The sequence below is a fragment of the Spermophilus citellus genome, assembly GCF_964194105.1.
Source record: "Spermophilus citellus genome assembly, chromosome: 5".
In the NCBI taxonomy this organism is placed as follows: Eukaryota; Metazoa; Chordata; class Mammalia; order Rodentia; family Sciuridae; genus Spermophilus; species Spermophilus citellus.
In genome coordinates this window covers 123,952,641-124,024,729 of record NC_138186.1, presented here as the reverse complement: position 1 = coordinate 124,024,729, position 72,089 = coordinate 123,952,641, and the positions used below count along the sequence as shown (strand labels likewise).

At 34.9% G+C, this 72,089-nt stretch overlaps 2 long non-coding RNA genes and 1 pseudogene across 3 annotated transcripts in view; 1 reads left to right on the top strand and 2 right to left on the bottom strand.

Moving 5' to 3' along the window:
• LOC308649474 (thioredoxin-related transmembrane protein 4-like) overlaps window positions 1-2,473 on the bottom strand; it is a 14,727-nt pseudogene extending 12,254 nt beyond the window's left edge. Inside the window, exon 1 of the transcript in view lies at window positions 1,715-2,473. The product of the transcript in view is annotated as a thioredoxin-related transmembrane protein 4-like (transcript). The remainder of the gene's footprint in view (window positions 1-1,714) is intronic.
• Window positions 2,474-42,696: 40,223 nt separating this feature from the next.
• Window positions 42,697-66,704, top strand: LOC308650306. Its single transcript, XR_014022315.1, has 5 exons — window positions 42,697-43,028; window positions 44,086-44,165; window positions 46,322-46,434; window positions 49,028-49,095; window positions 65,147-66,704. It is a non-coding gene; the product is annotated as an uncharacterized lncRNA (long non-coding RNA).
• On the bottom strand, window positions 65,395-67,673 carry LOC308650307. The gene is made up of 2 exons (XR_014022316.1): window positions 65,796-67,673; window positions 65,395-65,713 (listed from the first exon to the last, which is right to left on the bottom strand). It is a non-coding gene; the product is annotated as an uncharacterized lncRNA (long non-coding RNA).
• Between the last annotated feature and the right edge of the window lie 4,416 nt (window positions 67,674-72,089).

The window sequence follows — 72,089 nt, the reverse complement described above, 5'->3', positions numbered from 1 at the left end:
GTACAGGATAGAAGACACAGAGACTAATCCACAAAATTACAACTACCTTATATTAGACAAAGGTGCTAAAAGCATGCAATGGAGAAAGGATAGCATCTTCAACAAATGGTGCTGGGAAAACTGGAAATCCATATGCAACAAAATGAAATTGAATCCCTATCTCTCACCATGCACAAAAATTAACTCAAAATGGATCAAGGATCTAGGAATTAAACCAGAGACTCTGCATCTAATAGAAGCAAAAGTAGGCCCTAATCTCCATCATGTGGGGTTAGGCCCCAATTTCCTTAATAAGACACCTATAGCACAAGAATAAAAACCAAGAATGACCAAATGGGATGCATTCAAACTAAAAAGTTTTTTCTAAGCAAGAGAAATAATATGTGAGGTGAATAGGGAGCCTACATTCTGGGAACAAATTTTTACCCCCCACACATCAGATAGAGCTCTAATCTCTAGGCTATACAAAGAACTCAAAAAGCAATACAAAAAACAAGCAAACAAATAACCCAATCAACAAATGGGCCAAGGACTTGAACAGACACTTCTCAGAAGTGGATATACAATCAATTAACAAATATATGAAAAAAAATGCTCATCATCTGAAGCAATCAGAGAAATGCAAATTAAAACTACTCTAAGATATCATCTCACTCCAGTAATAATGGCAGCCATGATGGATGTTGAGAGCCACAGCCAAAGGGGCCCCAGCAAACTTCCAGCTGCCAGCAAACTTCAGACTGTCAGCTGATGATTGGCTCACAGCGGCTCCAGCAACATCTAGCTGATTGGCTCCTCTGCGGTGATGTTCATTGGGCTGTTTCCCTGCCCTTCAGACTGCAAAGATGATGATTGGCTCACAGCGGCCCCAGCAACATCTAGCTGATTGGCTCCTCTGCGGTGATGTTCATTGGGCTGTTTCCCTGCCCTTTCAGACCACGGAGCTGCTCATTGGGGGACTTCTTTGGCTCCGCCCACACGACCCAGCCAATCGGCCTCAGGAGCAGGAGGATTGTGGGAGGTGGTGAGGCTTGTGTGGGTGAGAGGCTTGTGTGGGTGAGAGGCTTGTGTGGGGGTGAGAGGCATGTGGGAAGCCGGTGGTGGCAGTTGGGCTCTGAGGGTTTTTTCCTGAGGAGCTGTTTTGTTTGGCATTTGTAGTTCTAAAAATAAAGCTAGTTTCTTTTGACAAGTGGCTCCTGAATTGTGCCCAGCCAGACTGCGGCATTTCGCCTAGCCGTCTCCTTGCAAAATTCCTCATTGGCAACCTTCCATAACAGGTATTGTCCTCCATTTAGCACAGCTTTACAAATATTAGCCCAATCTGCTGGCGTCATGTTTAAGTTGGTAATGGATTCAACCAAGCTTACAGTGAAGGGTGCTTGAGGACCATAGGTTGTTACAGCCTCTTTTAGCTCCTTCACTGTTTTGAAATTTAAACCCTGGTAAATTCGCTGCCCTCCTACCTCAAATACAGGGCATACTTGAGATCCTGTCTCAGGATCCCAACTATCAACTGCAGGGGTTGGGAGCCTCCTAGCATATGGAGGTGGTGCTGTTGATTGGACACTTATGCCCTCTGGTGATAGAATGCTGTTAGTAGCAGTCTCCTGTAGAGGTGGTGCTGTTGGTTGGACACTTACGCTCTCTGATAGAAAGGTGTTATTAGCAGTCTCCTGTTGTAACTTTTCCCCTGATGGCTTTTTCTGCTCTAAACTTCCTTCCTCTGCATCCTGCAACTGTTAAGCCCTGTGGCTTCCTCAGACTTTTGATTCTGCTCAGAATGTTCAGATAAATTCCTTGGAAGTGGCACATAGAAACATTCTGATATTATCACCAAGATCAGACCCATAAGGAGGCCCAAAAGCAAAGTGGCAATGACAAAAAAGACATAAGAACACCAGGCAGGAATTCCAAGGGTCACTGTGAAATAGTTGTGAAGATGCCAAATCTTGCCAGAGATACTAAAAAGACCAGCCATTCCAGACATCGTTAGAGAAGCCGGAGATTTCCAGCCAGTCAGAGGTTCAATTGACTGCCATTTCTTCTCTAAGATGTAATTCTGTAGGTCTTCAAAGATTCCTGGACCATGGTAATGGCGGAATATTCCATCCTTTGCATGAAAAAATGCAGGAAGAGTGGTGACAAAGAAAAGGCCACTCAAACCTGGTTCTTGAATGACATCTACTTTCCCCACACTGATTTGAAGTGTTTCACCATTCTTTGCAAAAGTCTCCCATTCAGAATCAGTCTGCTGGCAGGATGGACACAATGGGGCATAAAATTTCAGCATCCACTCGCCTTCCATCACCAGTGTCCAGTTGGAAGCGGTCATGGGCTGGACTCGGCTTTGCTCCGCCGGCAACACGGCCTGCTCGGGGCCCTCGGTAGCCGCCAATGCCACAACTGAGGCAGCCAGGAGCGTCATCAGCAGTGGGCCGCAGTGCCCGCCTGCCATGTTGGGTGCGGAGCGACACTCCCCAGCAGGGAGTGTGGGCCAAGGAAACTACAGGGCCAAGGCCTGGTCGCCTGGCGGCTGTGAGCCAATCATCAGCTGGCAGTCTGAAGGGCATGGAAACAGCCCAATGAACATCACCGCAGAGGAGCCAATCAGCTAGATGTTGCTGGGGCCGCTGTGAACCAATCATCAGCTGGCAGTCTGAAGGGCATGGAAACAGCCCAGTGAACATCACCGCAGAGAAGCCAATCAGCTAGATGTTGCTGGGGCCACTATGAACCAATCATCAGCCAGCAGCTGGAAGTTTGCTGGCAGCTGGAAGTTTGCTGGGGCCCCTTTGGCTGTGGCTCTCAACATCTCCCCCTCTCTGTTTAAACAACAAGCATGTGGCTTAGGGACCGTGCCTGCCTTAGGTTGTCCAATACTACATATGGTCCTTACCCGTCTTCAGATGAGCTGATCTCAGGGCATCAGCCTCCTGTCGTAGGTTGGTACCATTGTAATTGGATCTTACCTGTCAGTGACTACCGGTCCAGTATACAGCCACACCTGTGGAGAGGTCTTTGTCATGACAAGCAGAAGGGAGGAAGATACACCAAGCCAATTGATGGCTCTTGTTGGAAAAATTGTACAACCGATGACATCATCAGTAAAAATACCCCAACACTACCACAAGTCGCTGCACCAACAGATAGTTCACAATGCATACAAGTGAGTTCACAATGCATACAAGTGACACATAGTTTAGGCAAGTTCTGCAAGCAGTTCAGTGATGGCTATTGCAGAAACTGTAGATTAGTTTTATTTTTGTCTTCACCGGCACTGGGATGAAGATAGGAATTCTGGCAATAATGGCTAAAGAAAAAATTATGTAACATTCCAGAAGGCACTAAAAGAAAACAATTTTCTTAACAATTTACATTGTCTTCACTGGCACTGGGATGAAGATAGGAATTCTGGCAATAATGGCTAAAGAAAAAGTTATGTAACATTCCAGAAGGTACTAAAAGAAAACAATTTTCTTAACAATTTACATTATCTTGAAGAGAATTATTAAATATAATGAAAAGGAAAGGTGAAAGTAAACAAACAGATCTGTTAACCTTCTTTTTTGCTTACATATTAAAACAATTCTTAATAGTTATTTACCCAATTTAAATTAAACCATTTAAATCACGTGAATAAAAAAAATATTTGGATCCATTTTTTCATGAGCGCTCATCATATATGATATATGGACATACGTACATTCAAACATATAACACAAAACACAAGTGGGCACACATAATATAATAGATACAACACATAACATAATAGTAAAGGCCTTATAACTTTTTACAGGTGAAACCTCCATTGCAATGTTTAAAAACTCTATAGTCAAAAAAAAAATAGAACTGATCAACAAAACTTAACCTAGGTCTGTATGAGCTCAAAAAACAAAATAGAACTTCATGATATGGGAAAGGGCAATAATAAAATAGATATTGAAAAAAGCATCCTGGTTCTGTCGCAGATGTAAGGATAGCCAAATTGGAGTTTTGGATATCAGCTGTTATGGATTTGAGCCAAATCATCTTCTTTTTGGTCTGTAGAAATCGCTTTAGTTAATCTCTCTTGAATCCAAATTGGCTGCTGTTCTTCCTGTGGAAACACACAAACAGACCCCCGACTCCAGAAAATCACTGGGTCAGGACCTTGGTTAATCTCTCTGGAATCCAAATCGGCTGCTGTTCTTCCTGTGGAAACACACGAACAGACCCCCGACTCCAGACAATTACTGGGTCAGGACCTTTCCATTGTCCTGTTAGAATATCTTTCCAAAGTACCTTGGGCTTATGTACATTTTTTGGACACATATGCCTTTCTGCAGCACTAAGTCCTGATGAATCCAAATTTAAAAAGTTTAGAGTAAAAAGGGTTATTTTAAGTTTATCTTTGGGGAATATATACCCCTTCCCAATTCCGTCTTTTTGCTTTAATAAGTACATTTTAATAGTTTGATGAGCTCTTTCAACTATGCCTTGTCCCTGTGGATTGTATGGGATTCCTGTTATATGAGTAATGCCAAATGATGAGCAAAATTGTTTAAAAGAGGTAGAAGTATAACCAGGGGCATTATCTGTTTTTAACTGTTTTGGAATGCCCACAGTGGCAAAATTTTGTAAGCAATGAGCTATAACATCTTTAGTTTTTTCTCCGGCATGAAGGGAGCCCATCAAAAATCCAGAAGAAGTATCAACTGTAACATGCAAATATTTTAATTTTCCAAATTCTGGCAAATGTGTGATGTCCATCTGCCAAATATGGTTAGGTATCAATCCTCTAGGATTGACTCCAAGATTAACTTGTGGTAAAAAGGTCACACAATTTTGACATTGTTTTATTATTTGTCTAGCTTGTTCCTTAGTTATTTTAAAATGCTTTTGTAAAGTATTAGCATTGACATGGAACCTTTTATGAAAATTTATAGCTTCTTCTAGTGTAGAGAAAATATGTATGTCATGTGTAGTTTTATCTGCTAAATCATTGCCCAAACTAAGGGCTCCAGGCAATCCTGTATGTGCCCTGATATGTCCTATAAAGAATGGATCTTTTCTGTCCCAGATTAAACTTTGTATAGTGGAAAACAAAGAGAAAACAGTAGAAGAAGGGGAAATCCTACCAGCATCTTCAAGGGGATACTATAGCATTAACTATATACTGACTATCAGAAAATAAATTAAATACAGAATCTTTAAACATCACAAAAGCTCGTAATACTGCGTTAAGCTCTACCTTTTGTGCTGATTGTTTGGGTACTAAAAATGTAAATGTTTGATCAGGTGTAACTATTGCTGCTGTACCATTATTTGACCCATCAGTGAATATATTTGGAGCATTCATGATAGGTGTTTTTCTTGTCATTTTTGGAAAAATTACAGGATGCAATGACCAAAAAGACAATAAAGGATTAGATGGTAAGTGGTTATCAAATGAAACATTAGATTTGCACATGATTATTGCCCAAGTATTTAACTCATTATCTAATTCATCAATTTGATCCATAGTATATGGAGTAATAATTTTATTGGGAGAAATTCCAAATACTCCCTTTGCTGTTTTTATTCCTTTGAGTATTAATTTTCCTACAGCCTCAGGATACCTAGTAAGAATAGTGTTAGGAGAATAAGATAAATGTATCCATAATAATGGACCTTCTTGCCAAAATACTCCTGTAGGAATATTTTTTGTTGGTAGTACAATAAATAATAAAGGCAAACTTATATCAATTCTATCCAAATGCATATTTTCCATATATGTTTCAATGATTTTTAATGCCTTTCTTGCTTCAGGCGTTAACATTCGGGGTGAATTTGGATCTGATGGACCTTTTAGGATATCAAATAAAGGTCCTAATTCTCCTGTTGGAATACCTAGATAAGGCCTTATCCAATTTATGTCTCCTAATAACTTTTGAAAGTCATTAAGTGATTTGAGTTGATCTACTCGTATTTGAATTTTTGGTGGACGGACCATGGTTGAGGATAATAGAACACCTAAATAATTAATTGGAAAATTTAACTGTACTTTATCTATTGCTATCTCTAGATTATAATTTTTTAATAAATTTGTAAGTGTGGCATAACATTCTAGCAATGTGTTTTTAGCTTTGTGTGCTAATAATACATCATCCATATAGTGAAATATTTGTAGTTCAGGATTTTGATTTCTAAGTGGCTGGATTACTTTGTTAACATAAATTTGACACATAGTTGGGCTGTTAGCCATCCCTTGAGGGAGTACTTTCCATTCATATCTCTGATCAGGACCTTCATGATTCAGTGCAGGGATAGTAAATGCAAAACGTGGACTATCCTCAGGATGAATTGGAATTGAAAAAAAAAAAACAATCTTTAATATCTATAACTAAAACATACCAAGCTTTTGGCAAAGCAGACAATTGAGGAATCCCTGATTGAGCAGGTCCCATAATGACCATTTCATTATTAATGGCTCTTAAATCTTGCAATAATTGCTAATAATAATTGCTTTTAGCCCCTTTATCAAATATAAGAAAGTTGTAATTTTGTGGATTGGTCTCTGTGTCCTCTATTCTGTACCATTGGTTCACCCGCCTGTTTTGGTACCAGTACCATGCTGTTTTGGTTACTCTTGCTCTGTAGTACAGTTTGAAATCTGGTATCGCTCTACCGCCAGATTCACACTTCCTGCTTAGAATTGCTTTTGCTAATATTTCTCAGACACCTGTAGTTTCTAAAACCACTAAGAGGATTTTTATTAAAATTAATTTTATTAATTTTTTAATTATATTATATAGTTAATATTAAATGATTTAATCTATATTAAATGTTATTTAAATTGACTTTGTTAAATTGTATTAATTTAAATGAAATTTAATGAACTTTTAAATATAAATCAATCTAAAATTTAATCAAAATTGATTTAAAAAATCAATTAAGAAAATAAATTTAAATCAAACAATAGTATTAATAAAATAAATTTAAACAATATTAATTAATAAAATAAATTTAAATTAGATCAATTTATATTAAATGATAATATAATTTATATTTTAAAATTTATTAAATTTTATTTGAATTAATTTTAATAAAAATATTCTGAATGGTTTTAGAAACTACAGGTGTTAGAGAAGTATGTGCTATGCAATCTGCTTTTTCTCTTCTCTGATTTCACCTACTTAAGCTAGAAACTTTTGATTATCTTTTACCTTAATTTACGAAAAGGTTGAAACTACTCCTTTTTTAAAGCCTTTCATCTTTCAAAAACTGATGTTAGCTTCTTTTTCTCCCCCAATTTTTTTGATCAAATGTTTTAAAAAATGTGTTGATAGGCATTATTGTAGAGCCCCCAAAGTATGTAGATAAACAGTCCAGATATTTAATGAAATATTCTTACTAAGTAACTTTTCCGTTGGCAATGGATCATGTGATTCCACTTTGGGGTTGACTCATAAAAATACTCTTACTTCTGGACATATTTAACATCTGGAAAACTGAATTAATGTGAGGTGACTTTTCTATAGAAATGGAAATAAGTAAAATGGATAGGGGTCATAGTATTTGGATTAAAAGTATCTTAGAATTTATCCACTAAGCTTCATGATAAGGCCCTCTGCACTGGAATTTTCTTTTAGTACTTGTACCAGGTTATTTGGGATAAACTAAATATTCTCAACATTTTGCAACATCATATTTGGTTTTCTTCTTCTCTAAATCTGAGATCTCCTTCAGGTGGTTTGGATTTTTCATCTTTCCTGTTATTTAAATGTATCATTTTTATCTTAATGCCATTAAATTTAACAATTATAATCATTTAAAAAAGAAGAGTTTGGAGCTAATGGTTCACTAATGCTGCTCTGTACAGTTGCTTACAAAAGTACATCCGAATTGAAGACTGGTGATGATTACCTGCTACATTGGAGCAAAATTTTATAAACAAAAAGTGCTACAGCAAACAAAACAAAATTTTTAAAAAGAGCTATAGCAAAAAAAAAAAAAAACCTAGTATCTATATACCCATATATATATCAGCTTTTTTTCTTTCTCTTTTTGTCTACAAATACAGAGTTCTTTTGCAAAAGGCCATGCTGTAAAACATCAAAAAGGGTTATGGCTTCTTTAAAGTGCTAAATATTTAGAAGATCCTGGAGTACAAGTCTGGCACTATTGTCCGGGGACACTGGCAGTGGTGTAAAGGTGGGCATGGAATCTGCGATGGGTTTAAAAAGAGGATGCCCAGGTCTACCAAGTCCAACTCCAGCTAGATTACTAAGAGGCACAGCTGTTGAACAAGGAACCAAGAATGGATTCCCGTTGGTGCTTCTGCCAGTTCTGAATTCAGCTGCACTGAATTCACTGGAGTGTTATGTTAATCTTCCTACAAATGTATGTGGAACTACTCTCTAGGGTATAGAAAGAACTCACAAATCTAAATATACTCACACACACACACACACACACACACACACACTAAATAAATAAATAAATAAATAAGTAAAATAACCCCTTCAAAAAATGGGCCATGGACCTGAACAGACACTTCTCCCAAGATGATATACAATTAATCAACAAATATATGCAAATATGCTCATCATCACTAGCACTTAGAAAAGTGAAATTCAAAACAACTCTAAGATTTCAAGTTCAGTCTTAAAGGCTGGAAATGAGCATGTTTCACTTTTCTTTCTCTTTCTACCACCAAATCCTCATAGAAATTAGAAAAGGACATTTGAAATGCTCAGTGATCAAAAATAAGAATCAGAATTCTCAAGGACTGAACACAAAAACAGATTATGAAAGAGTAGATCAATTGCAAAAAACAAAAGCAAATATAGGATGTGCAAGAAAAAATTCCCTTGAAGAAGTTTAGATGAAACAGGCTGCTTGATGCTTTCAGTATTATATACCAGGGATCAAAGAGCCCAGGACAACAATAAGATAGTTATCTGGGGTACCACACAGTGGGGTATGTAGAGCAAAAACATGGGAAACCCTGCAGAATAAAAGGCATAAACTGAACATCCCTCTCTCAGAACCCAAACAAGGAATCTCCAACAAGCAGGGAGGTATTGAGAAGAGCTGGATAATGCACTTAAGAAGCCTGACTGAGTAGCTATACCAAGAAGTTGTACCATGCACACAAAACTACATATCATGTTCAAACACACAGGCTACAGCCATCAAAATTTACCATGCCCTAGACCACAATGAAAACGCCAGCCCATTCCATTAAGGTGTTATCACACAGGCTGCAATTCCTTGTGCATCAAAAATTACAATAATTTTGACTTCTCAGACAAAATTCCATATATAATGAAATTAGGTCCATAGAAACAATGCCAAATAATTGTTAGATTAAAGCAAAAATCAAGATGGAATTAAATTAAAATACTATAATAGTCATATGGTGAGTATGGCAGAAGCAACAGGGATTTAGATATATGTATTTGAAAAGAGATTGAAATCAAATGGCATATGCTTTTAACGTAAAAACATAAGAAAATACCTGGATACTGGCATGCACCTGCAATCCGAACTGCTAGGAAGGCTGAGACAGGAGGATAGTAAGTTTGAGGCTAACCTCAGCAATTTCTGAGAATCTGTTTCAAAATATAAAATGAAAAGGACTATGGATGTAGCTCAGTTTAGGATTCAATCCCCAATACCACAAACAACAAGAAGAAAACATGGAATAGAGAATAGAAGAAATAAGTAAGAAAGAGTTAATATAAAGTTTAAACAACAAATGAAACCAAGGAAAAAAGCATCAGGGGCTAGTGAATTAAAACAAAACATGTACTTAAAAGGTTAATAAGATACTTTAGCAAGTATGATCAAAATAAAACGTTTCAAATAGTTGCCAGAAATGAAATGAGAATCATCAACCATGATGAGGAGTCGAAAGTTTCATAGGAAACTCAGCTTCAGAGCAATGCATTGCTTTATTAAATGTAGATTAACTGAGTTGTTAATTAAAAAAAAATCAGTTATGAATGAATGTATACTTTCCTGATGCCTACACTACTAGCTCGAAAAAGGGTTTAAAGTTAATAATAATTGAAATGTATCCCTCGGGGGAATTTTTAAAAGGAGAAAAAGTAATTCAGGTGTTCCTGGTACAGAAAGAAAGTGGCCAAGATAATTGTTTCCTCCTTAGGCATGTTAGTGAGCTCTCATGCTCTGTGCCATGGACAGAGAAGGCAGAGTCTGGCATTTCTGCTGAGGCAGAGGCAGGAGAAGCAGTAGTTATTCATGGGGGAAAAGGTACTCCATGCAGAAAAAACAAGTAACTTAATGTTATTTACTGGTATTTGTCACCATTGATACCTCTAAAACCCAGACGGTCATTTGGCCCTTTCTGTTCAGGCTTGAATTTCTAGATCTGCATGGATCTGACAGAAAGAAAGAAAGTAACTTCTAGTTGTTCTCTTTCCCAATAGGTGCCTAGAATGTAAAAATAATTCTAATGATAACTTACATAGCTTTTGAGACGATGTACACTTTTTAAAAGTATTAATGTTCCTTCACCAGGCTACACTTGCAGCTAATATTAATTCTCCCAAAAATATCATACAGCCTCCAAAACTATAAAAATAATCACAATTAAGAGTGAGGAAAGTGTAAAAGACATCAGCTTCAACAGACGCAGACTTTAATCCCAGTGGCTGAGGCAGAAGGATCACAGGTTCAAAGCCAGCCTCAGAAAAAGCAAGGTGCTAAGCAATAGTCTTAGTAGTCAATGTTTTCAAAGTAAAACCAATAGTGAGATCCTGTCTCTAAATAAAATACAAAACAGGGCTGGGGATGTGGCTCAGTGGTGGAGAGTTCCTGACTTCAATCCCTGGTACCCACCCACCCCCCCAAAAACAGACATCCACTCTCTTACCTGTTATGTAAATGCTTTACTGTACTAATGTAAATGTTATCTGTTGTTGTTTAAACAGTATAAATGACACATAAATTTTGGCTTCTATCTCAGAGCTGAGAGTGTTAATCTGTAATCCAAATAGAGAGGTGGACAAAAGAGAGCTGAGGGGCACTTGCAGTTTGTGGCCCAGGTGGCTCTACAGAAAGGTGAATTGGATCATGAGCTCTAACCTCATCAGTGGATTAACCCACTGATGGGTTCATAATTTGACAGGATTATTGGGATTTGGTAAAAACTGTAGGCAGTAGGGCGTGGTTGGAAGGTAGGTCATTGGAATTGATTCCCTAGAAGGGGACATCTCATTCCTCAGTTCTTCCTTTTCCTCACCATTTTTCTGATCTCCATGAGATGAGCAGCTCTGTTTTGAAGCCAGTCTCCCTGGCTTGTTGATGGCCATCTTCTCCTGGTGTCTTTAAATGGTCTTTCCCTTATACACATCTAGGTCCAAATTTCACCTTATAAGGATCCCAATCCTATCAAATTAGGACTCATCCTAATCACCACGTTTTATTTTAATCCTCTCTTTATAATGTTCTCTCCAAATACAGATACCTTATGAGGCACTGGGGATTAGAACTGCAACATATCTTCTATGACGTTTATAAAGTGACGGCCAAGGTAAGAAACGGAATTATGGCTAGCAAAGAGCTCCTATCCAGGGCCTCCAAAGCTGAATTGAAAGAAGAAAGTCAAATTCTGACAAATCTCATTAGTATCACATAATCAGTAGAGAGATAAGCAATCAGGAATACGTCATGATGAAATCCTGAAGAGTGTTATTAGTGACTGGGTTGTGTGCTCTCAGCAAATGCAGCAGAGTTGCCTGAGCTCACCATTTTAGAAGGTTTCAATCAAAATTGAGAAAATAATCCCAAACCAACTGCTATAGGACAAATGGTACAACTCCAACTTGACATAAGACAAAATTCTCAAGTCAGGAAATAAGGAACAGGCCCACACAACATAGGGTATATTCAAGTCTTAACAAGTTCATGACTTGTCTGGATTTTACCCACAAAGAGGCTCTGAAATGTAACTCGAAACACCATATCATGGCTCTAAAATTTATCTCAGAAGTAGAAAGATATCAGATATGGTAGTTAAAGGCAAATTACAACCACATATTCTCCAAATAAGATCCAGTGAGAGGTCTATTCAAAGCTGCTTCTATGAAGCATAAGCTAAATGAAGGAACTACATGCATACATTTGTAAACACACACACACACACACACACACACACACACACACACACTACATCAAAAAAAAGAAAAAAAAAACCCAGAGATCATGATATGTAAAAGCTAGATGAAGAATTTGTTTTAGGAAAAACAAATGATCAAACCTAGTGAAATATCATTCCCCAGAATTGTGCTACAAAATAATAAGGACATAAATTTAATAAGAGCTCAAAATTAAGACAAACAATCAAATTAAATTAAAAAAAGAAACTCCAGAGGCAGAGAAGCAGAGTCTAAATGCTACATTCAAACCAATAAATAAATTACAAAAATCAGGCCATAGATAAACAAGAAGGCATGAAATTATCAAGTGCATGTGAATAAAATGGATCGAGTATCCGATGATATAAGTACATCCATCATTGGGTATTTTGTCAGGAATGCAACTTAAATAAAATATACTTTCTTATAGCCTTTGAGATACCATATGGCATCAACATTCTACAAGGTAGAATTCCAATACAACCAGAAAATGTGCTTTGAAGGTATCAATTGAATGAATTGCATTTGTAAGTATTCATGTAATACAGCCAGTACCAGAAAAGTACTACCTTAGAATTTGATTCTTGTACCAAGTTATGGGTTTACAAACACATCAAACATGGGGGTTATAAACCAGCAATTTTAGAGCAGTCATCACACCAATCTTTTTTTCATAGTTTCTTTTGGCTTGAGCTAATTTGTGATGAGTCATGGAGTGAAAAACTTCTAACAATGAAAGCTTTAAGAACTCAAGAAGGGGGCTGAGGTTGTAGCTCATTGGTAGAGCAAACATGAGGCACTGGGTTTGATCCTCAGCACCATGGAAAAGTAAATAAATAAATAACATTATTGCGTCCATCTACAACTAAAAACTTATTTAGAAACTCAAAATTATTTATAAACTCAAGATGGGGGACTTTTTCAAGATAGTAGCATAGAGGGGGTTGCTTTCCTGGTTGCTTCTTGGTGTTAAACCAAGAAAGCAAATAGGCAGCTTCACAGGAAGGTAGATTAAAAAAAAAAGAGGGGGGACTTTACTGGGAATTAATACTGGACATTCAAAGCAAATGTGAACTCAGCAGTTTGTCTATAATAAAATAAGGGAGAAATTCCCAGTGACATCACCAGCAGCAGCACCAACCAAAGTGGTACCCCAGTGAGCAAAGTGGAAGGGTAGGGAATTAAAGGAATCCACATTTTGAGGAGCCTGAGGCATGCTTGGGTATGAAGCGATCAGAGATAAAAGACATTGTCTGACTAAACTGAAAGGCATGCTGCACATCCTTGTGTGGGAAAGAAGCCACATCTCTCCCAGATGGACATGGAGTACAGATGAAGGAAATATTTTGTATCTGCTTTACTGAGTCCAGCAGCTGTCAGAGCCAATTCCTGGAAAACTAGAGCTTAACTGAAAATGCAGTTCTAAGAAACCAATGCTGCACAGCATAGAGTGTGCCTAAGTGACCAGGAGAAAATCAAAGGTGAAGAGAAGTTTACACAGGGGAATGCAGGTCATGGAAACCCACCTGGCTCCCCTCTCCCCCTCAAGACTGGTGGCTTGCAGGACCAGCTGAAAGAGAAGCACCCAGCCACGAATTTGAAAGGTCAGGGACAGGAGTGATTTACCGAAGAGTGACCAGGAAACAAAGGGTCTGCAGGTGACAGAGTAAACTAAGGATTGGCTCTTCCACTGCATGAGTGGAACCCAGGAGAGATCCTGGGGTACAGTGTTCCAGCATGGACTGACAACTTCTTGGCCCTGCAGATATATAGATTTAAAATTTTCAGACCAATTGTCAATCAAGAAGAAACCAGAGCCTACCCAAGACTAAACCTCATCTCCAGTAGCTCTGCCTATGGGATTTTCTCTCACAGAATATTCCAATGACCCCATCCTGAGGGTAGAGCAGACATCACACTCCATCCCACCCCACCAATCACTGCTGAGAAAGGAAGATCAGAATCAACTCCAACAGAATCAGTTCTATAAATTTTCATCAATTTTTTTTCTATTTCTTTTCTTTTAATTTTATTTACTTTTTATTTTTTCTTTCTTTCTCTTTAATTGTGACCTGAACAGTTTATGGACATTCATACATATTCATGTTTGTTTCTTTTTTCTCATCTCTAGAATTTTTTGAAGGTAGTTATTTTTCATTGATCAATATTTTAAAGACTAGGATGTTTTATTAGTATATTGTGGTTTTGTTTTGTATTCTTTTATTTTTATTTTTAAAATTTTTATTTTATATATTTTGTTCTCACTTATCTGTTTCCCTTGATTCTATTTCTCTTTTTATCTGCTAACTGCCAATATTTATTGCTGTATCATTCACTCTCCCAATAATATTTTATTTTTATTTGTATCCCACCTATAATCAACACATCCTCAATCACTCCTAGTTTGCTCCCTGTTCACCACTCAAAATTGGAAACCCATTTGCAATATTACTGTTTTTACTGTGGATAATAATTGTAGATGTCATAGCAGGAACTATTTGGTTTAATGCCGTATATTGTTTACATTGGTTGTTGTTATTATTTGTCTCCCACTAAGCAGTTACATACTGCAATCCTTCAGGGACACTATAATCCCACAGGATAGAAACTCTGCTGCCTCAAAACCACACTGTTAGAGTGGACTTCAAACAAAAGTTAATAGGAGGGACAAAGAAGGTCACTTGAAACTGCTTAAGGGAAATATGCATCAACAAGACAAAACATTTGTAAATATTTATGCCCAAACAATGAAGCATCTATGTACATCAAACAAACTTCTCAATTTCAAGAATCAAATAGACCATACACAATAGTACTGGGTGACTTTAGCACATCTCTCCCAAACCCAGATAGATCCTCCAAACAAAAACTAAATAAAGAAACTATAGAACTAAAAAAATACAATTACTAATTTAAACTTAACAAACATTCATAGAATATTTCATTCATCAGTGACTAAATACACTTTCTTCTCAGTAGCACATGGATCCTTCTTTAAAATAGACCGCATCGTAGGCCAAAAAGCAACTCTTAGAAAATACAAAAAAAATAGAGATAATGCCTTGCATTCTGTCAGATTATGATGGAATAAAATTAGAAATCAATGAGAAAATAAAAAATGGAGAGTCTCACACACCCCTGCAGACTAAATAACATGCTATTAAATGACCAATGTTCATCTGAAGAAATGAGGGATGGAATTTAAAAAATGCTTAGAGGCAAATGAGAATAGTGACACACATATGAAATCTCTGGGACACTATGAAGGCAGTTCTAGAAGAAAGTTCATTACATTGAGTTCATTCATTAAAAGAATAGAAACTCAACAAATAAATAACCTAACATTACATCTCAAAGCCCTAGAAAAAGAAAAACAAATTAACACCAAAAGCAGTAGAATACAGGAAAACTTAAAATCACAGTTGAAATCAATAAAATTGAAAGAAGAAAATTTTAAAAATCAACAAAACAAAAAGTTGGTTCTTTGAAAAAATAAATAAAACCCTTAGACAACCTAACCAAGAGAAAGGGTAAAAGACCCAAATTCCATGATGAAAAAGCAAATATCACAATGGACACTACTGAAATACAGAGGATTATCAGAAACTATTTTGAAAACTTATAATCTAATAAAATAGAAAAATTTAAAGACAAAATTGAATCTGAAGGATATAGAAAATTTAATCAGATCAATATCAAGTAAAGAAATTGAAAATGCTCTCAAAAACCTACCAAGAAAGAAAAGCCTAGGATAAGATGAATTCTCTGAATCTGTAGAATTTTTTTCTTTTAAAGAAGAAGTAACATCAATCCTAAAATTATTCCATGAAGTAGAGAAGAAGGAAAGATTGCCAAACTCATTCTATGAACCCACTATCACCCTAACACCAAAACCAGACAAAGACACATCAAGGAAAGAAAACTTCAAACCAATATCCCTGATGAACATAGATGCCAAAATTCTTAATAAAATATGGGCAAATCACACACAAAAAATATTAAATAGATAGTGCACCATGATTAAGTGAGTTTCATTCTGGGGATGCAATTTTGTTATTCATATGGAAATCAATAAATGTAATTCACCATATCGAAGAATAACATGATTATCTCAATAGATGCAGAAAAAGAATTTGACAAAATTCAGGATTCATTCACGCTCAAAACACTAGAAAAACTAGGGATAGTAGGAACATACTTCACAAATGCTATGTAGATGGAAACCAAGGCCAATATCATTTTAAATGGAGAAAATTGAAAGCATTCCCCCCGACATGGAACCAGACATGGAAGCTCTCTTTTGTCGCTTCTATTCAAGAAAAGTGAAGCAGGAGGCATCACAACACCAGGCCTTAAAATGAACAAACAAACATACAACAACAACAAAAATTCTACATAGCATTGGTACAAAAACAAACATGGACACAATGGAACAGAATAGAAGAAACAGAGACAAACCCAAATAAGTAGAGTGCTCTTGTACTGGACAAAGGTGTCGTAAACATACATTGGAGGAAAAAATGACCTCTTTAATAAGTGATGCTAGGAAAACTGGAAATATGTATGTAGCAAAATGAAATCACCAACCCCCCCCCCTCATTCTGCACAAAACTCAACTCAATGTGGATCAAGGACCTAGGCATTAGACCAGAGATCCTGTGCCTACTAGATGTAGGCCAAATCTCCATCACATCAGCTTAGGAAACAAATTCCTCAACAAAACTCCCAAAACACAAGGAGTAAAATAAAGAATCAATAATTGGTATGGTATCAAACTAAATGACAGAAATACAATGAAAACTACATTGAGATTTCATTTCACTCCAGTCAGAATGGCAATTATCAAGTATACAAGTAATGATAAATGTTGGAAATAAGCATGTTGAGGAAAAGGTTCACCCATATATTGCCGATGGGTGTGCAACCAATCTGGAGAGCAATCTAGAGATTCTTCAGAAAACTTGGAGTGAAACCACCATTTGACCCAGTTTTCCCACTCTTTGGTTTATACACAAAGGACTTAAAATCAACATACTATAGGGCCATGGCCACATCAATGTTTATTGTGAATTGACCTACTATTAGCAGAGCTATCAACCAACCTGGCTGCCCTTCCACGGATGAATGGATACTGAAAATGTGGTGTATATGTACATAGGGAATATTACTCAGCCATAAAAAAGAATGGTTATGACTTTTGCTGGTAAAAGGATGGTTCTGGAAACTATCATGCTATAAATAATAATTATAAAGAGGAGACAGAGACAAGGTGCAGAGGCAGGGAAGGTAGCAGAGTGGCTCTTTGTCCAATAGGCCACATTTATTTATACCAATAGGTTACATTAGGTCATTAGTACCATAACTACATTATTGTTTAGAGTAGCAGTAAGGTTGCTTATACTGCAGTTACATTTCACAGTTACAATATTCAAGGTTAGGACTTTGTGCAGTTGTCAAGAAAGTCCATTGTCTGAAGTTACTGTTAGGCAGGCAGATCCAGGAGCACCAGGGCTTGATAAAACATTATAATTATCTATCAAACAAGTTTCCTTATTCCCAGAAGCTATGTGCCTACAACCAAGATCCAGGCTTGATGAGACTCTAGCACAGAGGCTTCTCAGGGCATTGCAGACGAGCTAGACATTGCACATATATTAGCTACATTATTGGATCCCAAGAGAGATTGCATGGCTTTCTAAGGGTGAGAAACAGGGTACCTATGATCCCCTGGGAGTTTGCTCACCAGGGAAACACTCCCCTGTACATTTCCACAATCAGAATCCTTTCATGTCCCCTTTCTTGTTTTTTAAGGCCTTTCAGATGAATAATAATTGTTTGTCTTTTTGTTAATGTCACCCTCAGCAAAAAAGTAGGGCAAACATTGGCAACAGCAAGCACAACATAATAATCCCAATATTAATAAACAAGTACCTATGAATAATTGTTTGACCCAAGTAAAGTTGGATAAACAAGAAATTAGCCAATCCAATAAATCTAAACCTCCATTGTCTTCTTGAACCTTTTAAATGATATCTTTAAGGTAGTCTAACTCCTTTGCGATAGAGTTACTATTATCACTTAAATTGAAGCAACACATATTATTAAGCTCCTGACATCCTTTATGATGTAATAGCAACAACTAATAAATTGTGGCCCGATTATCAAGAAGAGTTTGATGATGTTGTTTTTGTTTTACATTAAGCATATCAATTGTCATAGAGGTATGATTCATATGTTTTTACAATAGCACAGGACAGTTTCATAGTGATTTTGTAAGTCCCGACATTAATGTAGGGATATCCACTAAGGAAAATGTCAAAGCATTAAATTTTGTCTTAGAAGGTTTACTGAATCATCACAGTTTTGTTTTAAAAGGCAAGTTTTAAGAATACGATGTGCTCATTTAACCAAAACCTGTCCAGTAGGATTAGGAGAAATTTTATGAATTAAAATTATATTTTATTGATTACAAAATTGTGTGAAAGTGCAAGAAGTATATGTAGGGGCCTTATCCATTTTTAAATATATAAACTCGTCCATGGTGGCAAAGCAGAGTAATAAATAAAAAATGTAATCAGATATCTTTTTAGATCTTTGGGCACTAGCCCAAATGAATGCAGAATGAGTATCAATAAAAACATGAAGAAAGGATTAAGGATGAAAAGGAGGGAAATGGGTAATATCCATTTGTCAAAGTGCATTAGAATGTAGGCCTCGTGGATTTACAGATTTTCACATAGGGGCCCAAAAGTTGAGAACAGTTGTTGACTATAGCATGAACCTGTTGAGAAGAAATGGAAAACATTTTTATTAGTGATTGAGTATTTTGATGAAAAAAATCCAAGGGATTTTACAGTATCTGAAAATAAAGGACAAAGGGATTTCATAGCTTTATTCCTGCGAGTGTTACCTTCTCTCAAAGGTCCAGGAATTTTGGTGTGACTGTGTATAGGAGAGAGGAAGATAGAAGACATATGGTGCTGCAAAACAGTTTAAAGGGTTAAAAAAAAAGAGATAGTAAGTTGGAATCCAAACAAAGGCAAAACACAGCTATAAAAATAAGAGGAACAAGTTTAGTTATAAATTTAGAGTCTGGGCTGGGATTATAGCTCAGTGGCAGAGTGCTTGCCTAGCATGTGTGAGAACTAGGTTCAATCCTCAGCACCACATAAAAATAAACAAATAAAATACATTTAGAATCTGTAATAATGTTTAAAGTATTAGAAAATAGTCTTGGCGCTAAGATAATGGCAGCTAATGCTCTCACTGTGGAGAGATTTGAGGTAGGGTATAATAGTCCATTTATCATTAATAAGAACAGATATTACTCCTCTTTATTTAATTTTATCTGTATACACCTTTAATCCATTTATAAGAGGAATGGTAGAAATTAAGATGGCTATCGTTAAGAAACCTGATATAACAGAGAATTGTCCATCATGAGGCATGTGAAAATCAATTGGTGTTAAAATATCTGTTCATATAACTTGATAGTAGAGGAAATCTGTAAGTATAGAGATATGAAGTTTTTTCTTTTTTTAATATTTTAATATTTATTTTTTAGTTTTTGGCAGACACAACATCTTTGTTTGTATGTGGTGCTGAGGATCGAACCCAGGCCGCACGCATGCCAGGCCAGAGTGCTACCGCTTGAGCCACATCCCCAGCCTGAGATATGAAGTTTTTTCATAACTAAGGTGTAAAATATGAATGTCCAAGGCGGGTAAGGATAAAGTTTTGGTATGATTATCAGTAATTAATTGAGCATACATGTCAGTAAAAGGCAAAATATCATAGCCTGAAAAAATGAGGACAATGTAATTATTTTAATATATTTTTATTATAATTAGCAAATACTGTTGTGAAAGCATAAGGTGTTTTAACAATAACTTTCAATGACAATGGCACATTAGATATTGAAAGTTGATCCACCATTATTGTTGATAATCTTTATTAATTTTTTGTAAAGCCTATTTTAAAGAAGGAGTTAAATAAAGAAAGGAGTCAGTGTCCTTTTTTTAACAACTGGAAAAAATGAGAGATCAGTTTGGCATCAGCTGTAATTTTTAATTTATGTATTTAAGAAACTATACTTACGAAGGTTAATTTCTTTTATGTTAAATTTAATTTACTTACTTTAATTGTAACAAAAAACATAAGACAAACATGATTTATAGTATTAATCATCTTTGTTGAAGAAAAATTTTACATGTAATGAATATTATATAGATTTTTTAGAAATTAAGATGTCATTGTTTGGTCACCTAGAAAAACCCATAAGCCAGAACCTTAAAGACATCTATATTTTTATTTGATTACTTGATTTGAATTAAGTTATTTGGATCCATTTTTTTAATTTAAATTTTAATTGATGAACACTTATTTGTTTAAGTGTCAATTTAATATCAAGTACATAATATATAGATTTAAGACAGGCCTGTACAATTGGAAATGTCAGGTATAGAACTTAATAGCCATAATGGACCTTGAAATCAAAGGTTTTATATAGCCAGATATATGTCCTTGATGATTATCATATTCATCCCCAATATAACATGTTTCTATCTTTTTAGGATTTATTAAAAGGAATTTTGAATGTATATGAGAGTTAACTCCAGAGAAATTGGCCTTTGTTAAAACCTTTATAATTAGATAAAACAAGACCAATCAGAAAAATACATCAACTTATATAGAATATTTAAAAATTTACATCGCTGAAATACTTTTTATTAGGTCGAAATGTACTTTCGGCTCAGATAAGAGCCAGTTGAAAGCCTGTGATATTTTTAAGAAAAAACTTTTTTTTCAAAAAGAAGCTTATACTTTTAGAATGTTTCTACTTTTCTCTTTCTGTGTTATAACATTAGGGAGGAACTGGTTAAGAAAGCTGGCTGAAAACAGGTAAGATAGCTAGCCAAGCAGTTTGGGTTTAAAAGAGACACTTTTTTTCTTTTGTTTTAACTGGTTTTTCATAAGGTAAATCTTGTAGGTCCTGTAATTTACATTTTAAATATAAAGTTAGGAAAATTAGAGATCCAGCAGAAGTTTCAAGGGAAGTAAAAGTGTTGTAACCATTTTTTCTTTTCTTTTATAATTTTCTTAAATCTTGGTGTTGTAGTTTATCTACTTTGTGGAGAATTATTTTTTCTTTTTTTCTTTTTGTTTTAAATATTGTAAATCTTGTAACAGTTTCCACACATGGTTGGTTATAAGTAATGATTTGTTGTGGATTGGAAAGGATAGAGCATGGTAGCCACAGGGAGCTTTTGAATACTTGTTTATTTTATTTCCTTTGCCCCAGACCATGGTGGCCTCTTAAGGCCATGCATAAAGCCATACCATAAAAGTATTTATTACCATGACATTAGTATTTGTGTCTGATAACCCTTGACTGCTCACTTAAACAGAGTTAAGTTAGGTCTACTTATAGTAACTGATAAAAATGCTTCAATGACAGTAGAGTCAAACCTTGTATTTTTCCTTTCATTTAAACATTTTAACTCTTTGAATACATCAAAAGGGAACTGTTCATATTTATATTTAGGTTTATTAGCAGAATTTATCTCAGTAGGACAGACAGGTAAGTTATTAGGCTCCCCTTCCTCCACAGATTGTCCCAAACACTCAATTAACTGGGATCTAGCTGGGGGCAGCACAGTTCTATAGTAGACCACAGAGGCAATGGCAGTGAATTAATTAGAGGCTTCTTATGCATGGGAGGCTCCAGGACAGCTCTGGGCAGAGTTAGTTGTTGCCAGGGCTATGTCAATACTGAGGGAGGAGCAGTGGGGGATTTAAAGGTGCCACATAACCAGGCACAGAAGGAGGAGAGAAATAGAGGCAGGTTGGGAAATAGAGGTTTTATCAAGCACATCTAAAAAAAAAAAAAACTTTGAAGCATAGATATAGAAGTTTGTGGCTTCTCATGAAGTGTTTCACCTATTTTCTCCCAGTCCTTTAAATTTAGTTTCTCACTTTCTGGATAAAAAGACAACAAGAGCTTATGTCTGTCAGCAAGGCTGTAAGATCAGCATTATTTATGGTATGTCCAGCCTTGCAAATAAGAGAGAAAGCTCGACCTGATGATGTTGTTGAGTGACAGATAGAGATGGAGAATTACCCATAGCCTACTGATTAGGGGTCAGTACTAGCCGGTGAAAGCGATGCATGTCAGAAGCCTGTTCCAGGCATGAGTAAGCTACTCCCTTCCCTATTGCCTGTCAAGGTCAACAAGGGTCTCTATTAAGGCAGATTCTGTTGTCCCAAACTCTCTGTGGATTGAGAGGATTTAGGGGGGAAATAGCTTGTCTTGTGCCCCAACATTGGTCACCAGTTGTAGGGAATAATAATAAAGAAGAGACAGAGACAAGGTTCAGAGGCAGGGAAGATGACAGAGTGGCTCTTTGTCCAAGCTGCCACATTTATTTATACCAATAGGTTACATTATGCCATTAGTACCGTAACTACATTATTGTTTAGAGTAACAGTAAGGTTGCTTATACTGCAGTTACATTTCACAGTTACCATATGCAATGTTAGGAGCTTCGTGGAGTTCTCAAGAAAGTCCATTGTCTGAAGTTATTGTTAGGCAGGGAGAGTAACAGAGCTTGATGAAACATTGTAATTATCTAACAAACTAGTTTCTTTATTCCCAGGAGCTATGTGCTTGCAATCAAGGTCAAAGTTTGATGAGGCTCTAACACAGAGGCTTCCCAGGGCATTACATACCAGCTAGACATTGCACATATATTAGCTATATTACTAGATCCTAAGAGAGATTGCATGGCATTCTCAGGGTGGGGAAAAGGGTGCCTGTTAACCCCCAGGAGTTTGCTCATTAAGGGAACGCTTCTCTGTACATTTCCATGGTCAGAATCCCTACATCATGCTAAGTGAAATAGGTCAATTCCCAAAAAGCAAAGGTTGAATGTTCTCTTTGATATGTGGATGCTAACAGGCAACAAGACACAAGGGGGGGAAAGAATAAAAATTCAGTAGTTTAGACAAAGGGGAATGAATGAATGGGAGGGAGATAGGATTAGGAAAGACAGTAGAATAAATAGGGTATTTCTTTACAAGTTTATATATGAACACCCCACCAGTGGAACTCTACTTCATGTGTAACCATAAGAATGGAGTCTTAATTAGAACAAGTTATACTCCATGTATGTATAATAATACTGTCATGTACATCTGTAAAGAACAAATTAAAAATGTTTTTTAAAAAAGAACTCAAGAAGGCCAATGGTCATCTAGACTATCCATGGATCCATTCTTAACACTGAATTTTTATTATTTTAAATATGTTTTGTTTTGTTTCTACAATTCAGGTGTGTATCACTGTTTATTAAGTAGGTTATCATAGGTGATTTGACCCTGGCTCAATCTTATAGAGTTCATTCAATTTGTATATTTTAACAATTTCATTACTGGCTCACTTAAAAGTCTCCTAAAGCATTTCCCTAGTACTAAATTAATTCCTACACTACTTAATGTTAAGTTAGATGTTTTAAATGAGCCAACCACTTTTTTTTTTATTGGTTGTTCATGACATTACAAAGCTCTTGACATATCATATTTCACACATTAGATTGAAGTGGGTTATGAACTCCCAATTTTACCCCAAATGCAGATTGCAGAATCATGTCGGTTACACATCCACAATTTTACATAATTCCCTATTAGTAATTGTTGTATTCTGCTACCTTTCCTATCCCCTACTATCCCCCCTCCCCTCCCCTCCCATCTTCTCTCTCTACCCCATCTACTGTAATTCATTTATCTCCTTGTTTATTTTCCCATTCCCCTCACAACCTCTTATATGTAATTTTGTATAGCAATGAGGGTCTCCCTTCATTTCCATGCAATTTCCCTTTTCTCTCCCTTTCCCTCCCATCTCATGTCTCTGTTTAATGTTAATCTTTTCTTCCTGCTCTTCCTCCCTGCTCTGTTCATAGAAGCTCTCATTATATCAAAGAAGACATTTGGTATTTGTTTTTTAGGGATTGGCTAGCTTCACTAAGCATAATCTGCTCTAGTGCCATCCATTTCCCTGCAAATTCTATGATTTTGTCATTTTTTATTGCTGCATAGTACTCCATTGTGTATAGATGCCACATTTTTTTTATCCATTCATCTATTGAAGGGCATCTGGGTTGGTTCCACAGTCTAGCTATTGTGAATTGTGCTGCTATGAACATCGATGGAGCCAACCACTTTCTTCAATGGATTTCTGAGAATTCTTACCCAGTTCAATGGTATGATATTAAAGTTATCAAAAACTTGTACGTGCCAGTGTTCTTTCCATAAATCTTCTCAGTACTAAAGATCTTAGGTTTATCCTTCCATGCATAGCTTTCAGAAGTATACCAAAATTAAATAATTAACTATCAGCTGATGACAAGGTTTTACATAACCATGGTTAAAGATCTGATGAGAGTTTATTAGAATGCAACTGACAGGAAATTTTGTTATTTCTTCAAAACACAATATTTTAAGATAATAATTAGTATGCTGACTATAACTACACCTGGACTCTCAGATTTCATACATTTTTGAAACACACACTGGTTACATACTCAACATACTCAATATAACTTAAAGAAAGCTAAGTATAATTTATTATTTTACAATGTTTCTCATGCAATTTAACATAGCAAATCATCTTAATTAATTTAATAGTTCTATTTTTATAAGGAGAATTAATAAAGTTTTTTTGTGATATTTTAGGGAGCCATAAGAAACCAATATTCCAAAAATATCTCATCAGAATTTCTTTAAAATTTGTTTTGGAGAAATTATCAAAAATTTCAAAGAGTTTAAAGCTCTTGATTAAAACAGAATCACAATAGTTATTTGATTAATCAGATGACTAAAAAATACTTCAAAGGCAAATAGAGAAAGTTACATAGTTATAGGGGGGGAACCCCTTATCTCATTTTACAAAATTCAGTTTTCTTAAGTAATAAATGACCTAATAAAGACAAAGTGAAACAAAGGAATATCTTTAAATATGTTTTGTTTTGTTTCTACAATTCAGGTGTGTATCACTGTTTATTAAGTAGATTATCATAGGTAATTTGACCCTGGCTCAATCTTATAGAGAAAACAGAGAAATATCTTGATTGAAACAGAGCCTTTGTTTTCTAGTTCAATTATCTGAAATACAGAGAAAATCATTTCTTAATTCCCTATTTAGAACAGACAAACACTTCAGGAAAAAAAAAATTTACTTAACAGAATCAGCTTCTAGTTTCTCATTAATGTAATTTTGATATCAATGTTCAATTTTTAGAAAAACTTATAATTTACTTTTTATCTTAATCCGCTTGGTCAGACACAAAATTCATTTTCAAAGATTACTCTTCGATAAGTCTTGCAAAACTTTCTTATATCCATTCAGTTTTTGTCCCGTACCTTTCCTCTTTTTCACTTTGAATCCACTAGTCTTTCTACTTTAAAACAAAAATGATCCTCTGTTTCCCTTAACATTCTCATGCCTTTTAGATTTCCTAAAAAGTACATCTTCCCTTCTTTGTATTCTTGCATATGGTATTGTTTCCTTCATTACTTCCATTGAATTCAACTACATATATATTAGTTAGAATTCTTAACCCTTATTTACCTTAATTTTCAGTGAACACTGGCAATTTGTGAACTGTCAGTCACACCAACAATGTGTGGATTGGAAGTCTATGAATCATAATTTCTACAAGTATATGTTTTCTTACAGCACAATTTGCATTACATCACAGAATATGTTTAATAACTGTTCCAAATATCTTCAGTCTCTCTTTAATAAGATACTGTAAAGGAGGAAAAATTTTATTTCAATTCTCTTAGCTTTTTCTTTTTTTTTTTTTTTAAGTTAGGTCTGAGAATTATATAGTTAATAGAGATTTCCCTCAGCCTCAACTTTCTGTGCATCATGATAAGAATAGTAAAACATTTTGGTATAGGAAAATCATCTCTCACATGGGAATTTTATCTTACTTACATATTTTAAGACACTAGCAATTTTGCTACTATTGCTTATGAAAATGAGACAATGCATAGTTAGCAATCATCTTGAGTTACTTTCCTTGCTGAAAAAATTTTGTATTATAGAGATAACATCAGCTTATTTTACTAATAAACCTAGATAGGAAAAGTTTCATTTCTATATTTATTTCTGACAACTCAAAACACATGTCTATTTTAATCAAAATGACACATTTTAGATGTTTTTCTTTTTCCCAAAGATTATCCCAGTACAATTGGAAAACAATTTGGGTTAATTTATATCCTTGTAAGAATTTAAGGTATACTTAATTAATGTAAGCACTTATTATTATATTTAAGTTAATTAAATAAAGTTCTATGACAACTTAATTTTGGCAATACTACAAAAAGTAGAAAAGTTTACATACAGATAACATATAAACACATATAAATAAAAACATATTTTATATATTTTATTTAAAATTTTTATCTACATGCCAAATATAATAATACGAAGCTTACTAATTTATTAAAGAATATCTGGAGCTGAATTGCTTTTCTGGGCAATGAACAAGATTACTGGCCCAAATGGTCAAAGCTTGTGACTAATACTTGTGAAAAAAAATTTGGGTATACTTGCCATTTGCCTTCTAAAAGGAATCTTTTAGAGGCAATCTTGGATTCATTTAATTTTAGAGATGACTCTGTGTATCAGTTAAAGACTGCATTCCATTTTTATCTTTTGATGTTTTTGGATTTTTTTCTTTTCTAATATGACTTTCAAGTGAGCAACTTTATCTAGATTAAAACTTTCCCTCAGTGTCTGCTATAATTAAAAGTTGTTCTTAGTATGGCTAATCCATTTTTCCAAACATATATAGATTCTAGGATGGTAATTCTTGCCTAAATTAGCCAGAGTCCCAGAAAATGAAGGTCCAAGCTCTTTAGAATTGAAAAAACCCACATTCAAATGGTACCTACCTAAGGCTTCTAACTGGAGGCAGCTCAATTATTTATCAGCTCCAATCTAATTTAGACTCCTATCCAATAAAAAAAAAATGTTCAAATAAAGTCAAAGCATTCAAAATACCCACAGAATGAATTCAAGAAATAACTCACCCACAGTTGCTGTGAAAGAGCTAAGTACTAAGTAGGTTCTTTTTTTTTTTTTCAGAAAAGCACTTGGCAAAAGTACTGATGAAAGTAAAAGAATAACAACAAAATCTTACGTTTTTAGTGCTATTTTTTATCTTCAAAGTACTCTTCACAGAAGATTTAATTACTTCTCATAGAATAACATGAAGATACTAGGAACAATCATGGATTTTATTACTGAGAAGGAAAAACAATTACAAAAATTATGTCTATTTCCCTCTAAGTTTATGGATGACTGCTATTTATTGTTTTCTAAAGTCAAGATTATCTTTGAGTCCTTTAGTTAGCAATTTCAGAAAAATCTCACAATTTAAAACCTAAATAACACTTCATACGAAAGCTTCTAGACAATACATTTATATTTTAACCCAATGTATGTGTCGATCTCATGAGTTTCATCATGTCATTGTAGAAATGTATTGTGAATTAAAATATCTAATTTAACATACAGAAAATTAAACTAGAAGAGTCCCTGACCTAACTTTTTTAAATTTTTATTTTAAAGATGAGGCAACTTAAAGTTACTGTAAGCATATACTCTCATAATTAGGAACGAGAAATTGCATACAAAAATACCAGTAGTTCTTCCTATCTTTTAGACTACTCCAATTTCTAGAACATTACTCATTTTTAGAAACCAAGAGATTTTGTTCACATGTTCAAAGTACATCATATGCTGTGATGATAGTCTACATAGTTTTAACTGAAACAATATTTACATTTAGAAGAACTTTATCATTTTAAAGCTTGCATTTCTAGGGCTACCATTTTAAGGCACTATTTGTCCATTTGTTTCTGTATACAATATTTTAGGACTCTACATTGCTTGAAAATTCCATTGTCATTTTCATATGCTCTGTTCTTATAGCTATCTGAAATTTATCACTTGAGCTTCAAATCTTTGTTCATTTGATTTCAATTTAATGGGTATGAACTAAAACTTTTATATATATATATATATATATATATATATATATATATATATATATATATATATGATATAGATTTGTATAAACTATAAGAGATCAAAAATGAATGTAACATAAGTCTTTACCCTTAAGGACTTAAAATCATTGGGAGAAAACCACTATATATAGAAATAACTAAAATATGAGTTTCAACATGGAAAGTCTTGATACAGAAGTGTAAAAATAGGCATTGGGGAAGGTAAGCAAAGAGGTCAATTTATCCTCTAGAGAACATCACAAATATAAGACAACTATGGCTAGCTGCCATGATTTTCCTCCATTATCAAGAGAAAATCAAATTCTAATAAATTAAATATTTCCTCTTATTTTCATAACTTAATTTAAAATTTTTAAGCATTCAGAATCTACCTTATGTTCTGATTTATCTCTTTCCATTCTCTACTTAGTTTCTCCAAAGTGGCCCCACTAGTTGAAGCCAGGATTATGATCTAGGCTTTTCTATAATGAAGTAAGAATAATATCATCATTCAACACCATCAAAGGTACATCATGCAAGATTCAAAACACTCTGAATCCTATATTTCTTATTAAAAAAATATTACAGCACTAATTCTAGGTTTAGTTAAACAAGAACTAAAGAATATTGAAATAAAATACATAACCACTCTCCTTTTAATGTGTGTACATTAGTGCCGCATATGATAACACTCCAGTAATAAAATCAGGGCCTTTGGAATTTAGTATTAATTATGGCAGCTTCTTACAGGGCTATTTTCTGCCTTAGGAACACTTTTTGCTCTTTAACCATGGGGACAGTCAGAGCAAACAGAAATGGCACACTTTTTGCTCTTTAACCATGGGGACAGTCAGAGCAAACAGAAATAAATGTCTTTTCAGGACAGCTTCACCACCGAAATACCAGCAAATTCAATCCAATTGTTTGGAGTGAGAGAAATTTCTCATCAAGTATTAATCATCTTTTCCAAATCTTGCAGAAACTTTGTATTCTTCTCTTGGCACATTGAAACATTCCACACTGTTAGCTGGGAATATCAAAAGCCATGTCACTCACAAACCTTTAACTCAACTAAACTTTACAAATGTATCTTTAAATGTGTTAGTTTGCTCTTCAAAATAAATATGAACATCAGATCTGATTCATTAGATGAAATAATGAAGACTCAATAAAAATGAATGTGCAAATTTATCAAAACTTGTAGAATGCAGCTAAAAAAAAAAAGGATTTGAAATCAGTAATGGTATCTCCCACATAAGAAGATCAGATAAAAACAGAAAAACAAATGTAAATCAGTGTAGAGGTAATATAAATGAGAAAAATCACTGAAGCAGAAAATTTAAAAACTGGAAATGCTCCATGAAATTAAAATTTAGCTCTTTTACAAGTTTAATAAAATTGACAAACTTGTTGCTAGACTGAACTAGGTAAAAAGAGATGAAAATTGCCAGTTTTAGGAATGACAGAAAGCATTAATACTCTAGTGCTTTGCCAACAGATTAGATAACTTAGAAGAAATGGGCAAATTTCTAGAAAGAAATATTCAAAACTGATTGAAGAAATTTTTTTTTCCAATAGAAGAGGAAACAAAAAAAAAAACCTGAATAGATCTATAAGAAAAGAAATTAAAATAGTAATTAAAAATCTTCCCACAAAGAAAAGCCCAGGCCCAGGTGGATTTTATGAAAATGGCTCTCCCAAGGACCCCTTTGACCTTGCACATCTCCACTGGCCCTTCTGGCAGGTCTTGAAGGCAGGGTCTGACTTCAGTCTAACCCCAATTTTGGTGCAATGGCCTGTAATTCCTCCTGGAGCAAGGAGAGATAGGCCTGATGAGGTTGAGGCAAGGCAATTTCTCAGTCCTATCTTGAGGGAGACGGCCATCACCCTAATTTCAGTTGAGTGAAGAACTTTCCAACTGGCACACCTTAGGATACATCTTTATATTTATCTGGAAATCTATAAAAACTCAATATAGTTTAAAGTCTCTTTCTCCATGAAAACACAACTTGTTGTCTGTCAGTTGCACTCTGGTCTGATGTCATCCAGTGGGACTAAGGGCATAGGGAGTTGACATAATTCTTATCTTATTTTTGTTGTTTAAATACTAAATTATCTGCCTTCATTTAGGCTTGTTGTCTTTTCATACAATTAAACTATGAAATGTGTGAAGAATCAACTTAACAGTGGCAGTAGTACATGTGACTTACATCAGCCACTGCACTACCGTCTGACTGCCTTACTGTGAATTCTATACATATTTGAAAAGTAGAAAATACCTAATCCTGCCCTCAGATAATACAGGCAGTGGGAGAATGTACCAATTGTAACTGTTACCTTGATACCAATTACTCTGAAACCAAAGTCAAATGAAGACATCACAAGAAAAAATAAACTATGGACCAATATTGCTCATACAAAGACACAAAATCCTTAATAAAATATTGGAAAGCAAATACAGCAGTATTTACAAAAGGTCCATCATAAATAAGGACTTATCTCAGTAGTGCAAGGAGGCTTTAGCATTCAGATTCAATTGATGTAATACAATCTGTCAGTTGAATAAAAGACAAAACTCACCTGATTACAATAGATGCAAAAAAAAAGTATCTCAAAAATAAAACACACAATCACAAATAATCTATTAACAAATTGGGGAGAGAAGGGAATTGTTTGCCTGATAAAGGATATATACAAAACCTGATGGCTAAATCATATTGATTAAAGACTAAATGCTTTTCTCCTAACAGAGGGCAAAACACAAGAATGTCTGATCTTGATGCCTCATTCAACATTGTACATGAGGTTTCAAACTCAAAGGATGATGATGAGGTTGATGATGATTAAGACAACCATATTGAAAAAGAGGTATAAATTGATCTTACACAAAAATGACATGTTATTTTATGCAGAAAAATCTAAAATACACATACACCCCAACACAAAATCTGCTAGAACTAGTAAATGAAAAATAAACCAAAAAATGTTGAAGATTGCAAGACACAAGATTAATAAATAAAATACAATGGTATCCATTTACACTATAGTCTTAGCTTTTTCACTGCTGTAACTAAAAGACTGGACAAGAATAATTTTAGAAGAGGAAAAGTTTATTTGGGGTCACGTTTTTTTCAATTTGCGTTTTCCTGATTGCTAATGATGTTGAACATTTTCTTCATGTATTTGTTATTCATTTTTATTTCTTCTTTTGATAAGTGTCTGTTTAAGTCATATGCCCACTATTAATTGGTTCCACTTCATGGTCTACCTTGTGTAGTACAAATCATTTGAGAGCAGGGGGGAAACATGTGACAGTGGGCATAGGACAAGGGAATTCAAGCAGTAGTCAATAAGGCTAGTAGAATGTGTCATCAGTTCTAGATAGAGTCGAACTTTTCACCATGAGTCCGTATTCACGACTGCCCAACACTCACAACTCTTTTAGACCCTAGAATAAGCAGAACTTCTGTGTGTTCTCAGGATGAGGAGTGGACTGCAAATCTCAATAAGTTCAAAGTAGTATGATTTTTCGGGCCCCAAAGGAGTTTGTAATAAAGGATAGTCAAGACAGACTGAGTATTACAGATACTGAACTTTCTGGGACCAAGTAAATAGATAGGATAAAGCAGAGACTAAGGAGGATAGTATGCCCCAGCCTGTGGGCCTGAGTAGGTAGATATGTTAGAATAGCAATGTAATTTTCCAGTAGAGTGTGTCTGTGTTGTGTGTGTATGTGTGTATGTGTCTGTGTTTCTATGCATGTATATGTTCATGTACCTGAAGTTTTATTCCATAAATTTCCTCATTAAAGAGTTATAAGGTGAAAGTAGCTCTTTATAGTAAAACATACTGTAATTTAAAGAGTTTAATGTTGTTTAAGTATAGATGTATCAATAAAGCACAATATGTACTAAAAATATTGATTTTATATATTGGCTTTAATAATGTCTTACATATTACCCTGAATAAAATCAAAAAGGAAAAAAGAAAACTTGCAATAATTAGCTCTGGGACATTTAGTTATTTGGGGGAAATATCATTTTATCATTCCATATATCAAAATATATTTCTTTTACTATCTCTTAATAAGGAAGGATGTTTAATTTTAAATACATTGGGAGAATTTCATAAACAAGTAATAGATTTGAGTGTAAAGAAATGTCAAATTTCAGTGCAAAAGAAATAGCAAAACCAATTAGCTAATTAACTATTTCAAAAGCTTGAATGTCTTCAAACACAAAGCAGATGAATCATTCTTCAAGAAACTAACAGTTTCACTTTTCATTTTATTGAATTTTCTCTCTGGTTGTTGAGAGACAAAGTTCTATCTCCTCAGTTATAAGTTCCAACTTTTTCTGATGATTGAAAATGTACAAGTAAAAATAGTAATTTTGATATCAGATTCAAGTAGGTATTAACATAACCAATCAATAAAATATTTTTCTCAAAAATTAATTTTGAAGCATCAAATATCTAGTGTAGGGGCTGGGGATGTGGCTCAAGCGTTAGCGCACTTGCTTGGCATGCACAGGGTGCTGGGTTTGATCCTCAGCACCACATAAAAATAAAATAAAGATGTTGTGTCCACTTAAAACTAAAAAAAAAAAAATTAAAAAATTCTCTCTCTCTCTCTCTCTCTCTCTCTCTCTCTCTCTCTCTCAAAAAGTGTATTTTTAAAAAATTAAATTTTAGAAAAATCACTGTTTTTTAAACTATTCTTTTATTCAATCACTAGAAAATTTTTATTAATATAAGATGTTTAATTTCTAATTATTAGTATTTCTTGAAGTGTCTCTTCTTGGCATCTCAGTCAAAAAATCGGTAACCATAAATGCATGTTTTTATTTTGGAATTCTCTATTCTTTTCCACTAGTTTGGGTGTCCTTTTTTTTTGTGGGGGATGTTACCAAGGTTTGAACTCAGGGGCATTTAACCACTGAGCCACATCTCCAGCCCAATTTTTGTATTTTATTGGAGACAGGGTCTCACTGAGTTACTTAGCACCTCATGGTTGCTGAGGCTGGCTTTGAACTCTCAATCTTCCTGTCTCAGCCTTCCAAGCTGCTGGGATTACAGATGTGCGCCACTGTGACAGCCCATTTTTTTTTTTTAATATTAGCACTATGTGGTCTTGATTACTATAGCTTTATAGGACATTTTGAAGTCTCATGGCATGATACCTCTAGTTTTATTCTTTTTGTTCATAACCGCTTTGGCTATTCTATGACTTTTGTGGAGATCCATCTATCTATCTATCTATCTATCTATATATATATATATATATATATATATATATATATATAGAGAGAGAGAGAGAGAGAGAGAGAGATCTATCTCTCTCTCTCTCTCTCTCTCTCTCTCTATATATATATATATATATAGATATAGATATATATAGATATATATAATTTGGGCTATTTTATTCTGTGATGTCATTGAATTTTTAACAGTGATTGTTATCAAGTCTGTATATCACTTTGAGTAGTATGGACATTTTAACCATACAAATTCATCTAACTCAAAACACAAGATAATATTGTACCTTCTTAAATTTCTTCCATCTATGTTCTATAGTTTTCAGTATATATTTCTTTCACTTTCTTAGTTAAGTATACTCTTAAGTACTTATTATTTTTCACAGCTATTGTAAATGGGATTATTTTATTGATTTCTTTCTCAGGTAGTTCATTGTTAAAGTATAGAAATACCAATACTTGTATGTTGGATTTGTATTCTGCAACTTTACTGAATTCATTTATTAGTTCTAATAGTTTTTTTATGGAGTTTGGATATCCACATGCAGAAGAAAGAAAATGGGCAACATATACAAAATTTAATGTGAAGTTTATTTAGGGACTAACTGTTGAACTAAAACCTTATAACCACTAGGGAAAGGCAAAGTAAAAACACAATGAGATATCATCTCACTCCAATAAGAATGGTTAGCATAAAAAAAATAAGATAACAAGTGTCGGTGAGGATGGGGAGAAAAGAGGACACTTGCACACTGTTGGATGGAATGTAAATTAATTCAGACATGATAGAGAAAATAGTGTGAAAGTAGAATACCATATGATCCATCAATTTTACTACATTTCTTTCACTTTCTTGGTTAAGTATACTCTTAAGTACTTTATTATTTTTCTTAGCTATGGTAAATGGGATTGTTTTCTTGATTTCTTTCTCAGGTAGTTCTTAAATCAACTTCACACTAAATTTTGTGTATTTTGTCCATTTTCTTTCTTAGGCATCCAAAGAAAATAAAATCTCTACCACGCGGCCTGCGCAGTGGTTTCATTAATGAGGTTCTAGGCATAAAGTTAGTTAGAAGAGATCAAAATAAAACACACAGACAGTACCTTATTTTATATTGCTAGGTCCGAGATGGCTCACCTCCCTGGTTCCCGCCTCCAGCCGCCCAGCAGGGCAGCGAGGATTACTCTGGGCTAGCAGGAGAGAGAGAGAGCGAACACGCCTGGGAGTAGCCTTTTATTTGGGGAACAAGAGATTCAGGGGAGAATTCCATCCAATGAAGGTTGAGGGGGGGCTGTACTCCAAGGTCAGGGTCAGTGATTGGGTCTCCGGGGTCAGTGGTCACGCACACCCCCACACGGATGGGGCTCTCTCATCAGGAAAGGGTCGGGAAGGCTCCGACACAGCCAGAGCGCCTCAGGCCCTTAACGGGAGTCACCCAATCATGTGTCAGAATGGCTCTCCACATATTCCCCCTTTCTATTCTTAACAATGAGGCGGCGGTTCACTCTCTGGAGTTCCTGGATTCTTGATTGGAAGAATCACCATCCTATGGTTACAATATAAAAGAGAATTAACAGCAAAGAGAATAATCCAATAATGTACCAAGCGGAGTGTTTAAGAATATTTCCAGGGTTGAATCCATTTAACTCCTTTAATATTTGGTTAGCCAAAGAAGAAGGATCTGAAAAATCAGCTCTATTATTTTGAATGTCTTGGATATGGTGATGAAGTTCCAGAATATCCAAGCTATTATTACTATTTTGCCAAATACCTAATAAATTGTTTTTAATCTTCTCCCAATCCCAGAGAGAAGCATTGTACTTGGCAGCTGTAACACATACATACTTATAATTAGCATGGCATTTAAGCCTTTCCTTAAATTTTAAGGCTGAAAGTTCATTACCTATGTTTATAACAGTTGCCTCTAAGGCGTTTAATTTAGTCTCAATCCTTTCATCAATATTTACTTGATTACGCAGAGCCTTGGAAGTATTTTGAGCTAAATTATTAAGAAATTTTGCATGCTGAATATTCTGAGACAATGTCAGAGATGCAGAGACAGTTGAGGCAATAAAAGAGACCAGTGCTAAAACACCAACAATTATAACTCCAATAGCACATTTAGGTCTTGTTAGCTGGGCATGAATTTGCTGTAAGACTTGTAAGCCAGCATCAGCATACCATGGCTCTGAAATATTAGCAGGTAATAAAACAAAAGAGGGCTGATGAAGTATCAGCACTCCTTTTCCTCCATTATACCTAGAAATACAATTGGTTAGGTTGCACTTATTACAAGTAACAAAATATCTATCATCTATCCATTTAACTTTTACATTTCCAATAATTAAAACATAAGGAGATTGGACACAGGCTCTTAAGCCATAGCAAGATCCCTCTTTACAGTTCTTGCCGACAAATTTTGGTAAGGGTTTATCTGTAAAATGTAAATACTCTGAGGCAGCAATTAAACGCCAAATATCTTTTTGAACACCTCCTTCACTATAAGTCAATCCTGCAGGTGTCATAGCAGAATTTCTTTGTAATTGTCTCTTATCAATTTTTGGAGACCAGTCTAAAATATACCCACTAGCTTTAGACACCTTATGTTGTACAGGAAAGGTATTTACACAATCCATCCATTTAGGAAAGATGCTAATCTCAATCATAGAACTATTTGGACAGTGGGGTATCCGTGGAGGTTTGCAGAAATTACTGGCTTGTTATGGGAAAGCCCCATCTTAATTACTGATCTAGTATTAGGTTTTAAGTCCCCAAAAATAGAATTATTTGTCAGTCTAGGTTTATCAATCACTGTCTTTTCTTCGAATGATACTTTCAGACAGCCAGCATGTTTATCATGTGACCAACACAAAGGTAATTGGGCACTGTAGCCAGAATAATTAAATCTAGTCACATGATTGGGAGTAATATGAGTATCTGTAAATCCTCCCATCATGAATGAGTCATTAGTAAATACTGGAATAGATTCTCCAGTCCACACAGCTGGGTGTACCAGGGGTGGATCTGGGAAATATGTCCAGTAAGTGTCTATTTGATTCCCTTTTACCTGACAGACCAGTAGGGCAATTACTGTCGCTACCATCAAGACTGGGGTCCTGTTCTTTCCTAGGCGTCAAAGTATTTGGGAAGCCTGGGTTGTTAGGTTCTTCACATCTTTCCACGAAATCAGCTTTTCGGCTGGTTCAATCTGGTTTTTCTTCATCTTTTTCCGATATCTCCTCCTTCTGGGTTGTGGCTCCTCCGGGTCGATCCGCAGTCGCTTGAGTCTGGGTTTTATCTCCTCCATGTCTGATAGCACGTTCAGGCACCCAAATAGGACGGAAAGAGCCTTCTGGGAAGATACAAGCATTGCCTTTTCCCCGCATTATTACCGGGTCTGGACCCTTCCACTGACCAGTTTGTAAATCTTTCCACAGAACTCTGCTTAAGGGGCCTGTTACTGACGGAGACATTTGCCTCTCAGCAGCAGTGTGACCTTCTGTGTCACAGTTTAAGAAATTTAAAACAAACAAGGCATGATTAAGGCTATTTTGGGGAGTCACAACTCTATTTCCCCTTTTTAATTTTTGTAATTGAAGCTTAATAGATAAATGAGCTCGTTCTACAATGGCTTGACCTTGGGGGTTATAAGGAATTCCTGTTTTATGATTAATTTTAAACTCTTGGCAAAATTGTTGAAAAGAAGAGCTTACATAAGCTGGAGCATTATCTGTTTTAATCTGTATAGGGCACCCTAAAATGGAAAAAGCTGCTAAGCAATGAGAAATTACATGTTGAGTATTTTCCTTAGTACGTGCTGTGGCAAAAATAAATTTAGAGTAAGTGTCCACTATGACATGCACATAACATTGCTTACCAAATTGAGGAATATGAGTTACATCCATTTGTCATATCTGATTTGGTTTTAATCCATGGGGATTTACCCCTGATGGCAGAGATGGAGTGTGAATAACACACTTAGGGCATTGGCTTACAATCTGACGAGCTTGTTCTCTGGTAATATTAAATTTTTTACGTAAGCTAGAAGCATTTTGATGATGCAAGGAATGGGAAGCTAGGGCACAGTCATATGAAGACATCTGTTGACAAAAAGCTACTAATTTATCAATTTTGTCATTACCTGCAACTAGAGGTCCAGGAAGGTTAGTATGGGCACGGATGTGTCCAATGAAACATGGGTACTTTCGCATTAGCACTGTCTTTTGTAAATTATGAAATAATTCAAATAACTCCTGTGATGAAGTAAACCCAATAACTGAGGTTTCAATATTTTTGGTAACTCCGACTGCATATAAGCTGTCAGAATAGATATTAATAGGCTCATTTGAAAAATAATCTAAGGCACAAATCAGAGCTTGAAGTTCTGCCCTTTGGGCAGAAGTATAAGAAGTTTGTATTACCTCTGTGTGAACACGGCTGAACAAACCTGCCTTACCGGAGTTGGAACCATCCGTGAACATTGATAAAGCTTCCTCTATTGGATGAGAATGTACAATCTTTGGAAAAATAAGTGATGTTAATGATGCAAATTGTACAATCTTATCACGAGGATAATGGCTATCTATCTGGCCAGGGAAATCTGCAAAAGCTATCTGCCATGAACTAGAAGTTTGAAAAAGCCAATTAGTCTGTTGAACAGAAAATGGAATAATTATGATATCAGGCTCAGATCCAATTAACTGTAAAATCCTAGTTCTACCTTTAATTACTAATTGAGCTATAGAATCATGAAAAGGAATTAATGTTTTTTGAGGAGAATGGGATAAATAAATCCATTCTATAACTCCTAATCTTTGCCATATGGCTCCTGTTGGGGTATGCTCAGTTGGAAATATTAATAAATACATTATTTCTTTAGGATCTATTTTAGTAAGCTGTGCATTTTTAATTGCAATTTCCACTTTCCTTAGAGCTGTCTTGGCCTCCAAAGTTAGTTGACGTGGAGAGGTTAGAGAAGGATTTCCTTGTAATATCTGAAATAAAGGACTTAACTCAGAAGTAGTTAGTTTTAAGGATGGTCTTAGCCAGTTAATATCTCCTAATAGTTTTTGAAAATCATTAAGGGTACGTAACTCCTTAACTCTTATCTGAAGATTTTGAGGACGGACTATACTTCCTTGAATTATCTGACCTAGATATTGAAAAGGAGATACCTTTTGAAATTTTTGAGGAGCTATACATAAACCCATTGCTGTAAGTGAAGTCTCTAACTGAGTAAAAATTTTTGAAAGTACCTCTGGATTAGCATGAGCCAATAATATATCATCCATAAAATGGATAATATATGCATCAGGAAAACTATTTCTTATGGGATGTATTGCCTGATCAACATACTTTTGGCACAGTGTAGGACTATTACGCATTCCCTGGGGAAGTACCTTCTAGCAGTATCTTTTAACAGATTCCTTAAAATTAATTGCTGAGACAGTGAAAGCAAATCTTTCACAATCTTCAGGATGTAACCTTATAGAGAAAAAACAGTCTTTTAAATCTATTACCATCAAGCTATATTCTAAAGGAATGGCTGTGGGGGAGGGAAGTCCTGGCTGTAATGATCCCATAGGCTGAATTGCCTGATTTATTTCCCTTAAATCCTGTAGTAATCTCCAATTTCCTGACTTTTTCTTAATGACAAAAATAGGTGTATTCCAAGGACTAAGTGTTGGTTCAATATGACCAGCCTGAAGTTGTTCCTCAACTAATCTATGAATTATTTTAAGCTTTTCCCCTGAGATGGGCCACTGAGAAATCCATATAGTCTCCTCTGTGAGCCACGTGATTTTTTCAGCTGTCTTAGGGATTGGGGAAGTACTCAGGGCCCCTAATAAAAATTTTGGTCTGGAGTATTTACTAATCCTTGTCATGGAGACTGGCTTGTAAACAGATATTCTTCCTGAAGGGTCTCCCTATCATCTCCAGGAAAATATCTTTGATTAACTTCCTCAACTGACCTTATAGAATTTGAAGTAACTAGTAACAATCCCATTTTGGCTAATATATCTCTTCCCCATAGGTTAGCTGGTAAGGACTCTAACACATAAGGTTTAAATATTCCACTGTTCCCATCAGAATCTTCCCAACGGAGATAGTTGGCACTTTGAGCAGGCTGTGAAATCTGTCCTATTCCTTCTAGGTTAGCTGGTGCTGCATGTAAAGGCCAGGTCCTAGGCCAAAACCGGCTGGACAATACCAAGATTTTAACTTCTGTGTCTATTATTCCTGGGAAATTTTTATTATTAATTCTAAGTTTTAATAAAGGGCATTCTTGTTGTACTAACTGGGACCAATATACTCTGTCCGGTGGTTTTGAAACTGAATCTACCGGCAGGTGCCTTTCTGAGACACAAGGCAATAATATTAATTGAGCAAAAATATCCTTTGGGGTGAGCCTTAGGGCATAATTGGATCTTACAGTAACATATAATTGCCCTTTAAATTCTGAATCTATCACACCAGGTATGACCTCAATGGCTCCCTTTAAACTATTACGCCCCAAAATTAAATCTACAGTATTTTCAGGAAGTGGCCCGAAAATCCCAGTAGGGATTTGTTCTGGCCCTGTTTCAGGATCTAATTCAACTGTCTTTGAAGGTCCTAAGAAAACTGTGATCTCTGTTCCTGTCCCGGTAAAAATCGCGGACTGTCCTGGTCAGCGCCGCTAGTGACGTCACATTGTGCGACTCTTATTGTTGCTAGGCTCCCGCTAGGAGGAAATGCCGGCGGTGGCGGAGAAGGCTGATCCACGCCATTTGAATCCTCCGCATGGGGCTGCGAATCTAAGTTTACATTTCTAACCTTTGTTTTTAAGCGGCTCAAGGGAAAGGGAATTAACTTAGCCTCGGGCTGATTTTCCATTTGAATAGACTTAATAGCTCTTTGAATGTCTTTTAAAAGGTCTTCAGGGGGTCATGAACTCTGGCCCATATATTTAAAAAGACAAACTTTTTTCCTTCCTAATTTCTCCCAAGTAAGTAAATTTGGAGACTCTTGGTCACAAAACCAAGGACAATATTCATCTACAATCTTTAAGAATTGTAATAACTGAGCTTTCTTTATTTGTTTTCCTTTCTGATTAATTATACTGTCTAAAATAGATATATTTCCTTATCCGTAAAAGTTTAATTTCCCATTTTAAGTAATTTAACGTCTCTTTCCTTCAATATCTCCGGGTACTTTTGTGACCCAAATGTCACCTCTTCCTTTTCTTTATCTTTATTCCTTATCTTCCTTTATCTTTATTTCTTTTTCCTTATCTTCCTTTATCTTTATTTCTTTCCCTTATCTTTTTAGCGCGCGCTCCCACTCAATCTAACTAATCTAGAATGCCCCCCTCTTGAGCGCCAATTCTACCACGCAGCCTGCGCAGTAGTTTCATTAATGAGGTTCTAGGCATAAAGTTAGTTAGAAGAGATCAAAATAAAACACACAGACAGTACCTTATTTTATATTGCTAGGTCCGAGACGGCTCACCTCCCTGGTTCCCGCCTCCAGCCGCCCAGCAGGGCAGTGAGGATTACTCTGGGCTAGCAGGAGAGAGAGAGAGAGCAAACACGCCTGGGAGTAGCCTTTTATTTGGGGAACAAGAGATTCAGGGGAGAATTCCATCCAATGAAGGTTGAGGGGGGGGCTGTACTCCAAGGTCAGGGTCAGTGATTGGGTCTCCGGGGTCAGTGGTCACGCACACCCCCACACGGATGGGCTCTCCCATCAGGAAAGGGTTGGGAAGGCTCTGACACAGCCAGAGTGCCTCAGGCCCTTAACGGGAGTCACCCAATCACGTGTCAGAATGGCTCTCCACAAAAATCAATATATCAAAGAGAAATCTGCACTCTCAAGTTTGTTGCAACATTATTCACAATCTACATGGCCATCATTAAGTAAATAAACAAAGAAAATGTGGGATATATACAAAATACAATACTATTTAGCCTTAGAAAAGAAAAAAAATCTGTCTTTTGATAACCCTAGAGAACATTGTGTGTTAAATTAAATAAGCCAAGTACAAAGAGACAAACATTACATGATTTCACTATGTGTATATACAATGTAAAAAAGTTAAACTCATACAAGTAGAGAGTAGAATGGTGGATATTAGGGGCTCTGGTGGGGGTGTCGGGATCTGGATGCTGATCAAGTGACACAAAATTTTATTTATATAAAAGAAATAAATGCAAGAGGCCTATTGTAGAGCATGATGACAATAGTTAATAATAATGTATTGTATTCTTGAAATTTACTAAAGAAATTTTAAGTTTGCTCATTACAAAAATATCTGATAAGTATGTAAGGTGGTACATATATTGATTAGCTGAATTTAACCATTTCACCATGTATTTACATTTTAAAAACATCACATTGCATACTATAAATATATACAATTGGCATTTATCAATAAAATATGAATAGGAAAAAAAGAACTATGATTTCTAACTTTCAGTCATGGAACTTTGATCTTAAACTGAAAAACCCCATATGTAATTTTTTATTGTAGCAGTCCATGTTATTTGACAAGATGATTTCATATAGGGGACAAACAACAAGAAAACAGCTCCTTAGAAATAAGGCTCTTTACTCAGAAAACAAAATTCATGTGCTTGATTAAAAAAAGCAAAGAAAAAATGATTCCCAAACACAAAAGAATTTATTTTAAAAACAATTTCATGTCAACAGAATTATTGTTCCTACACATTTTTTATTTGATGTCAGCATGCTTTTTCAACAGTTACCACCCTTTCTGTTAGAATTCTTATTTTTGGATGAGTGATCAATTGCTTCATGTTGATTCTCCCCAGCAAGGTATAGGTTCACCCCAGCTGCAAAAATTTTCAGAACTCTAAACAAAGCTCCATAGGCAAAGTCAGGCTATGATCTTTCAAAGGTAAACAGTGTGACTCTGTAGGAGTCTACTTAGGAATTTGAGCAAGGGATTCTGTGAGAGTAAAAAGTTTTTAGCTTTTATCACAGCAGAGTTGATACCAAAAAGTGATTAAAATGCTCATAAATTACTAACTTTTATCAGGACTTCTGATAACCTAAATGTATTTAATTTACCAATTTTTCTCCTATATATTATTAGCTAAACCTTGACAGAAATAAAATGGGAAGTTTGGAGCCAGTTATTCAGGGAGCACCCATGTTAGTGCCAAATTTGGTATATAGCTTCTAGCCTTCTGATCCAAAGTAAGTAGTGCTGGGGGTATCCCCATGAGCAAATGTTGATAACACAGAGTTCTGCCAAAAAAATTGGATTTATTCCCTGTCATCTTCTCAAAAAGGACTGGAGTTTAATGTGTGGGAGTCTGAACACAGTAGAGAGTGTTAAAGATAACATATGTTTGCATAATTATCATCTTGTCACAGAAATCTGAAGAAAATAAGATTAAACTTATTTCCTTGTGAGATTCTGCAGATATTTATCCAGCTCTACTCTACTCTTCTAGTGGAAATGGATACTGCATCCTGAAGGGGACTCAAAAACACTCCAAACCCAGATGACATCAGCAACAGAACTGTATTACCTTCCACTTGTGATGCTCATGCTACAGGGCAAGTTACCTAACTCCCTCTCACAAATGTCCTCTTTCTTTTGCCTTTAGCCCAGTCTATCATAAAAGCATATTCTGCATTAAAAATTGAAACTTCATTTCAGAAATGGGTATATGTGCTGAAGCAGAGATTTTCGCCCCCTACTTTCCTTTCTCTCTTTCTTTCTTTCTTTAAGGAACATTCTTGTCCTCCAGATGTAGCCAACCAGAGTCACATTTCCCATCATTTCTAGCAATGCTGTGTGGTCATGTGATGGGTTCCTTGCTAACAATATTTGAGTAGGAGCAACATGCGTCAGTTCAACCTTCCCACTTGAAAAGAAAAAAGAAAAGAAAAGAATACCTTCATTTTCCCATATATCACAGCCTAGAAGGAAAGATGGCTGTGAGCCAATGTCCTCCTGGCCTTTGAAGTTCATCTAGGGAATAGCTGAGTAACAATAGATTTAGAAACTGGGGTATTGAAGGACTCAGCCATCTCCCCCAGGTGTGTTATACTGGGTATCTATTCCATTTGAGCCACTATGTTTTGGTGTCTTTGTCATAACATCATGCCTGTATCTCAAAAATACAATTATTCAAATTGGGACTTTGTTCATGTGAAAATAAAATGAACAAATAATTAAAAAAAAAAGAACTTCCTGCACCTCATTCCAAACATTTTTTAATGTGTTGAAATGCTGCTGGTGAGAGCCTTACCAAGGTATGTGGCAAAAGAATATGATGGGACTAGTGTTTCTTCTCTTTCTGAACAAAGAAAAGCTGCTTTGTGATGTGTGTCTTGAGCCACCAGGCCTAAACAAATTCGCAGTATTTAGGCTGCTGTCCTTGGGCTCCATGGCATTTGTTTTTCATCATTTCATGACCTCATTGGAGTTGTTTGAAGCTTTTTTCATGCTTTCTTGCACTGAATCTTATTTCTGCCTGTTTGATTATCACCACAGAACATGCATTTGTGTGTCTGTTTATTATCTGTTCTCTGCATGTCTGACCAAGGACAATCAAGCAATGAAAGTATTATTTTACTAATATTTACCAGATTTCTTGACATTTTATAGATCTTCTGAAGTTCTCCCATTAGAATAATGCTCAGCATACAATACCTACTGTGACAACGTGTTTGCAGGTGTTACCCGAGGTGCTGTAACTCAGTTATATATGTTTCCATCACTGATGTAAGCTTTGTTGATAATATTCTACAACCTGGATTAATTACAAACAAGAAGATCATTCTTCTCTTTTAGTCTTTAATTCCCTTATTTAAAAAAAAAAGATAAAAATTAAAGTTTCAATAAAATAATGGGCAATTTGAGAGGGAGGGTCAATAAAGGGAGGTTGGATAACAGGCACCAAAAGACATAGATAAAAATTCTGGTGTCCCATAGCCCAAGGAATGACTATAGTTCACAACAACCTAATACATTTATTTTATGAAGATCTAGAAGAAAGGAGCTTCATGGTTCAAACATAAAGAAGTGATGAGGAGAAGGAATGCTAATTACCCTGATGTGATCAGTGTGCATTACTAAATACATGTATTGAAACATCATACTGAACCACATTAACATATAAAATTAATAAATGTCAGTCAATCAATAAAATATATATGAAAATAATGTCCAACTGCATCAACAATGTTTAACATTATATCTATGATTTCTAATCCTTAGATCTGGGAAAAATGACTTTCATCTTTGGTCTCACAAATTAGAGTATTTTCAAAGGGAGATGAATTTTAAAGATGATCTGATAGAGCAGTTATGAAATTGTGCTTCTGGTGCTCTACAACTCCGCAGAAGTAGCTTAGGGTATTGCCGGCAGTGGGATGGAGGGCGGAGCTTGAATGGGAAGAGCAAGTCTCCTCATCCTGCTTCAAGGGTAGAAGCTTTTCTTACATCTTTTAATATGTTAAGTTTCAGTCTGAGATTTCATTTTTAAAAGGGGCCTCTTAATAAATGTTTGAAAAGCATTGATATAGTCCAAAGCAGATGAGAGAATTAGCTCAAGAATGTAAGATTTACAGAAGATCAGAGAGAGCTGACTGGTGGTGAAGCTCAGATGAGATGCTGGTCTTCTGACATCTGGTCCAGAATTTTTATGCCTAAAATACAGAAATTTATTAATAAAATGTAGGCACCCAACCACACCAGAGTTAAACTGACATAGCTGCTCGTAGGTGCACATGTGACTGTAAGAGCATCAATATCAACTTCAAATTTCTAATATCCATTTAGCTTATATTTTAGAATAGTGCTAAATATATTAATACCCTATTTCTGAGCCCAGTAATTAAGATGCTAATGTTAGTATTTTTCCATTGTTTAAAAAGCAACATTTTTATTAGAAAGATATTTATGATGTGACATAAAGAACAGGACATCAAGTTGGGAAATGATTCAAATAGCACCCTGCAACCAAAGAAATAGCTTTGGGTCCTCACCTCACCTTGACAGAACTCAAGTTTCTTAGCTTTTGGTGAAGTTAGTCTGTACAATTTATGAGGTTTCTTTAGCTTGGAAAATCTCAATTTGATTTTCCAAGTGAATTCTGTTTATCATTACATCAAAGAATAAAATATATAACTACTCATCTGTATCTCTCTGTGTGATTTATGTATGCATTAGCATATGCCTGCTAATGAGTGAAATCTTGGGCTTCTCATTTTATAGTTCTAGTTTATGTTTTCCCACTTTTTAGACTAAACAGTTACTTATATACAGTGAATTCACATCTTAAGTATACGGTTCTGTGAATTTCGACAGTTTTGTTATCATAAATATCAACGTATGTAACAGTTCTATCATTCCCCAAAGTTCCCTTGTGCCCCTGTATAGTTGATCACATCACATTTCTTTTCCCGGGCAACAGTTGCTCTGTTTTCTGTCACTGTAGTTACACCACTGGAAGGTTTTGTATTTTAAATCTTGAGCCTGCTTATTTTCTTTCTTTTTTTTTTCTAGGATTCTGAAAGTTGAATAATATACACTGAGCCAAATCTGATAGTTGCCTTATATAAGTTATCTTATTTAATTTCAATATCACCTTTATAATGCAAGTGCCCCTGAACCAATTTTATTTATGAGAAAACTGAGACTCATAACAAGAAGCCGTTTTTTAGGTTCCTGCAGCTAGTTTAATGAGGGAGCTCAGCATCTTAATGTCCATTGCACTATTGGTCCTGGTTCAACCCAATTCCCTGATTTCTATTATGTAAGACAAAATAAATATCTACTTGTTAGAGCCCCTGTTAGCTTTAATTTTCTATTAAGTGAAATCATTTTCTATTAAATGTAGTCTCATTTCTTTGGAGTTCTACTTTTTGCATCACCCTCTTCTCAGAACCTGAACTACTGACCTCTACCATGACCGTCTCTAAGCCAGGGAGAGATCATAGATTGTGCCCACAGGTAATGGTGTATTCTCAAATTCACACTTTTAAAAAATCCATGCAAACTCTTTTCAATTAGTTCCAATCCCAGAGGACAAAAATGATATTTATCAGAGAATTTGGAGACCCTAATGTTCAACATTCATGTGGATTTCAAATTTACCAATGACACCCTGTTCTTCAATTCAATTTGTGCTACATAGGATTTTCAAAAACTACTTAGTCCTGCTTTAGTGCACACATCAAAGATCCATTTTACACTATACTCACATTTACAACAGTAGATTTGCTTTATAAATTCAACTCTGAAGTACACACATAAAAAGACAGTCTATTTCAATCATAAATGCAAGGTCCAGAGGCCAAGTCTGCATATATTTTTATGAAAGATATTGGAAAAGCACAATTAATGCATCAACCACTAGGTAAATAGTACCTAAGCAAGCTACTTGTATGAATACCTTAAAAATTAAGTGTCAATTTTTAAGTGTTAGAACCACTAACTTGGGAAGGAAAAATAATGTTATCTGATATTATTAGATGATAACATTATTTATCTCATGGAAATAGAGAGGAGGTCATACTATGCATATTTCTGAGAAATGGATTTCTCTGCATTTAGTATAGAAAAAATATTGCATTTTGTGTGTGTGTGTGTGTGTGTGACCAGTAGCTTTGTTTTTAGCTTATAACCTTTTCGACTGTTGAACCTGGTTATATTTTCCTCTTTTTTTGACTCCTAAAACTTGGGGACATATTTATGAGACCCTTTTAGAAAGCCCGTATCAATCATTCCAGAGGCCAGCTTTTCTTCCTCAATCTTATTTTCCTTTTTCTTCTTTGAAGTTATTTTAAATCTTTAATGTTTTTAAATATAGATATTACTGAACTGTTTCTGATGCCAATTTGGAACAATGTCAGTTCCAATTTAATTAACTAGCACATTATGCTAATATTTGGCATGTTTAATTATCCATTAAGACACCAAATATAATACAAATATTAATATGGAGTGAGAATGATAATTATATTACCTTCTTATCTCTGAGATCAGTAAGCATAGGGCATTGCAATTAATCAGGTTTATTATTTTAAATATGTTTGTAAAGACTTTGGGCAAAAGATGCATAAATTCTGCTTAACTCAGAGAAAAATAAAGACATAAGAAAGAAATAATGCCAAAGGTTCATAAAACCAAAAATCTGATATTATGCATTTACTTCAAACTAACACATTAGTTGTTCATCAGCAGGATGAAAGTTAATCAGTTTTATTACTTTAAAAGCGTAGATATACTTAACTATAGCCATATCAATGTGATTTGGTTGGCTCAATTTCTTATTTTAGATGAACTCAAATTAAGAGCCAATACATCTGCTATAATATCAGTGTGGATATATGAATCTATATAACAATATTTTAAATGAATAAAATAACAAATCAAAATTCTTAGTTTGGGGAGAGTTTTCACTGATAATACAGAAGAAAAAAGAAGGAAAATATTTAACATATTTTTAAGAATTATTTGCCTTTATTAGGTCCCTAAGCAATTTTACTCCAAATCTTTCTAATTTATGTAAAGACTTTCTTTTTTTTTTAATTTTAATATTTTATTTTTTAGTTATTGGCGGACACAACATTTTTGTTTGTATGTGGTGCTGAGGATCAAACCCGGGCCGCACGCATGCCAGGTGAGCACGCTACCGCTGAGCCACATCTCCAGCCCCAAGACTTTCAATATTATTAGATAGTTTAACTGAAATGCTAATTTTCAAATGCCTCTTCTTTCCAAAAGGCATTTGGTTTAAATAAACATCATCACCCTAAGTATGATGAAATTTCATAGTTTCCAAGAACAGTTCACAATATGGGACATTTTAAATCCTTTGTGTTTTTAAATGTAGATAATACTGAATTGTGTCTGATACTATTTTTGGAGCCAGAATCCAAACCTAAAATAGGCATGATTCTGTCTCTAAGAATCAAATTAATGATAGAAAAAGGGAAAGAGAGGCTCACTTTCTGAATATTATGCTAAACATATTCATAAACTATCATATACATTATCTGGGCTTAGAGGCTATTCAGGGATTTCTGTAAAAAGTGCCTGAAAATAATTCTGGTGAGAATTAAAATCTACTAAGTCTCTCCTTCTATGTGTCTCAGAAACTATACTAGACACTTTTTTAAAATTATTTCATTTATTACTCAAAATAGACTTGGAGCTACTTTTACTACTACCACCATTTTACACATGAGGAAATCAAAGTGCAGAGAAAAGGTAATTTACTCAAGTTATACAGCTAGCAAGTCACTGGGCCAGAATCCAACCCTAAAATTGACACATGGGCTGGAATTCTCTACGACTAGTTATGCTGGTATCCCATGAATACATGAGATGTTCATAAGTGGAATCACGCCACCAGCTAAGACCTATCTCACCAGCCAACAACAACTCCAAGCCAAGGTACTTCTAAATAATCCCAGGATTCTATCCTTCAGAAAACCATTCTCTCTGTTTTTGTTTAGCTAACATGTAGTAGACATTTTGTAATCCTTTACCTACCCTCTTCTCTTCCCCTACTTAAATAGTTTCTGATTTAAATTTACAGATTCATGTGACTCTGATGAAGCTGATGCCACCTTCATAATCAAGAATGGAATGCAGGACATAAGATCAGTCTGTTCAATGCATTGCTATCTTTTGATCATAAGATTGTCACAAAGAGGATCAAATGACAAAATCAGAAAGACTCAGGAGTTATAGTCAGAATATGGAATGTAGACTCTTTTTCATATTAGATATGAACAAGAACATGAACTGGCATGCATTTAGTAATCTTACAGATAATGGTAACACCACAGAATGCAGAGCTAAGAAATGGGAAAAAACTGAGGCATTTAATAGTCCACTGGCACAAACTTCATCTGTCATTGGCTTTTCAGTTATGTGAACAAAACAATTTTGTATATTGTTTAAATAAGTTTGTTAGGTTTCTATTATTACAACTGAATTCACCTGAATTAATATATAGGGAATTGGACCTGTAAGGTGGCTAGGTCTCAGAAGGATATTTAAAGAATTGAGATATATAACATATCTCAAATTTGCCAAGGACTGGCAAGATTACAATGTTTTCTACATCATTGACTCCCTCAGTGCAGTCAGCTGCCTATAAAACTATTTTTAAAGCTAAATTTCTTATTGTCTGCTATCTTGCAAAGGATATTTCCATATCTTATAGCATTCTCACCTCATAACAATGCTATGAGATAGGTATTATTCCAGCTTTATAGCTAAAAAAGCTGAGGTGATTTTCCCAAGATAATAAATCTATCAAGTATCTGAGAATAAGGATTTAAAACCAAATCTTCTGAATCAAATCCTTTTTTATTTCTGCTACCCCAAGCAAAACTGGATTTCACCTACACATAAAACTGAATGATGGACCTTAGTTCTCTAAGGTAACTGGAAACCATGGCAGGTGCCATCATTGTATCAGCACTTTGTAATGTTTCCTGGGAACACAACACATAAATGATGCTTTTAAAAGAAACATGTACTGAAATCTCTATCCTACCTTTAATACCTACTAAAAGCCTTAGATCCTACCCTTGAATGACCTAAGTGGACCCTGTCTGGTTTCATCCACAGTTATACTCTCACCAGTGGATTCTTCATACACATAAAAGCCTCTTTGACAATCCGTGTTTTTGCTAGTCCCTTCCATAAAATAGAAATATCTCAAATTTCCAAATAAGAATGATACTAACAATTTTAAAATAACATTTTATGCACATCAAAATGAATGATATAGGTATTATTACAATGATTGAGATGTAGGGAAGGAGATGAAGGTTTACAGAAAGTAAATGAGTTTCCCAAGGTCACCCAATATGTCAGAATCTAAAGACTGTGCTTTTAAATCTCTCTACTATAATTACACACTTTGTTATTATTGCCCAAGCAACAATTCATTAGAACTTTGTCCTACAAGAACTGGCATTCTGTTCTCTCACTGCCTAGATCAGCATTCTTATTGTAAGATCACACTAACTAGTTTCTACTGTTCTTATTCTCTGCCAAACCAAAATTTACTTTTTTTCCTCGTCACTATGATGAGATTTGTAACAGGTGATAACAGATAATTACATTAATTAGCCACCACTAATGGGTAGAAATTTATTGTGCAACAACTTTAAAGAACATATTTTTACAAATATACATAGATGTTACAACACATTAACACATTAATTATAAAGTTATTATGGGACATAATACATGCTAGAAAATTAAATATGTTAGTGGGGCTGGAGGCAATAGGAGTCAGGAAAAGGCCAGTATTTTAAGTAAACTGCATTCTGGTGTTTGTAAAAACTGTGGCATGAGCCTTTATGTAAGTCAGTTCTAGCTATTGCCCATTCATCACTAGTTATAAGAATAACTCAAGTAGAATTGTAAAGACAAAAAAACTTTAGCTTACCGTGCCTTCCCCCCCAAAATATAAAGTATTGTCATAGGATTTGCATGGGCCTAATCTAAGAGCTCAGTTGTCTGCCTGCACTTCATTACACCACATACCTGCAAAAAATAAACAACTTTGTGATCTTTTACAGGTTTACTGATTTTGTGAGAAAGCAGGATTAAGTGAAAGATATTTCTAAGATTAAATATTTAGAATTAATGGTCTGTAAAATCTCAAGTTCTATACTATAGAATGATATTGCAAATCACTTTTTAGATTTCTTCTGCTTTTGCAAAATTTTTATTTAGTCCATAATATTTTAGTGTTCTGTCCCTATATCCTAAAAACATTTTGACCCCTCAGAGGCAGTCTCTTCATTTCTGTCACAGCTTTTCAAATTACTAAGCTGAGAACATATCCTGTAGCTATGGGACATAGATCCCCAGGAAAATGGAAGAAAAGCAAAATTCATTCCGTTTAATTTTAGTGTAATGCTTTAGTCATTTTCGGTCTGTAGCCTTGATTTTCATTGGCTTTTTAATGAGATTTGTATCCTTGCCCATTCTTTTTGCTAAAGCTTATTTTTATGAAAATGCTAGTAATGCTAGTATTCAGCAGGCCATTCCTGTAGATAGACACAGCATCACCAAGAAGGGGCACTGTCTAATCCTTGAAGTAGAGGACAGTTTCCATCAATAGATGACTTATACCCAGATCAAATTCAGGCAAAAGGTGCTGAAAGAGTTCCAGAAAGCCTAATTTTAGACATCACAATAGGCATGATGCTATTGTTTGCAAATTCTGCAAATTATTCCGTATAGTTGGGCAATTTTACAAGTCAAAATACCCTTCAAAAATTCACTGTGAAATATATGCCTTCTTGTACACTCCACTGAACTGAATTTTAGGATTTTCTGAGGTCTTACCCATTGTATAATACTTGTTTGAAACCTATGACATCAAGTTTGTCCAGAGGATTTAAACTCTTAAGAGTCAGGGAAGCATAATTTTCAGACAGAGATCAAGCAATAAAACTGGCACTCTGTATCATTCAAAAAGACAGTCAGGTATTATATTTGATAATGCCTCTAAGGTTACTTGGGTTTATTTGGAGCCATCTCTATCATGTCCAGGACTTGTTTCGAAAAGTGTGAATTATTTACCTGCTTGCTCTAAGGTGTTCAGAAACCTGTTCTTAAAATGTCTTCTTTCCCTAAAACCTAGTAATACCTTTTGATTCTTTAGATTTTTATTATACCATGGACAAGGAGAGATATTTTGAGGGAAATAGATGTCTAAGCCATGGTTTAATACTGATGGTGCTGCCTCCCACTTCTCTCAACCCCATTTCTCTCCCCACCACTGCTACCATCCTCATCCAAATGACCAGGATTGTTCACTCATACTTTGCAGTATTTTTATAACTGAACCCCTTTCTTCTAATTACATCCACTTTTCACTCTGAAAGTGAATTTAAGATAAGAGTTGTGTCACGTTGTGTATGCTCTCTGTGAAGGCATTTCCCTAGCTTTTCATTTTCCTTAGGATAAGGTAAGAGTAAACCTGAATACATAATGAAGCCTAAGAGTGTCAAGCTCTGCCTACATTCCATCATCGATTTCTCTTGTTTTTCTGATCTTTCTGCTCCCCATATTCACTATGTTCTTTTTCCTATAGGACTTTGAAATACTGATCTAAATTATTATCAACACTTTCACCCCATTTCTAGAATCCCTGCAACACCTATTGACTCACTTCCACTCATCCCACAAAGTCAGCTTTAACTCTGCCTCCCCAGAGTCTTTCCATGACCACTGTCCTCATCCATTCTCATTGTACCTTGCACCTCACCTTTCATAATATTCTTAACAGTTGAAATGATTTATTATCTTTATTTCTTGCTATTCTGTAAGTTTTGTGACATGAGGGACTGTACTTATACCATTCTGAGCATCATGTATTCCCAATGCTTAGTACATAAAGAATATAATAGCTTTTGAAGGAATAAATGAAGGTGATATAACTCTTTGATTTCTACTAAGAAAACTTGCCAAATCCCAATTTGAGTTCCTACTCACTTGTCAGTGTTCTCAGGCAGACTCAAATTTTATTGAATTCGAAAGTCTCAATGTCCCATTTTTAAGAGAAAATAAAATGCAAAAATCAAGAGTATTTTGAAGTCAGTTATGTGCTCTTCCTAGAGAAAAATGCATCCAAATACCTGTGAATATTTATTCTTATGAATGTGTGCTTATTGCTTATAAGAATAGTTAGAAAAAGTAAAATCATGTCTCTGTGCACACGTGTGCACATACATACACACACATAGAGGTAGTTAAAAATGCCTGCATGTTAAAAGCATATAGGTTACCAATCCTGACTTGTCTCACTTGAAGTTTGAGATGGACTTAATGAACTTTCTTGCTTCGAATATGAAAAGGGATGAAAAGTAACTTTACAGTAGAGAAATCTGAAAGACACTATATTACTTCAGCCTTGTGGTCAATGACAGTGTCAATAGTGACAAAGAAAAAAGAAACAGCAGACTCAAAATGCAGTCACTCAAACTAATCTTCCACACCACAAAACTGAAACCTAAACTGTTAATCTGCGAAATCTGATTTTTCAAGAAATGAGAGAGATTTAACTTTCTTAGAATCAAAAGAGAGATGATAACCAAACCCCATTAAGACAAGATTTCATTGACATCCCTAAAAGGAAAATAATCTTGAAACAACCAATTCACTATTTGATGATCCTTTCTGCTTTCTCCTGTAGGTAAAATTAACCCACTCTTTCTCGCTCATTGGAACTCCTTTCTGTTTTGTACACTGGATGTTATTCCATTGATGAATCACTACTAAAAAACAATTAGATCTTTGAAACTAAAATTGTTGATATTTTGTTCTGTAACAATATTGATCTCATACTTATAGTGTGTTTTGCCTGATGTAACATAGATTGTCATTTCACCTCTGTGGTCTTTTCACCCAAAAGCCTTTAATCCCTGTCTAATCATGAGAAAATATCAGAAAGCCCTAAATTGAGGGACATTCTCCAAAATCCCTGATCATGTCACTCAAAACTATGAAGCTCATGAAAAATAAGGAAATATTTCACAGACCTAAAGATAATCAGGAGATATAATGAAGTGCAATTTCTATTCAAGTGTAAATTCTGGAATAGAAGAAAGGCATTCATAGGAAAACTAGTTAAATGTGAAAAAAAATCTTGAGTTTAGTTAATGGAGTTTTTTAATGTATTAATGTTGGTTTCTTAGTTGTGACAAATACAGCATGATTAAAATAAAATATTAAGAATAGGGGAAACTAAATAATAAACATATGATGGTTCTCTATACTACTTTTGTTACTTTTCTGCAAAATAAATTTATTCCAAAGTTAAAAGCTTAGTAAAATCAATTTTGAAAATACAAAGAAATTATTAATCGTAAAGATAATTAAGCAAAATAAAATGCAGCTAATTATAGTTTCATTTCATCTTCATTTAATCAAAATATTGAAGATTTTATTAAAGTATAAAATTTTCTGCCATATTACCTACATTATGAATTATTAATTTGGTTGTTACTTTTGAAGAAGGATCTACATATTCCTGACAGCTCTGGAGAAGCAGTAACTTCAGGTTTGGTTCATAAGCAAAAGGATGAATCAGTAAATATTGTCCATATGTGACTAGGTAACCTGACTTTTAGAGAATTCATCAACATGATCAGACTTACAGGGACACCTCATCACTTACCTATCGAATATTCTACATCATATCCTGTTATTGTAAAAGAAGCATGCCGTAGAATCTGCTCCATCTCTTGATTATATAAAACAAAGTCTGTTCACACTACTAAGTCAGGACTACCTAACTACAGAGGCCAAACATCTGCTCTGTTGTACTGCCTGCTTATTAAGCCAAAAAGGATTTAAGGCCACTTGTCCACGTAGATAGGAATGACGAAATTCTAGTAGCAATTCTTCTAAAAAAAAAGAGAAAAAAAAGTTCAAACAAAGCCAAGAAGACAATAATAAATGAAAGTTATTTATTCATTTTTTTTCCAAACGCCTTTACTTACAGTCTATGAGCTACCTAAGCCATGGAAATATCTGGCTTTAAATATTGTTTTTGGTTTTTTTGTTTGTTTTTTTTTTTTTTGATGCTGCTCTTTTAAAAAGAAAACAACAACAAAAGAATTGTTTGAAACAACTTCAAAACCACAAAGAAAATGTGTTTCAATTTAAAGGTCTGTGTCAATTTAATTTTGGTAACCAAATGGCAAGCCTGAATTAGAACTCAGAGTTCTGGACTTCTTGTTCAGTGCGCTTGTCCTTGGGGGACTTCTAGAACTCACAGAAACAGTAACAGTCATACAAGCACAGCTAAGGAAAAGGAGTTCATTTAGAAAGGCTTATCAAAGAGGAAAATGTCCTTTATTTTCATCAACTCAGGATTCTAGCAAACTTTTCTGCCAGCTTATATGTTTTTACCATTATTATTCCTTTCAATTGAACTTATTGCATCTCCCATCAGTAAAACCTCTGGGCAAGTCTACAGGGTTGTGAAATCAAGACCAATTCCTGCTGCTAAAGTTTACAATTTAAAAAAAAAATGCCACAAAGGCCTAGGATTTATCTATTACAAAAACCTCAAGTGAAGGGTTCATTTCAGAAAAAGAAGAAATGGTCATGGGAAGGAGATAAGTATAAGGTCTACACTATTAAAACCATAGGTTTCTTTTCCAGAATACTATTGACAGATACTCAGGATCATACTTTTGCAGAAGTGCATTATGCCTTTTGGAAGAAAATGCTATAATCTTCAGCTCACTGAATTTTTCAAGGCAAGGTCTGAATCTCAGAGCTTCCATAATCATGGATAGCATGGACCATTAGAAATGACAAGGTCCCTAGGAGTCTGGTCTTCTATTTTCTATTTACATACCCAAAGAGACCTGTCCAAGTCACTTTCCATGCTGCAAAACTTAGAAGTGTTACTGAAGGGATGCTTCTTCTAGAAACATTTCTGGTAAGTTTAAAGAAACAGATAAATATGCAGCTAGCAATGGGTGTGTAGCAAACATCATCTGTCCACAGAATCTGTCCACAAAACCCATATACACTGACCTACCCAATTCATTGCCATATTCAAATAGAAAACTGTTTGTAGATTTCTTTGCACAGAGCTGACTACACAATGAAAACTCAGTAAATCTTGGCTATTATTTGATTACTGTTAGTTTTTCATGATGCCTGCTCTTACATTAATGTTTGAAAGAACATCTTCATAAAATCACAGGTAGAAACAATTAAGCTTGATCTATCAGTTTGTAGGTGAAACTAACACATGCCAAAGATTTATTTTGCTATTTATTAAGGGAATAAAAGAATATAAGAAGATTTCACAACTGTTCTTCCTGATTCATTTCAGTGTTTAACAATGCTGTCAGGAAATATTTCAATTATTCTAACCTAACCAGCTCATATTGCTGTTTATTTCCTCATGTTCTGGCTTGAATGCAGATAGAAAACAGATGGTCACTACCCTTTGCATAATCCTAATAATAGTGTTTTGTAGGTTCAAAGATTCACTAAATCTTTCCTTGATTATTTTTTCATTACAACAAATAAGTTTAGTTCATTAAACACGACCAGTAGCACTATGTTTCAATATAACAAACAAGAGCTAAATATGAAGGAAAAACATATCCATCATTATTAATATGCACAAAATATTCTCAAATTTGGCTGTTTTGAGCAAACATACATTATACAACAGAAACATAGCAAATAATTTATTTGCAGATTATTTTTGAAAAGCTTTCTGTGAACTAAACACAAAATAAAATTAAGAATTTCCTTTTAGTGTGTGTCTCCCAGAATTTTTATAAGTGCAAATTGCTTACTAAATGTATTTTAACTAATATATAAAAACTTTAAAAGTGTACATATTAATGAGCTGCCGCGTGATGTTTCAGTACAGGTATACATAGTGTAATGTTTAAATCAGGTTGAACATATTTACCATTTCATTTGTTAAATAACATGAAAACATTTAAAATCCTTTCTTCTAGCTTTTGAAAATACACAGTACATTATTCTATAGTTGTCCTCAGTACCCCATGGAGATGGTTCCAGGACTTCCTGCAGATACCAATATTTTCAGATGGTCAAGTAGCTTATGTAAAGTGGATATTTGCATATAAATTACACACAACTTATCATACACTCTAAATCATATCTAGATTATTATAATACTAAATATGATATAAATACTATATAATAGTTGTTATTCTTTGTTATCGAGGAAATAATGACCCAAAAATCTGCAATATTTCTGTATAGAACATTTCTTTTCAAACATTTTGATCTAAAGGTGGTTGAGTCTACAGATGTGGAACTCACAGATAGATAACACACACATGGAGAACCAACTCTAGTAGAATAACTTCTGCAGAAAGGCAAATTGATAGGATATTTTAAAATTCATGTTCAGCTTAGAACTGAATAGTTTTAAAATCCATTTACCTAGGCTAATATATACAGAACAAGTTATAGAGAATTGAACCTTCTAAAAACAAAAAAAAAAAATTTGAATAAAAAATGCATATCATCAAAGAAGCCTTGATAAAATTGATAAGAAAAGTAAACATTTGTTAATTCTGACGACAAGATGTAGGAGTATGTCAAGGACTGAGTAGATGAAATCAGAAAAATGTACAATAGTTAGAGCATGTTTGAATACATCCCAAAAGTGAAAGAAAGCTTTCTGGTTTCAAAAGGACAATTTGTTTATCTGCATCTTCAAAGATTAAATTTTGTCATTTTGGTTTTTCTGACATTTTATTGTGTTTCTCTATTTACTGTGTGCTTATTTTGTACTAAATTTGTTGCTGACAGTCATTCTCTCAAGCATGCCTTCTATCTTTTTGGTGCTTACAAAAACTTCTAGCAACTGTTAAGCTTAAAAAAAACTGTTCCATTATTAAAATCAAATTCTACCACTGTTAACCAATTCTTTATTTTAAAAATTACTAGAATTTAATCTATAATGTGTGAATGGCTTTTTGTCTCTCTCATGCTCTGAGATGAAGTGTTTATTTTACAAACCTGATCTAATTTTCATAGGCATGAACAAACCTATACACAGGACTGAGAGTCATATATTTTCCTAAACTGTTTTTCTACAGATTTTTGTTCATCCAAATTCAACGTGCATGTTCCTAGGAAATAGTCTCAATTTTTAGTATATTCATTTTCAGGAAAACTTAATCCACTCATTTATCTCCATGCAGTGAATCATAGTACAAAATAACACAAAAAGCAATTTTTAGTTTATTTAAATGACAGTGAACTAAATTTCTATAAAAAATGTATTTTCTCCATCTATATATGTCCATCTTACATGTGTATGAGATTTGTAATAGATGTGCCATAATATAACTTGCCTACTTCTTTTTTCTAATTCATGTATATTCTGCTCTTCAACTTATTTTATAGTCACACTTCATAAAAGTAGAGCTTCTATTTATCTGTGCAAATAGGTAAACTATGTATACATAAAAATCTTATTTTATTTTAAAGATTTTAAAATAAACATTAAGGAATTTTTCTTTTAACTCTAAAATTGTCCTAGACTCTTCAACTGAATGTTTTCATGACTTTCATATTTCTTTAGTTTAAATAGGATGGTTATACATTTTAAAAATATTTTGCAGTTAGTAGTTTATAACTCTTTAAAATTTGAAATTAGTTGTTTAAGCTGTCTGTCCCCTGAAAAACTATATATTCCTTGGGCATGGAAACCATATGTCTCTTGTTCCTTAGTACATTGTTTACATGAAATAGGCACTGGACTATTTATTGAATGAAAGAATTAGTTAATGGAATTCAAGTTTCCTATGTGCTATTAAAATTGAGAATTATATCTTGTGGCTCTAAGAAATGGCCCATAGAACGTTTGATTGTTGTTACTAAACCCAATTCCTTTGGATCATGGATACTCATTATTTTCAGCTCTGTTACTGACCACAATGCTGGTAGAAATAAAGTGAAGGTATCTTTCTCTGGTTTATTAAACACTTTTATAAAACAGAGAAACTGACTATCCTAATAGTCTCTTTTATTTAAAACAATTAAAAATGGTTAAATGGAAGTTCTATAAAACAAAATTATTCCATTTACAATGCTACTATAAGATGATTTTTCAGTGTTAATCATATCCCTAGAGATGTTTTGTAAAAACACTACTTCACTAAGTCAACAGAAAGCAGATGTTTCTTTTGTCCTTATATGTCAGAATTGTAAAAGCATCCAACAATATCAATTGTGTTCACTTTATGGTCATTGTGTCCATAACAGTATAAAGTTAATTGTAGGGTAAATACCTGGAGCTCATTAGCTTTCATCTTCCTTTTAGGAACAATTATGTAAAGAAATGAGTTTCCACAAATAAGTGCTTTGGATTCATTTCATCTCTAATTTGGCCTCAGTAAACATAAATATTTACTTGAATGTGCCAATTTTGAATACTGTGTCCTGTTTTCAAAAAAAAAAAATATATATATATATATATATTTATTTATTGGATTCTGGTCCTCTGAAAATTTTTTAAAAATAAAATAAAAACAGACATCAGAAACCTGCATGCTATAGCAATGCCAAAACTTATCTGAATAGTATTCCTAGAACAACCCCTGGAGGATCAGATCCATAAAAATTTCTCTCTGTTTCTTTAAAGTAAAACCATGCTGGGAAATTTCCCAGTGTTTAGGGCCTGGAGAGCTAATGTTCTAATTCTTTTAAAATGTATTAATTGAAACATCCTTTTTCATCAATACCAATTATTCAATCCAAAGAATGGTATTCAAAACAAGAAGTTATCTTAATAATAGCCATCTGAATGTTTCTACGTATTTAACATAAAAATATGAAGCAGCCAAGATATTTAAGTAAACTTACTCAAAGGACAATAGGAGTATGTATGACTTTTTTCTTTGACAACTCTAATAAAGCCTTCAGGAGCAAGGCAACCCGTGCCATCAGTGGCTTCAATTTGTCTAAAACACAGCAAAGGGCTTCACTGGTCTCTCTGGTGAATGATTTGACAAAATAAAACTTTCGATTTGAACCATATTACATGGTATATTAGGCAGAAAATGCCAGAAGCAGAAGGCAATCATTGGATTTGAGATCTGTGAAGCAAATTTACTGGAACTGTTAGTAAATTTGCTGGATCATTTCTTTTGGAATTCTACATATATCACGCAGGTCACTGTATTTAGGAAAAAGTGTGTAACTGCCTGTATGACAGAAATGTCAAAGAATAACAGAATGCTCTTGAATATGACTTTTGTTGAGAATGTCCTGAGTTTAGTTCAGCGTTTTCTTTCAGATCCAGGCAAATACAATTCAATCCCTATTCAAATAAAAGGCATGGAATAGGTTTTCAAAACCAATAATAGAAAATTGCTTTTGGAAAGCCAATGGAAAATACACCTCCATTTGTGTACCGCCACCACAGATTGTGGTCCTACATCTTATTTCAGTCTGTTCTCCAGGCGAGTGTACAGTAAGAGCAAAGTGCTCAATAACAGAAAGTTGCTGCCATCTACCGGTGTCAGGGTAGTTTAGCCTAAATATTTAAAGATCTTTCTGAAATCAAAGAACAAAGAACTCCCAGAGTAAACAGATTTAATGTATCAGTCTACATTCCCTAAAAGAGAGAATTCCTGGTTTCTTATAATCTTCCAAATAATATCAGGTTTCTGCACATCAGTCAGAGATTATATTTTAAAGTAGGATACACATAACTTTTTAAAGAGTATATTGAAACATAGATTTTAGTAAATTAGTTTTTTATATCAAGTAATACCTAAATAGTAAAAAATATCTCTGATGACCTTATCTATGTTTCCACAGCAGTCTTAAATATTATCTAATTTTAAATATATAACCATGTAATTAATAACCTATAATTTACTATTAATTACAGTGCAGCAAAATGATTAGCAACTCAGAATCTGATTTCAGAGGAATCGTTTTCAAATTCTGGCCACACCACACGCTGGTGGTATGACATTGAACTTGACATCAAGATGCCTCGGTTTTTTCATCATAGAATGGAGAGAATACACATTGCATAAGAGTATTGTGAGGCTTAAGTAAGAATACATCAGGGAGCTAATAACTTAGCTCATTGAGTTAGCCTTATAATAATAAATGTCATCATTGTAAAATTCAAACATGCCAAATTAAAGAATAACATTTTATTATACCTGTGTATGTAAATTTTCATGTAGATATATGCATATAATTATGTACATGTGTATATGTATACATATACTCAGGTATTGTATATTCACATATGTCAATCTTGTAGAAAAAAAAAGAGAAAGTACTTATCCCAATGATGCACAAACCTGATTGAGCATTGGAATCACTTTAGGAATTCTTAAAAATCATAGATACTACAACTTTACTCCCAGAGATTGTGATGTTAATGACTATTTTTTTTCACACCCTAAATGAGTCAAATGTGTGACCAAAGCTGAAACCAATGTTATGTATTCAGTTGTATATTAATTATATAACAAAACTAATATATGCATGAATTATTTCAACTATAGGCAAGAGTTTGAAATTTATTATGATATTCATCAACTATAGGACTTTTATTATGCCTTCAGATTCCCTTCCAAATACATCTCTGTTAAAACATTCATAAAATGGACCATGTCTTTAGTTGTCAGCAGACTTTACCAATGAATTTTTTTAAAAAAAACATATTTATACTTACTAGCAACACCAGTATAGATTCTGTAATTGAAGTACAAATGAACATTTCCCTTGTTAGTTTATGATTTGAAAACCTGGGAATTTTTGAACCTCGTTTTTCAGAAAGTTACTCTGGCCAAATTTTGATTGAAACAGGAATAGGAACTAAAGAAAACTTGTATATTTGTAATCTGATAATATGCCAGATAAGAAAAGTATAAAGAAAAAAGTTATTATAGTCAAAGTGATCAGAATTTTACATTTATGTAAGTATATTTTGAATTTTTAAATCACTAGGTAATGTTTACAGAGATTGTGTCTTATCTTGATTAAGTGGTAAAGAGTCAATACAAATGTGTATTAATTTTAAAAATGCACTTAGATATATAGACAAGTCTCTATTAATTGCCTCACACCACAACAATTACTCAGAATGTAAAAGTTTTATTATGCATTCTAACTGCAATCTGAGTTAGTTCTAACAATTTTAGCATGGTTAAACAAATGCTCTCAATTAACAGTATGAATATGCAAACAGTGGCAAGTTAATATCTTTCTATAGCAACCTTAATTTTAAAATGGAAATCTTTAGCAAATGGTTTTCTACTTATAGAGCATTGCTCAGCTAAAATATATTGGCAGATTTTTAAAGTCTAAACAAATAATTTTCTGTTCGTTTCCATAGTATCTAACTTCATGTGGTCTATGTACTCTGGTTGACATATGATTCAAACAAGAAATTATAACAATGAAACTGTTTCACTCAAAGTAAAAGCATACAAAGAGGGGAGGAAGAATAGGCTTTTTAAATATAAGCAAACTATAAAACAAAGCATTTTATTAAAATTACTTAACCAAATTTTATGTGAATTTAATGTACTAAACATACATTTGGTCACACATACAAGCAAGAGTTATAAGTACCATAAGTTGTCAGTACTAGAGATCAAGACTATATTATAAACTATTATAAGGTTATAGTATAAACTAAAGGATAGAAATTTTCCCTGAATAATAATTTTAAAGACCTCTCTCTATTCTTTATAAGCTTATTGCCACAAAATAAAAAAAGATAAAATCATTAAGTACTTACTCAAAATGAGTAAGTCTTAAAAGCACTAAATGACTAATAAAACCATAATAAAAATGAAATAGTTACCAATTAACTGTCTCTGTATGTAAATCCAATGATGGAATAGATTAGATAGAATTATACTGGTGTTAAAATAATAGAGATTTAGGGATATGAAATGCTAAAGATTATCTACCCTGAATATCTCAATATTTTAAAGTTAAATTTGCTTTTTGAGAAATAACGATTGGCTGATAATTGACTAAATGTACTGGAAATTTATCATGTGCTAACTCTTCTATGTATTCTGAGCTTCCTTCTGAAGTAGCTAGTGCTATTTCTCAGCTTTTGAGAGGAGAGACACGAAAAACAAAGAGGTTAAATAACTTATTGCCCAGCCTGGCCAGATTCAAACCCAAGCAGCTGGCCTCAAACCTACACTGGCATTCACTAAAATGTACAGCAAACATAACCAAAGATATGCCCTTTTTCAATATTTAATTTTTAAAAATAGGTTTTAATTTCTTTAAGTCCTTTATAGTATTTTTTAAACAATTACACAAACCCAAGGTTTTGATACTTTTTCTCATTTTCCAAACTGAAAACCATGACTTTTGTCCAACTTTCCCATTTTAGAGATTCACACTTTTAAGAATATTTCTATTCACACTTTTAAGAATATGTTGAGTGATGAACCAAATACAATTTTTTTCTTTAGTGACATTTTCAAAAATAACTATGAAATTGAATAAAATATATTAAATTTGATAAAAAATGGGAAGATATCTGGCAATTCAAAAGGGAGAGACTACCTGAAGGCTTCCCAGTAGACGCAGAGCACTAAATGGAATTCTAAAGAATGAATTGAATTTTGATAAACGTATAGTTAATGAAAAAGAGGTGCCAATTTGAAGAGAATTATGAGAGCAAGGACAGAGATAAGTAGGTGCTTGATAAGCCAGAAAGGAGAGGAGTCCCAGTTGCCAGAAGCAAAAAGTACATAAATGCACATCAGTAGAAATATTGTTGAAAATAGATGAAGGAGGTTCTGAAAAACTAGGTGATTCTATAAATAAAGATACTTGAGCTGGAGGAGAGTGATAAGACAGCATTGTACAAAATAGTTTGGTGTGTTAATAAGAACTGGAAAAAATGGAAGTGGAAATTGAGCACATTGAAGAAATTAACAGCATGTTATGCAAATAGAAATGACAATTTGAGGAAGAAATGAGATATAAGTGTTTCAGGTACACTGAGTCCTTGTATCAAGATGACTGAGAAGACAAAAATAAGGACATCCACAAAAATATTAAACCCAGATATGGAAAGTAGACCATAATTTCATCTTGAAATTAGACATCAGAATAATCATGGAAAGAGACATCTTTAAAATGTTGCATTGAAATTTGAGAGCAAATCCAGCTTTAAAGTCACAAATGCTGGTGCTGTTTACATGGTGATTACAGATTCTGTTAAAAGATCAGGTGCAAGTATATCAACACACATCAGCACACGTAACGTAGAGTGAGAAGAATAATGAATTCTAAAAGTCCCTGGAAAACATCAACAGTGAGAGGGACTAGGACAAAGAGAAGAAATTAAAAAGATAAAATTAGTCATCAAAGACAAAGGAAACTCAGACAAATTGCAATTATGAAATTACAAGTGAGGAGAGTTTAGAAAGAGAATGTACTGGACCATATCAAAATTTACATGTAGGTCAAAGGTAGGGATGCCTGAGGAAGTCCCTAGAATTAGCTAATTAATAGTTATTGACATACTTAAGGAAATGTTTGTGGTAAGCAGAACAAGATGTGCTTATCTACATCCTTGGAACTTGTGAATGTTACCTCATATGACAAAGCAACTTTACAGATGTGATTTAATTAAGAATTTCAACATTCAAAAATGACCTTGAATTATCCTTAGTATAATCACAGTGTCCTCACAAGTGAAAGAGGAAGGCAGAAATGAGAAGAGGAGATTCGATGATGTAAACAAAGTTTGGAGTGTTGTGATTACTGGCTGGGGCATCAGCCAAGGAATGCAGGTCATCTCTAAAAGCTGGTAAGGCAAGGAAATAGTCTCATTCTTGGAACCTCCAAAAGGAACCAGTGCTGCCAAATCTTGATTTTAGCCCCACATGAACCATTTCAGACCTATGACCTGCAGGACTGTAAGATATTTATTATCTTAAATAAATAATCGGCTTTTAAACTCCTAATCTGTGGTAATTTGATACACTAGACATAAGAAACTGACATAACATTTCAGTTAAGGAGTAAAATAAGTTCTTACTCTTCACATGAATACTTGAAGAGTTGTGGAGTTAAGAACTCTGAGGTTGAATTTCAACTATACAAGTTACTTTACTATTCATGTTTCAATTTCCTTCTCTAGAAATCAAAGTTAATAATCCTAGAGCCTAAACATGGATGTGCACCTGAGGAACTTCCAGACCCGGGGGCCTAAACATGGACGCCTGAGGAACTTCCAGATCCTAGAGTCTCAACATGGATGTGCACCAAAGGAACTTCTGGATCCAGGGGCCTAAACATGCATGTGAACCTGAGGAACTTCTGGATGCTACAGTCTAAACATGGAGGACTGAGAACTTCCAGATCCAGGGGCTTAAACATGGACATGCACCTGACGAACTTCCAGATCCTGGGGCTTAAACATGGGTGTGCGCCTGAGGAACTTCCAGATCCGGGGGCCTAAACATGGATGCCTGAAGCACTTCTGGATCCAGGGGCTTAAACATGGACATGAGCCTGAGGAACTTCTGGATGCTGCAGCCTAAACATGGACGCCAGAGGCACTTCCGGATCTGAGGGCCCAAAGATGGACGTGCACCTGAGGAACTTCCTGATCGGGGCCCTAAACATGAATGCCTGAGGAACTTCCGGATCCTAGAGTCTCAACATGGATGTGCAACTAAGGAACTTCCGGATCCGGGGGCCTAAACATGGACATCTGAGGAACTTCCGGATCCTGGGGCCTAAACATGGACGTGCACCTTTGGAACTTCCGGATCTGGGGGCCTAAACATGGACACAGAGGAACTTCCTGATCTGACGGCCTAAACATGGATGTGTCCCTGGAACTTCTGGGTCCTTGTGCCTATAAAGGGCAGGGTGTGACTCTCAGAAGGGACATGGCCCATGAAGAGGAGCTGAGTATGGGGCCTATTGGGGGGCAGACTGAGCTGTTGCACCCTGAACGTAAATGTGACGGTGGCCTCACTTCCCGGCCTTCCCCTGGGTGTCAGTTCCTCCCCTTCCAGGCGGTGCCGGGGAGGAAGTGAGACCAGACGTGGAGGCCAGGCTCTGAGGAGGCATACGTCTTTCTCCTCACTTAGCCAGGTACCTGGCCTGGCTGGGGACAGGGTCATCTTGTGACACTGGCTGCCTCCTGCATCCCTACCCCATGTCCTCAGGGACCACAAGCGGAGACGGTCGTTGACATGATTCTGCCCTGGCCACTGACTCTCAGCCCCAGGGTCTGCCCAGGGAGAGCGCTGTCTCCCAGAGGGTCAGGGGGCCGCTGTGACCTGCTGCTCCTTACCCACCATCATCCTGGGCGAGCACAGGTCAGGACACCAGACGCTACTGAGAGTGACATCTCCTGGATGAGCGGCTGGGGACTTTGCCTCTGTTCCCAGGCCTCAGACACCAGATCCCTCCCAGAGACAGAAAATAACCTCACATTGCCCAAGACTTATTTTTAAGCTTTAGATTCTGAAGTTTTCCTGCTGCCATCTTCTTTGTGAAGCCAGTTTTTCAACAGAGACAATATTCCTGGGGTGTAGAGGGGGAATCAACATGAAGTCAATCAAACCAAGCTGAAACATCTGGTCCTCCAAGAGAAATCTGGATTGGAGGGAGAACAGCCATTCTCAACTGGCAAAATAGTGAAGATTCCTTGTCCTTATTTTGTGTAAACAAAATAAATACTCTGATGTTAACTCATCGAATTATTTTTGATGACTGCTTGGCTCATAGGAAAACTGATTCTGTTTTATGGAATAAAGTGTTACCTGATTTTAAAATTTAAAATGAAGCCAATAAAAAATAGAGTCTTTTCCTTAAAAAAAAAAAAAAAGAAAGAAAGAAATCAAAGTTAATAATAGTGTCTACCCCACAGAGGAGTTGAGAGTATTTAATGAGATAATTCATGTAAAATAAGATAAGTATCACCCACATAGCAAGGGCCCAATCTGTGTTAATTATTGTTATGTATGTGACAACAGAGTGCCCTACACAGTGAGGAGATAGGACAATGAGAACTATAGAAAGCTGAGACCTCTGAAGTACAATGGTTTCAAGGTCACATGTCTACTTTGAACTGATCTAAGACATAATCTCAGTTATCTTGGCCCCTGGTCTAAAAATGTTTTCATACTGCATACCATTATTTGTGCTAGAGACTGCAAACTGTCTCCTTCACTTTAGTCATAGAAACCTTGCATTTTTTCTTGGCAAAGAGCCACACAATGAGACACTCCCTTTCACATCCTCCTTACTGGTAGACTTTCCCATGTGTCTACATTGTGATCAATGAGATGTGAATGAAATTGGAATATGCCACTTGGGGGCCAACTCTCAAAAGAAAGCTGTTGGGTCTCTACTTTCTCCTCCTTAAAGGTTAGTATAGGCAAGGTTTGGGGGAACCAGTTCCAGCCACATAAGAGAAAAGATATCATCCTAGGAGATCATGGGCAAACAAAAAATATGAAAGGAAGCCACTCCTCATAACCTGACTGAACAAGCCTAGCCCCTGCCTGGAATTATCCACCTATCTCTGGATGATTATACGAGAGGCAATCAGCATCTTTTTTGTCTCAACCACTTAATCTATCTTCTCTCTGTATACTGTTCTTATAAGAAATTTAACAAAATGAAAAAGGAAAAGGAAGTATCAAAAAATAGGGAAAATCTACAGATTCACATGGATAAACTTGATTTTTAACCTAAGAAAATATAGAATTTTTTACTGAAGTATAAAAAATATTAATAATAACGTTATTTGTAAGCATATTATTTTCAAAGCCCTAGGCTAATTTTTTGGATGGATTGTCTCATACAAGCTCTACTATATTTGCATAAGAAAGGATCCGAAGTATCTTTATTTTCAGGTATCAATACTGAGACTGGATTGTATTAATTATATTTCTACACAAGTAGAAAGTGACAAAGTTGGGACTTTTAACCCAGAATTACCTAACTCTACAACCACAAGTCTTAACCACTATATATGCTGCTTTCCATTGAGGAATAGTAAAAACTGCAATTTAGCAATCCTTTTCCTAGGGAAGTAAGATTCTCCATCACATAGTTTTTTAAATTATACCCAAGAAGTCATAATTTTTTTAAAAATTTTAACTTGGAAACATAATTTGCATAATGACTCTTTTTTGCCTAAACTTTATGGGTGTTGGCCCATTTTTAATATTGGAATTATAAATTTGAGATGCATTACTTATGTGCACACACTTACACAAATACATGAAAATTTTCAAGAAGTTAACAGTAGGGTCAACTGGCCTGAATCATAAACAAAATGTGAGGGAACAGCTGTGTGAGATTTAGACCTAAGCTGGTAATCACTGCTTGTTCAAAGGAGCCAATATTAAGCAAATTACAATTTTAAATTATTATGTATCCCTCAGATAGACATTCTTCAATCAAACAGTCACTAAAGATTATTTCTGGAAATTGAAGCCTATCTCCTAATTACATGTTTTTTGATCTTTGAATGAGACTTCCCAAAAACATAGATTGCAGTTTTGTTAAAAGACTACCCAGAAATTTCAGTCCTTTTTCCGAAGCTTATTATTTCCTTTGAGTGTAATGTATATAGTTTGGCATGAGCAAATAACCACTAATTTGAGATCAGATTTCTAGACCAGCAGTCAGTTCAGGAAAGGACAACAAAACCTGACTATGAATATGCTATTGAAATTTGGGCTACTGCTTAGGAATATAAAAATTCTTTCATTAAAACTGTATCATCGAAACCATGTAACACATTCCAAATGAGACGAAAATCTGGTGCCAAGTATTAAATAGGACTCAAACCTAGGCTCAGAGAAAAAAGTATTCAAATATAGATAAATGCAGACTTATAATTAAGGCCTTCTTATGCATACTAAATAGCTAATCAGTTATCAAGCATTTATATATTGCACATTTGCTACATGCCCAGAACAAAGGCAAGTACTTTGTGAAAAAGAATAAAGAATTCATTGTCACAGTCCTTGCCTTCAAAGAACTTTAAAATTACTGAGAAGTCAAGGCTCACTAATGTCAAACATCATATGCCTGGTGTTTTGCAATGGCCTGTATATTCATTAACTTGTTTATTGCTCACAAAACCTATAAAATAGAAACTTCTATTATCACCATTTCATATAGGAAAATACTGAGTCACCAGAAACTGAGGGATTGCATGGTGGCTTGTAGGTAGTGGAAGTCTGACTATGGAAGACATTACACCGCCTCCACAGTGTGCACCATAATACATACAGGGCCTCCTGATTCATTCATAGGAAACGATTGTAGAAAATCAACAAACAAAATGGAAAAATATTTCTACCCAGGAAAGTCATTTTTAAAAATTTGTTCTAATTAGTTATACATGACAGCAGAATGCATTTTGTTTCATTGTATACAAATGAAACACAGCTTTTTATTTCTCTGGTTGTACACAATGGAGCCACACTATTCAGGCAATCATACATGTACATAGGGTAATAATGTCCATCTCATTCCACCCTTCCCAGCCCTGTACCACTCCCCTTCCTTCATTCCCTACCCTCCCCTCACTCCCCTCTGCCCAATCCAAAGTTTCTCCATTCTTCCCCCATTATGGATCAATATCCACATATCAGAGAAAACATTTGGGAGTGGCATGTTTTTAATTCAGGAACTTCAAATGCAAAAAAATAACACAAGAAAACAGACCAATACTGATAATAGCTGAGGATTTTTAACACTTACTATACATTTATTATGTTAAGAGCTTGATATAAAGTTCTTCATTAATCTTCATAAAATTAGGTGAAATGGGAGTTCTTATTCCTTTGTTACATATGATGAGCCTGTTCTTATACAAGCTAATAGTTTCCCCTGGTTACAACAACCAGAATGTGATGAAATCAAAATTCAAGTCCAGTCATGATGAGTCCAGAGTCCATTAATGCTCTTAATCTCTGGGACATATTGGACCCTCTCCAGCCTGAGCTGGACTCTCTAAAGAATCTAGAAGAAAAATTACCAAAGAGTGTTTTCAAAATAAATCTACCTTACCCATCACATTCCTAAGTCAGTCAAAACCTTATGTATGAATGGTCACCCTGAAATCCAAACCTATGGAACTAACTTGATTTCCAAAGTGCTGTTGCATAGTTACTTCTCTTTTGTTTTCTATGTCTGCTTGTCTTTTACAAGGTACACAAAGCCTGAATTGCTATTAGGCTAGCACTATCCTTCCAAACAGCCCACTGACATGAAAAGAGAAAGGCTATTTGAAATGGAGATGTTCTCAAGTTTCATGTTAATCTAGCTCCTGCCTGAGGGGAAGGTTGAAAAAACACCTCTAATTTACTGGGAGAAATTAGAAGTTTTAAAATGTAAATGGCTATTTGAAATAAAATTTTATAATAAATGGGTTTGAATGAAGGATAACCCTCTCAATATTTTCATTCATTTGTCTTAATAAAAGTTGTTAGTAACTACTCTGTGCTACCTGTTGTTTTAGGTGTACAGATATCAGTAAGCAAAACAGTAGATGCTGAATCAGGAGCTCTCAGTCTCTTGGGGCAGTTGCTTTTTAATAAAAGCATCAAGAATAAATATGAGTCATAGCAATGATAGGTTTTATGAAATAAAGATACAGATCATTATAACAGGAGGACATGATGAATTTCATGATATCAGATCAAACTTCTCTGAGAAAGAAATGTTTAAGCTGCATTCTAAATGATTAGTTGAAAGTTGTAGAGGAAAAGATAGTGAGATAGGTAAAACTATATGGCAAAAGGAGAGAACATTCAAGAAACTAAAGGAAGTCTTGGAACAAGATGACATAGAGTGAGAGGCCAAGCAATAGTCAACTACTTATATAATGAGAGTGATTTTTGATCACTGTCTCATAAACAATGGAAGCCAATGAAAGATTTTGACTGTAGAATCATAAGGAGATATAAAACCATGCTGCGTACATCAGGAAATTTGGAAGGGAGCAAGAGTTCAAAGAGGAGAGCATTTCAGAAGTTTGTCAGTTCACATTCTTTGAGGAGCAGATTCCAAGATGGAGTTAGAAATGCAAGAGATGTATTGAGGGTCATATCAATACACAAACTCACAAAAAGTTATGTAGCCAGTCAGTTAATGAGTTATTATATAACATTAAGTATAATCAATTTTCATATGGCCATTTTAGCTGCAGACCAAGTGTAATCAATGTCTAGATCCTTTCAGTTAGCATGTAAACCTGCTGCATTGAACTGCAAGTGAAAATCAACTATCTCCATTTTTCTAGAGCGTGTTGAGCTGGCTGTGGACCACCATACACTGGCCAAAAGGCAACTCAAACTAGCTAGTAATAAACAATGAGCAAGACAAAGGAGAGACCAACCAATCCTTGGACATAAAAGACTGAGCTATCCACCCTCTTTCCCTTGTGCTCACAGCTCTAGTTTAGCTTGTAGAAAGGAATGAATCAATGAAATCTATGGCCACTAAATTATGCTTAGTTCTAATTTCTCTCCATGCTGTTTATACATTGACATCCAGAATTAGGGCAATAGGCAACAGTGATCATGGTGTAGTTGTCCAAAGATGGTAGAGGAAAGGAGGGGAAGGAGAGGGAGAAAGAGAATATCCCTCTGTTGAATTTGTGCCCTCAAGCTAGACAAAGCTGTGTCACCCATTGTCCCTAGGAAAAGGAAGTATATTTGATTTTACTTTGAGAACTAACTTTATAACTATCATTCTCCATTCTTCACAACTTCTTACGTTTTTTGTTGTTGCTGATTGTTTGTTTCACTGAGGCATGAACTTAGGGCCTCATACATGCTAAGCATGTGCTTGATCACTGAGCTACATTCCCAGTTCTTTCTTTCTATATGGATTCTCACCATTAGATATATACTGGGAAAGGGCAAAACATTCTGATTGAGTTATAAGAGAAGTTTAGGATTCTTGAACTCTTATATGAAGTTGTATTGGATCACCAGCAGTTAAGTGTTTCTTTTGCTATCATAAAATAGCTTCATTATTCATTAAATTACCTATTCACTGTAGACCACGGATGCCTAAAATTCTAATTAGAGTATCTGTGTGAAAAT